The sequence below is a fragment of the Xyrauchen texanus genome, chromosome 12 (assembly GCF_025860055.1).
Source record: "Xyrauchen texanus isolate HMW12.3.18 chromosome 12, RBS_HiC_50CHRs, whole genome shotgun sequence".
NCBI classification, from domain to species: Eukaryota; Metazoa; Chordata; class Actinopteri; order Cypriniformes; family Catostomidae; genus Xyrauchen; species Xyrauchen texanus.
In genome coordinates this window covers 1,264,325-1,336,413 of record NC_068287.1, presented here as the reverse complement: position 1 = coordinate 1,336,413, position 72,089 = coordinate 1,264,325, and the positions used below count along the sequence as shown (strand labels likewise).

The 72,089-nt window shown below is 40.2% G+C and overlaps 1 protein-coding gene across 1 annotated transcript; it reads right to left on the bottom strand.

Moving 5' to 3' along the window:
* Positions 1–16,014: 16,014 nt before the first annotated feature.
* proza (protein Z, vitamin K-dependent plasma glycoprotein a) lies at positions 16,015–57,247 on the bottom strand. Its single transcript, XM_052140037.1, has 10 exons — positions 57,088–57,247; positions 56,616–56,715; positions 39,055–39,224; positions 38,876–38,900; positions 38,688–38,801; positions 31,296–31,424; positions 30,612–30,727; positions 28,684–28,798; positions 28,263–28,588; positions 16,015–22,997 (listed from the first exon to the last, which is right to left on the bottom strand). The coding sequence occupies exons 2-10, from the start codon at positions 56,689–56,691 to the stop codon at positions 22,791–22,793; spliced, it is 1,278 nt and encodes a 425-aa protein (XP_051995997.1). The 5' UTR covers positions 56,692–56,715; positions 57,088–57,247; the 3' UTR covers positions 16,015–22,790.
* Between the last annotated feature and the right edge of the window lie 14,842 nt (positions 57,248–72,089).

Sequence of the window (72,089 nt, the reverse complement as noted above, 5' to 3'; positions counted from 1 at the left end):
AGTGCATCCTGAGCAGCTACATCACTGCCTGGTTTGGGACTTGCACCGTTTCGGACCGCAAAGCCCTGCAGAGGATAGTGAGGACAGCTGAGAAGATCATCGGGGTCTCTCTTCCCTCCATCAAAGACATTTACAAAAAACACTGTATCCGCAAAGCCTGCGATGGACTGGCGACCTGTCCAGGGTGTCCCCCGCCTTTCGCCCAATGTTAGCTGGGATAGGCTCCAGCCCCCCGCGACCCTGTACACAGGATAAGCGGTTGATGATGGATGGATGGATGGACTGTATCCGCAAAGCAACCAGCATTGTTGACGACCCCACACACCCCTCACACAAACTCTTTACCCTCCTGCCGTCTGGCAAGAGGTACCGAAGCATTCGGGCCCTCACAGCCAGACTGTGTAACAGCTTCTTCCCCCAAGCCATCAGACTCCTCAATACTCAGAGACTGGTTTGACACACACACACACACACACGTGTCCTGAGTTGCACTTTAATTACTGTCCCTTTATAACTGTCTGCTACCTCAATAACTGCTATGTGCATAGAACACTATCTCATAGTATGTTATGTTTATGTTTTTAGAAACTGTCATCTTTTTGCACTACTGTGTACTGGTCGGCGCTGCACTGTCTCTCACTGTGCCTATTGTAATGTTCATTGTTAGAAATTTCTTATACTGTCCCGTACTTTTTGCTCATGTTTGCACGTGCACTTTATATAGATATATAGGTATTTTATTTAGTTGTGTCGTCTCATGTGGTTCTGTGTTTGTCCTATGTTGTTTTTATGTAGCACCATGGTCCTGGAGGAACGTTGTCTCATTTCGCTGTGTACTGTACTAACTGTATGTGGTTGAAACGACAATAAAAACCACTTGAACTTAAATTACATGAAGTTGTAGTCAAACTGGAATGGTGGCATATATCTCAAATCAAAATCAAATCAAATCAAATCAAATCACTTTATTGTCACACTACTATGTACACAAGTGCAACAGTAGGTGAAAGTCTTGTGTACAGTTCCAAGCAACATAGCAGTCATGACAGTGACGAGACTGTAAGGACTCCACGAATGACAACGGACAACAGGTTCCTTTAACTCAAGTGAATGGTATTTTATTTGCGCTTTCACACTAGATGACAGCTTCACTATAACACATACGGTTTCAGCTTTACAAAATAATCTCTCGTGTTCACAGAACTCTCTCTGTTCCAGACTCTCTCTCTCTCTCTCGATCTGCTGGCTATGTCGCTCTTTTATGTCACTTTCCCCATGTTCACTGTAATCAGAAACAGGTGTAAGCGCCCTTACCGCTCTTTCTCTCTCCAGGCGGACACTTGACCACGCCCCGCTGCCATTTATCCCCACCGCCCGACTAAGGCCAGGGAGACATCCGGACTGCCTACCACCCCCCCCCCCCCACCCATTCCCATTGAGGAATTTGAAGTCCAGTTTTCAGTGTGTAATTGCAGAACCAATGTCCAAAACATTTGTCTGTTGTATACAAGAAGGCAGACAACATCCAAGACAAAAAAACAAACAATAAACTGCAGTGTTGGCAGTAAACTGCAAAACGCAGCAGACATACACGGTGCCATCTTGAGTCCTCATCTATTACACATTGTATGTTTAGGGTCCATGTTTACATTAATGTTGAGTTGTTGTTGTGTCCATCTTGCTTTGTTTTCCGAAAGCCACCGAGTGGAAATGGACCCACGGTGCTTGGGCCCATCATCGCTGTTTGCAGCTATATTATTATTATTTCTTTTTAAATGTGAAAGCTTTGAAGTAATTTTTCTTTAATACTCTGTCAGAGGCTACTCTTGTTGTGTGGCATGATTTGAATAAGGAAGAATTCATATAGACTCTAAGAGATCATTTTCCTGACCTTCCAGAAGAAATCCAGCTATGTAAAGTAAAAAGCCAAAGACAGGTCATCCTGTCTTAGATAGAAAGTTTTATTCCAAAACAGATTCACTTAAGCAATGCATTAGGGAGGTCTGCCCTTTACATTCGTCCCAAGGTGAGTATCATCGTTAAATATTCAGTATAATACCACTATATTGTATGCATAGTTCGACTGCCCATAGGCCTTTGCTTGTTAATTCTGCATAATTCTGCATAATGTGATAAATTGTGTTACCAATAATTTTAGTATTTAGTATGCTCTTACCTGTTGAGAACCAACTCTGCAAGTTCAGTGTCTCCATGAACCGCAAAAATTCACCTTGTAAATGCAAGGTCAAAGTTATCTCTGGTTTTACACCGTTCTCTTTCAACACTGAGCAAGTCTTAGAATTTTGGCTCAAATTCTACCTCTGTAAAGTGTAATAACTCTTCCATAGGTCTTCCTTCATATTCTCTTGCTGAGATGCCATGCCCCAAACTCGCACTGTAGGTTGAGTTGAAAGGGAGAGTGGAGCTCAGCTGGTTGCACTAAAAATATACTGCATTTTGATAGTGGCTGTCTAACATCACATACTTATTTTGATTAATATTTCACTATTATTATTAATCGTGTGTTATAATATTAATCTTTTTATGTATGTCTGTACGACATTTGCTGTAAGATTCATTTCCTTTACACAACCCATTTGCTAGGTTGACAACACCAATGCAAGTGTGTCCACTACAACCTCTATTTATGCTGCTCACACCAACGCAAGTGTGCCCACTGGAACCTCTAGTCATGCTACCCACACCAACGCAAGTGTGCCCACTGGAACCTCTAGTCATGCTACCCACACCAACGCAAGTGTGCCCACTGGAACCTCTAGTCATGCTGCCAACGCAATACACCAAGTACATCCCAGCCATCCTGACCTCATGGCCAGGTTGATTAATTATAGTTTTTTTTTCTAATTCTAATTTGTAATAAAGTGGAAAATATGGCATTACATATTTGTTGTCATTTTTGGTGGCACTTAGTATATGGACTCATCAGGATAAGACCTTAAGGAAGTACTCCTGGTATCACCAGTCAGGAATAGTAGTCCGGATGTATGTTTTCTATTAGTGCATATAATTAATATATTTTATAAAGAAATACTTCACCCATATGATAATTTTTTATGCAAAACATGTTTTGGTGATAATTTATTTGGTGTTTTCAGCATGAAAATTAGCTACCAGAAATTCTAAAAGAGTTCTGTGAGGACACTCTTGACATCTGCACCAATATTACGGTCATCGTAAGACCTAGAAGCATTCTTAAGAGTGCATGTGTTGCCCTGTCAAGGGGTTACTTTGAGTGGAATAAAACTCCCAATATTGAATTTGTGGGAAAAATGGCAGATGACTATTGAGATCCGAGGAGAGAATTTTTCAGGTAAATTAGAAATTACATGTATATAATATTTACATTGTCCTCTGAAAGTTTGGAAATGCCCTAGGTTTAAAAGTGGGGTTTTGGACATCTAAGTCCTTATCATGTCTTGGCATAAATGCATTTAACAACATTGCAATTTTCATTGAAGAGCAGCAATAATAATAATCTTTTTTTTTTTTTAATGACAAAATAATCTCACTACATACACATGACCGTCTGACATGCCCCTTTGGCAGCTTTGATGTCTGATTATTGGATCCAGGATTTTGTGTCACTGTTTTTAGGCTACAATATTTTCTTCTTTTTTTTTTTAAGACTCCAAAGCACCCATGGAATATTTGAGGGCAAACCTGCACAGCTGCTCTTTAGATTTTCTTAAAATGTTCTGGATAAAGAACTTGGAAAAAAAGCTGTCACAGGTAAGTAAATACATTTTACATTCCACATAATGTAATTGTGTGCTAATTTAAGAAGAACAACAATGTTTTCAGTAACTGGAACACTTAATATTTGAGATTACATGTTTTTCATGATTTTAGGTTGTCAGGTGCAGCACTTCAGAGGGCTGAGACAACTACAAACCTCCATGGAAGACTGGATTGGAGACTGTGGTGTACCTAATATTTTCACAGCCTCAATGGCTGATCTGTCAACAATTTATATCCAGATAGTAACACACTACATCTACCACAGGTAAAGAAATATGCAACAATTACTGTTAGTTCCAGCTATGTCCAAAATTGCAATCTCAAATAAACTATATTGAGTGTCTGCCAATTTAAAGTAATATCTGAATCTAGAGTGGGCTTCTTTCTGTCTATCTATATGTATGTCTCTGTCTATCAAACAAACTTCAAACTTTTACAAATACACATGAAAAGTTAATATATGACAAAGATTTTGTTAAAGCAACTTCTACACAGCAAACTCTGATACTTGACGTGTATGTTGGCATCAGAATGTGCTCTTTTTTTTCACTCATTGTTTCACTTGCATACCCTTTTTGGGAATTTATAATAATTTTGGGAACAGTAAATTAGGTCATAGGATATGATTTTGGATACAGCAATGGTGAATTTGTAAATTTGACATTTTACTGTATTAAAAAGTTGTATATATTTTAACAAAGCATTTGTATCATATTAGCATATTAACCTTACAATAACTCATGTAGGAAAACATTTAAATATTTCCAAAACAATTTGAACATGAGCATTTTGTCGTTAAAATGAATTGCTCTTGAATGTCTATGGAAGCTAATTTCCACCACTGTCCACCACAACATGGATTTTGCTAGTCTCATTCTCATTATTATATATATTTTTTCTGTTTAGAGTGGCAAGTCTGATTAAGCAGTTCACTGCAGGGATAAACTCATGTGGCCAATTGTGGGAGGTGGTCCTCAATAACTGGACAGCCTTCCTCCCATTGTTTACAAACAAAAGAGCTAGGCTGCCGAGAAATGAGTTCAGAGACCTATTTACAGTCGTCTGAAGTTCACCAGGGAGCAACAGGCGAGACCTGGAAGAGGAGACAATCTTCCACTGGGAGTGCTGGCTTATGTTACAGTTTTTCTCGATTGCTTAAACACTATAACCAGATTTTTGAACAAAAATTTCAAAACCATAACGCCATTTATCAAAAAGCACACCCATTTCGCTAAACTATAAACACTATTCCCCTCTTTTGACACAAGAGTCAGATTTGTTGAACTGTCCCTGCAAAACTCTACACAATCCCTTCATTTCTCATTGCCTACACTATGTGGCCATTTAGAAAGCACTAGCATTCAATATTGTTCACTCAAGTCAGCACAGCTTGTGCTCAATTAGCACACAATTACCCAGGTGGAAACACTAAGAGTCAAAATTGATCACACACAAATCAGAATCCAGAGAGACATGAAGGAAGAGGTCGAGAACACTGGAGAGGAGGAGGAGGAAGAGCAGTAGGGAGTGGACGAAGAGGTGAAGGAAGAGGAAAAGTAGGAGGTGGAGAAGGAGTAGGGAGAAGAGGAAGAGGAGGAGGTGGAGGATGATGAAAAGGAAGAGGAAGGGGCGGTGGAGGAGGAGGAGGAGGAGGATGATGAGGAAGGGGAACGCCAAGGGCAAGGAGACAACCAGTCTCATATGAAATTCGTGCAGTGTGTTCTCGGCATCATCGAGTCAATCTGGGATTACATGAAGAGAAACAACTGAGACATTCTCATTTTATAAAAATGTTTCACTACTGCCTAAAACTTTTCACAGTACTGTAGATTTACAGGTAGATTCCTCTAAGCATATTGGCGATGTTGTCACAGTTCTTCTGGATATAGTCTGTCTCACATGTTTCTATCTCTTCATGTAATCCCAGACTGACACAATGATGCTGAGATCTCCATGTGGATCAGACCAGATGATGTCGGACTGATGTACAAAAATTCACTGGATTTTTACAATAAATGGCTAAATGAATGTTAGAAATGTAAACTGATATTTTCTACTGGCACACTAAAGCAAAATATAGAAGTAACCATCTGATAAAAAACATTTGGGGTGAAGAATCTAACATGCTTTAGATTTCTGCACTGTACTGTACATCACCAGAGAAGAGATGTTGTTGAAAGGGGTTGTGCAAGTTACTGTAGATTAAAGGTTAAAAGCAAAAAAGCAAACAATAAACATTTTTTTTTTTATAACTTTACATCTAATACGAAAATAAGGATTGTGAATTTTAATTTCATGGTGACTTAAATCTTACAGTTTTAAATGGCATTAACTGACCATGTTCCCTTTACAAAAAGCTTCACTAGGATGCTGCGCAGAGAAAAGAGCTTTGGGAACAATCCTACATATTTGTGACCAGCTGAAATATCTGTGTTACACGTCAATGAACATTGACCGGAATTTATAGCCTCGGTTGGTGTAATCATTCGATGCACCTGTGACTGGGCTATAAATGGATGTGCCATCAGTTTTGTTTTGTTTGTTTGGGGGAAGAGCATGCTGCTCTCGCTTTGGGGCAGGGACGGGTGCGCGCATTGCAACCTACTTTTGGGCGAAATGCTTCGTGCTCGCCTCGCTTACTTGGTGGCAAAAAAAATTAATAATAATTTAAAAAAAAGGGAACACTATATTAGTCCCTTCCTTTCTTTGATGACCTCCATGATGAGCTTTCTCGCTCATGTAGGAACCCATATACTTCCCGTTTTCTCGTACCCTCGACATCTTTATACTCGACTATCGTGGGTGCTGAGACACAGGGTTATTCAATGATGCTGCCGGTCGAAGAGACGCTTGCGGGCTATCTCTCGCCGGGTTCGGCATCGTCTTTTAAAAAGCCCTCTCTCCCCACAAAGCCTTGTAGGATGACCTCCACTTTAGTGGGGAGGGCTTATCAAGCCGCAGGTCAGGCTGGTGCTGCTCTGCACACAATGGCTGTATTACAGGCTTACCAGGCTGACCTACTGAAAGACCTGAGTGCGGGTGCAACGCTTGACGAAGAAGCCTTCTCTGGACTTCGTCGGGCCACAGATTTTATCGTTTGGATGTTCATGCTACTCCAGGCTCTTATGTCCTTGAGTCTACATCTCAAGCTCTTGTCTGAGACCTCTCGCGTTCTTGTGAGCACACTTCACAACCGTAGGGGTCCGGACAGCCTTAGTGCGGCGGCATGGGTATTCTCGTTCCCAAAGCGCTTTTCTCAGATATTTTTTCTGAAGAGCAGTCCTGGGGCATCCCAGTGCGGCAAAGAAGCGCAGCATCTTGTTCCGCTTTTTTCAGGGAACAAGGGTTACACTACCTAACCCGAGACTTCCCTTTACAAAAATCTTCACTAGGATGCTGCGCTTCTTTGCCGCACTGGGATGCCCCAGGACTGCTCTTCAGAAAAAATATCTGACGACACGCTTGTGGTGCGTCCAGTTATAGCCCGGTCACAGATGCATCGAATGATGCAAGGCTATAAACCAACCTGTTGTTACCTGCTTTTTTCAGGTAACAAGTGTTACAATACGTAACCCGAGAAGTATTCCTTCTAAGTTTAGTGTATTATATAAAATTATAAATGCTGGCATTATTGTACTGCAGTAAAGTAATATGGTGAAATAAAACATCCTGGTTACTTCTGTAACCTACATTCCCTGATGTAGGGAATGAGACATTGTGTCGATGAAGTGACACTAGGGGTCACACTTGTGAGCCCGAGACACCTTCTGGTCTTTCATAAAAGGCCAATGGGAATTGGCGAGTGGTATTTGCAAGCCACTCCCCTGTACATACGGGTATAAAGGAGCTGGCATGCAAACCGCTCATTCATGTTTTGTGCTGAGGAGGCAAGAGAGAAGGTCCATTTCAGCGGGTAGTCCAGTGTTGTGGCAGAAGGGACACAATGTCTCATTCCCTCCATCAGGGAATGGATGTTACAGAAGTAACCAGGACATTCCCTATCTGTCACTCACTCGACTATGGGTCCCCTACAAAAATGCCACAACTAGCTGGACTGTGTTACGTGAACTGGCGGTGCAAGACGGGCAGACTACTGTTTGCCTCGTAGCCAGCGCACCAGGCTGACACGTAACCTCCCCCCGACATTGTTATGAGTGTCGAACAGCCCTTTGGGGAAAAGTAAACTGCCCAAAGAAAGAATAGGGCAGGCTAGCCCAGTCGTGCCTTTTCCCTCTTTTTTCATTTTTCTCCCCAAAAAGAGTGAACATTTTTCAACCAACTGGGTCACTCCCAAGGGGAATACACTGCGGAGACCACACCCTGCCCAGAGAGAGGGGGGGCTATTTTGAGTGGAAATACGTCACATGGTCTTGTATACTCTTTTTCATTGGAAGTATGTCATGTGGAGAATGTCATGGTAGATCCTATCCAACGGGGGAGGAGTTTCTACAAACATGGTGACTGGGGCAGAGAAGCCCTCTGCCCAAGGAAGATGCAGTTTACCAACAGGGAAACGATTTAGCGGAAGATATACATCCCATGGGGTTACCCACAGGGAACCAGCACGTGTGGAGCACCTACCCCAGTATAGGGCTTAGTTAACATGTGTACTGAGCTGGCAGCAAGTTTATCTGCATACTTGTCTTCACAGGGCTAGGAGGAAGTCATCCAGGGAACACTACTGGGAGTCAACAGTGCAAGTCTTAAGCTCAGTGGAGGTGAAAGGCGCTATGCGCAAGCAATACACCTGGCCAACTTACATGTTCATTCCTGCCAAGACATGGGATGAATCATGCTCAACACGGAGATTCTAGAATCTCGCAAAGGTGTGTGGTGTTGCCCAGCCTGCTGCTCTGCAAATGTCTGTTAGAGAGGTGCCACTGGTCTGGGCCCAGGAGGCCACCACACTCCTGTGCTAGCCCTCGTAGCCCTGCGGGAGGCAGCATGTGCTGGGCGTGATATACCATAGCTATGGCGTAAATGATCCAGTGGGTGATCCTCTGCTTGGAGACAGCGTTTCCATTCCGCTATCCACCAAAGCAGATAAAGAGCTGCTCAGAGACTCTGAAGCTCTGCGTGCAGTCCAAAATAGATGTGTAAAGCGTGCACCGGACACAGCAACATCAAGGCTGGGTCTGCCTCCTCCTGGGGCAGGGTTTGCAGGTTCACCACCTGATCCCTGAATGGGGTTGTGGGAACCTTGGGCATAGAGCCCAGTCGGGGTCTCAGGATCACGTAAGAGTAGCCCGGACTGAACTCCAGGCACGTTTCGCTGACAGAGAACACTTGCAGTTCACCTACCCTCTTGATGGAAGTGAGCGCCGTAAGGAGGGCAGTCTTTAAAGAGAGTGCTTTAAGCTCAGCTGACTTTAAGGGCTCAAAGGGGGCTCCCCGTAGGCCTTGAAGGACTACAGAGAGGTCCCATGAGGAAACGAGGTGCGGTCTGGAGGGATTCAACCTCTTGGCGCCTCTCAGGAACCTGATGATCAGGTTGTGCTTCCCTAAGGACTTACCGTCCACTGTGTCATGGTGTGCTGCTATAGTGGCTACATACACCTTCAAGGTGGAGGGGGACAGCTGTCCCTCCAACCTCTCCTGCAGGAAGAAAAGGACTGATTTGACTGCATATCTCTGGGGGTCATCATGTCAGGAAGAACACCACTTAGGGAAGAGACGCCACTTCAAGGCATAGAGGCGCCTAGTACAGGGGGCCCTAGCCTTAGTGATTGTGTCTACTGAGGCTATCTAGGTCTTCTGCGTCCTGTCCAGGGGCCAGACATGGAGATTCCAGAGGTCTAGTTGCGAGTGCCTGATTGTGCCCCGTCCCTGAGGAAGCGTGTCTATACCAAGGGGTACCAAATCAAACAGTGATAGGATTCTGTGAAAGAGAACAGGTCTACCTGTGTCTGCCATAATCGACTCCAAATCATGAGTCTCCACTCTCTTCTGTGGGTAACTTATCATGGCAGCATGTCCGCTGCTGTGTTGAGGTCGCCCGGGATGTGAGTGGCTCGCAGCAAATTGAGGTGCTGCTGACTCCAGAGGAGGAGACGGTGGGCGAGTTATGACATACAACAGGAGCGTAAGCTTTCTTGATGGTTGATATATGTCACCGTTGCAGTGTTTTCTGGCCAAACAAACACATGCTTGCCCTGGATCAACGGCCGGAACCTCCGCAGGGTGAGCAGTATTGTCAACAACTCGAGGCAGTTGATGTGCCCAACGTGGCCGCGAACACATCCAGGAGCCGGCGGCTGCGTGCCTGTTGCAAAAAGCACCCCAGCCCGTTTTGGAGGCGTCCGTTGAACCACGATGCACCTGGAGACCTACTCTAGGGGGAAACCTGCCCGTAGAAATGTGAGGTTGGTCCAAGGGCTGAAGAGGCGGCGACAGACTGGCGTGATAGGCATGCAATGTGTCCCCGTGGCGCCAAGCCCATCTCAGGACTCGAGTCTGGAACCAGTGCTGAAGTAGTCTCATATGCATCAACCAGAGCGATGTGGCCACCGCTGAGGATGCCATATGCCCCAGGAGCCTCTGAAACAGTTTCAGTGGAACTGCTGTTTTCTATCTGAATGCCTTCAAACAGGTCAGCACCGACTGTGCGCGAACGTTCATGAGGCGTGTCGTCATTGAGACTGAGTCCAACTCCAAGCTGGGAAAAGAGATGCTCTGAACTGGGAGGGGCTTGCTCTTTTCCTTGTTGACCCGAAGCCCTAGCTGGCTGAGGTGCATGAGCACCAGGTCCCTGTGTGCACAGAACACATCCCAAGAGTGATCTTCGATTAGCCAGTCATCGAGATAGTTGAGGATGCGAATGCCCACTCCCCATAACAGGGCAAGAGCTGCTTCTGCGGCCTTCGTGAATATGTGAATATGTGAGGGAGCAGGGACAGGCAGAAAGGGAGGGCCTTATACTTGTACTGGAGTGGTGGTGGCGTAGTGGGCTAAAGCACATAACTGGTAAGCAGAAGGGGCTTGAGCACATAACTAGTAATCAGACTGGCACATAACTGGTAATCCAGACAGCCACCACCATTGTGTCCTTATGCAAGGCACTTAACTCCAGGTTGCTCCGGAGGAGTTTTCCCTGTAATACGTGCACTGTTAGTTGCTTTGGATATAAGCATCTGCCAAATGCATCAAATGTAAAATGGTATGCCCAACACTCAAGCGCAAGCAGCAGGAAGGGTCTGCATCGAGCTGGAATCAAGACATAGAAGTACACGTCTTTCAGGTCTACTACCGCAAACCAATCTTGATATCGGATGCTCGCTAGAACAGGAGACTGTGTAGAGCCCGGTTCAGTACTCGCAAGTTCAAGATCGGCCACAATCCACGGCCTTTCTTCGGAACAGTGAAGTAGGGGCAGGCTCTATCGCACCCTTCTATAGGAGGGTAGTGATTTCTGCATGCAAGGTAGCGGCGTTCTCGCCCTTTACCGAAGTGAAGTTTACCAATGCCACTGAACCCGGGCAGGCGCTGAATCGCGTAGCCGAGTCAGACGATCCGGGCCAGCCATCGCGAGGTGTTGGAGAGTGCAAGCCACGCGTCCAAGCTCTGGGCGAGGGGGAAATAGGGGACAATCTCGTCAGATGTACCGGCAGGTGGGGCCTCGCAGCGGGGTGGAGCCAGAGGAGCCACTTTGAAGGGGCTTGAGCCCTGTGGCTGTGCTGAGTCGTGGGGCATCAAAGAACTTACCGAAGAGAGGGGGAGAAGCCGCTGTAATGCGCCGACACAATCCAGCAGAGGTCAATGTAATATGAAATAGCAATTCTCAATGAAATAGTGACCGCCCTGGCTCCGAAGAGAAAATCAGAATGAATGGTTCACACGCCAACTCCTTTATACCTGTATGTGCGGGGGAGTGGCATGCAAATACCACTCGCTAATTCCCATTGGCCTTTTATCAAAGACCAGAAGGTGTCTCTGGCTCCCAAGAGTGACCCCTAGTGTCACTTCATCGACACAACGTCGAGTGAGTGACAGATAGGGAACACTGAATTAATATTTCTGGAAATGATCTGAATCTTTTTACATTTTTATAACAGTTCTGATAAACATTTTGGGGCAAGATATAAATGCATTTGATGGTTAAAAAAGCAAATCAGAAAACACTTTTTGTGTGGGAATGGGAAATGTTTATTTTAACAGTGTTGCAGATGACCTTACTATCGACAGTGATACTCATGACGTTAAATTAAAAAGACTATGACAACATCTTACCCTATTTACATATTAATATAATGACTTTTAAAAAAAAGTCAAAAGCGGCAATTATTGAGGTCCAAAGAAATGCAAAAACAGATGACCAAATTTGACAAAAGATTTTGGATGGGTCATAAAATAAGACAAAAATATTAAGACAATAATGTATAATGAAACTATTTACCTATGGTTACTTTCATCAGACTTAAATGGTTAGCTCACCCAAAAATGAAAATTCAAGTCATAATTTACTCACCTTCATATTGTTTCAAACAAATATGAATTTCCTACAAATAGAAGAGGATATTTTCAAGAATCTTTTTCTATATATTTAAAGTTAATGGTGACCATAACAAGCTCTGTTTTGTAGTGAACTAATCAGTTCATTCCTTTCCTATTGCCGATTCAAAGATGTCAAAAAAGACAAAACATTGTGAATTATGTCTAATCCAAGTTGTCCTCTTGCGCAAACAAGTGGATTAAATTGTGCAACAAGTTGCTCCAAGGTAGCACTGTCTAATGTGTAGTGATTTTGTGGTACAGATACTCTCTCTGGCCAGTCAACCATTGGTGCCCCCTCCGGTCCAGCAACACTGTACAATCTTCTCTGTGGTCTCTAAGACACAGCCCTTAGTGCAGCTGCCCTTGGGTTGATTCGAACTAAACTCTTTCGCACTCTGTGTCTCTGCACCCGAATTCCATTAGCCCGTAGCTGTGCCCTGATGGCCTCGGTTCCAAGCTGGTCATTCCCAGCCACAATGTCTGTGATCATTTCATCAAGGGCAGCATCGGTTATGTCAGAATGTGACACAGAGCGATTCAAATTGAACTTCCTGGAACACACAAATATGCAAACATAAACATTGTTGATTATCAAGATAATGTTAAACAGTGGCTCGAGATTCACAATTAATGTTCTTTTCATGCATGTGATGTCATAGAAAGGACATTAAAAAAAATGAGCCTACATCTTAATGCAACATACTTCATGCGTCACTTGACCATAGCCAGAGACACTTTCAAAGTCCCTGCTATCGAAGGAGAATTAAAACCACATGACTTGAGAAAAGAAAGTTGCTTTCGAGTGATGCTGTAATGGGGTGCACCTCTACCTCCACTACAGGTAAGTGGAGCCTAATAACCGGAACTGGCTGTAACAATAATAACAATAAATTATTGTAATCCTATCATTTGTTGTAAGTCACAAAGTGTAGTTTATGTAGAAACAATATTAAGGGAAAAACATTTTTAATGCCGTTTAATGTGGTGGGACAGAATGTAGTCAAAATGGCTAATGTAATATCTAGCTCTATCTACTATCTTGATCAGTGATCTTCACTACAAGTTAGTTATAATTAATATAGGCTATTTAATACCCAGTAAAAGCTAGTTTGCTAGAAAAAGAGATTAATACTACATCACTATTGTAGCATTCCTGAGACAATGTTGAGGCTTTTTGCAACAAGGGTTGCTTTTTAAATGCTGGTGTTGCCACACCATACGCCAGTTTATTCTCAAAGAACCACACTTGAACCAGCAGGGAACTCCTCTGCCTGTCCCCTGTTTATGATGTCTTCATTTAATGTATATTTGAAGAGATTGTCTAATTCTGTAAAATAATGTCTACAAGACATGCATACTATTAAAGAAAATCTGTTGTGTTATTACCTTATCCTGTTTTGTAAATCAATGGCCCATCAAGTCTCATGTTACAAAATGCAAATGTTTTTAATGTGCCACTTACCTTGTTGTCCGTGCTGCCTGCACGTGTTAACATCTGCTAATAAATGCTTAAGGTAATACATCATTAGTGTTTCATGCAATGAATTTATCTTTATTTACAACTAACAGAGGTTTTATTTTATGGCCAACATTCCCTTCTGCAACCAGACATGTTTAGTCTGAAAAAGCAATCCTTACCTCACTAAAGTTGATTGAAGCACATTGGGTCCAGCATCCTCTGTTAGTTGTCGAGTACAGTCATTCAATGTCTGCTTGTAACGCAAAATAATTGTTTTATGTGTTTGTTTGAACTGAATTACCAAAATGATCAGCGATGAACTTGTTTGGTCTGACTCAGTTCATTGTTGATTGGGTGAGAACAGTTCAAACTTACTGGCTGTGGAAATCAGCGGGCGGGACTCATTATACTATAAGGAAAACACAGCAAATAATGTGCGTATTTTTTAATTGTGAGCCTTTTGGCTTGCCATATGCAAGCACAGAAATGAGAGTAAAAAATTTAGATTTTTGCCAAGGTTGATGTAAAACTGGATTTGAGACTGTATCTCTGCAATCGAAGTGAAACTTGGTATGCTTCATCAGGACCATGATCTGAGGGTACATGCAAAGTTTAGAGACAGCACCACCTATGGGTCAATCAATGTAAAGAAAATTATATTTTTGCCTGTAACCTTTGAACCGTATGACCTAAAATCATGAGGTTGGTGTCTTTGGACTCCCTGAAGATTTCTCTCAGCCATACTGTCCTTCCTCAATATCTAATTTTATTTTAAAAGTGATATATCTTTTAAAAGCATTGTCAGACTTGAAATGCATCATCTACATCATGTCCGAAGGATCCCTGAGCAGTTTAGAGACAGCACCACCTAACCTGATGTCTCTTTGCCACTCATTGGTATGTCAGCTGAGCAGTGTGTTAATGCACTTGACTGTAGTTCAAAAGGCCGTGGGTTTCAATCCCTACCTGAGCAAGTCATTTCTGTTGTACTAGAGCTTTTTGTTGTTCACGACGGCTATTTTGGGTGTCAGCCATTTGTAATTACACCGATCAGCCACAACATTAAAACCACCTGCCTAATATTGTGTCCACCAAAATAGCGCTAACCTATATCTCAGAATAGCATTCTGAGTTGCTATTCTTCTCACCAAAATTGTACAGTGCAGTTATCTGAGTTACCATAGACTTTGACAGTTTGAAGCTGTCTGGTCATTATCTGTTGGTCTCTCTCATTCTGTCCACAGAACTGACACTCACTAGATTATTTATTTTTTGAGACTGTTGTGTGTGAAAATCCCAGGAGATCAGCATTTACAGAAGTACTCAAACAAGCACATCTGGCACCGTCAATCATGCCACGCTCCAAATCACTAAAATCTAAATTTTCCCCATTCTGATGGTTGATATGAACATTAACTGAAGCTCCTGGTCCATATCTGTGTGATTTTATGTACTGCACTGCTGCCACACGATTAGTTGATTAGATAATCACATGGATGATTGTTGGTGCCAGATGGTTTGAGTATTTCTGTAACAGCTGATCTCCTGGGATTTTCACACACAACAGTCTCAAGAATTTAATCCAAATGGTGCCAAAAACAAAAAATATCCAGTAAGGGGCAGTTCTGCAGATGTTGGTGAGAAAAAAAACTTTACTAACGTTATAAGTTGACCTCAGGGAAGTTAATACAATTATATATATATATATATATATATATATATATATATATATATATATATATATATATATATATATATATAAAAAGAGTATGTCATGACTGCTTTAAAGGCGTATAATTCTACAAAAAAATAAAATTAAAATTACATTTTCTCTTATTTTTCTGATTTGATATATAGCCTACCTCAGGGTGTATATAAGATAGCTCCAAAAACAGCTTTTATTTAGTTCCCAATCATGTCACCTGTAACTGAGTACAATTTTGTGATGATATGACAATGCAATCAAAAGTTATAGCATTTCAAAAATAATTTATCATAGTGTCCAAAAAACATCTCTAAGTGTCCAAAAGCCTCTCCAAAAAAGTATTAAAATAGAATTATGCAAATACACTCATTTGGAACTTTATTAGGAGCTCTATGGTCCTAAAGAAGTGTCCAATGTGGTCTTCTGCTGTTGTAGCCCATCTGCTTCAAGGTTCGGTGTGTTGTGCATTCTGCATGAATAAGTTGGTGTACAGGCGTTACATATAAAATGCTCAGTCAGTGTACAATAAATACTGATGTGAAATATTGAAGTATGTTTCCCTCTCTGCAAGAAAACTCTCGAAGTCAAGGAGTTCCAGATGTCAAAAGTTAGGCTTTATTGAGCAAAACAACAAAACTGAGATCCAGCTGTTCATCTGACTATCCAGTCCCAAAGTCTAATTTTTATAATTTTCTGTTATCACCTTTGAGCCAGTAAATATACATTTCTGATATGTTAGCTAATGGGCATGCTTCCCCGCCTTTCTCTGTTTGCCACCATTATTTAATAGACCTTCTGACTTCTTTCTAATGGTGGAAACCTGGCAACCAGCCTATTTAAAAAAAATAACGTTTTAATCCCATTTATTAGTAGAGTGTGCATTCTTTGTAAACAGAATAGAGTAGTTTAAACATAATTAGTAACTTGACTAATAGCTGTAACATCCAGTGCTGGAGGAATGCTTTCTCCACTTTGTGCCATTCTATGTATAACATTGCTGAGTGTACGTTTTAGGTAAGCTAAGACAGCATATGTGTGTTTCTCATCGCAATAGTCACGTAGGCCTTACAGCCTTGAATACATGTTCCTGGTTTACATAATGCCCAGGCTACTTCTATACAATTATCTTTTCCATGTTTAATAAAAATATACTATATTACTTAATGCATGCTCTCTATCCAAAGCATGCAGGCATGAGTAACAAGATCTCATTAAGTTCCATTCTGTGTCATTTGAGCCATCACTGAGTTTGTGTCATGTACTTGGCACCATGTCCTAGTGGCCATATGTAATGAGAGTGAAAAATCCTCTCTGCCTATATTTGGATGACTTCCACCTCTGATGGTAGCAGTGTTGGGTAAGTTACTCTAAAATTAATAACAATGAATTACTAATTACATTTAATGTGTAATTATATTTTTGTACTAATTACTCTGTCTGAAAAGTAATTGCATTACTTATTACTAATTTCTTTCTTAAAACACTTATCAACCTCGACCAGATAAAATATAATACAAGGATAGACATGAAATTCTTCTTTTAATTCTTTCAAATAAATCATATAAAATAAAATAAATTATTCACGAACTGGTCAAAGAATTTAAGGGGGCTGCATTAAATTAGAAAACATAATTTTTTGTCTCCCCAATTTGCCCAATTCCCATTGCACTTTAAGTCCTCATGGTGACATAGTGACTCGCCTCAATCCGGATGGTGGAGAATGAATCTCAGTATCCACCACATCTGAGACCATCAACCTGCGCATCTTATCATGTGGCTTGTTGAGCGTTACCGCAGAGACATACCATCAACTGCAGCAAACACACACAACTCACCATGCACCCCACCGAGCGTGAACCATATTATAGTGACCAAGAGGAGGTTGCCCCATTTGACTCTACCCTCCCTAGCAACTGGGCCAATTTGGTTGCTTAGGAGACCTGGCTGGAGTCACTCAGCATTATTTGAGATTTGAACTTGCTAACTCCAGGGTGGTAGTCAGTGTCTTTACTCGCTGAACTCCCCAGGCCCCCCCTAGAAAACATAAATTTTAACATTAGACGTTAAGTTCCATTTTAAATTCACTATTGTTTTATATAGAATTGTTCTTTAGTCTGTAACACTCCCCTAAATATATAAGGGGTATAACACACAAAAAAAAAGGGAACGGTGTTGCTCTAATGCGATTGTGTAAATTTCTTCCTCAACACTAACACGGATATATGAACAATAAACCCAAGTGTATTTACATTAAAGGAAAAGAAATTATACAAAACATATAATGGCATGACAATGACTGAGACAGTGATATATATATATATATGAATGTGGGAATGTCCGGTATGGAGGTGACCACAGTCTGAAAATCCAGCGTGTTACAAACAAACAAAGTAAGATCGGTCTCACCGGAGATATGTACAGTCCGTGAGCAGGATCAATGTGATGAGGGTAACTGTTATAAGTCCCACGAGATGAGAATCCTAGCGATCATTATCGTAAATTGTCCAAGGAACGGCATATACATGCTCCAAAAAACAGCCAGCAAAAAGATAATCCAAATGCTTTGGTGTAGGTTTGAGAGATTGTAACAGCTCTCCCGAGTACCAGAATATTTTTTTTTATTTTTATTTTTTTATTGACAAATAATTCAAATGACAGAATTCAGCATACACCAAGAATGCTTCACATGACAAATATCACATGTTCTGAAACAATTTAAACAAAACAAAAAGGAACAACAACAAGAGAGAAAAAAAAAAAACTAAAAAAAAAATAAATATTTCTTCCTTTTTCCTTTTGACAAGTTCAATGTTCATAGAATTTGGTAAACATATTGGGGGCATTAATTACAATTTAAAGAATTCCTCCATAAAGTTTAACAACATTTCATTCTTTTTATTTTTAATTCATTTTAATGACTTCCTCAATGATTCAGTCTCTATTAAGAATAGGCTACATTTAGGTATGCATTTTGCTAATTTTTGTTTATGGATATAATATTTACCATGCAAAATGCAGAAATTCACCACATATTCATACAATTTGCTTCTGTGTGTGTAAGAACATATAACATCTTTTAGAGATTAATGACCACAGGCTTTGAAGTCCATCCTGGATTAACTGCAGAAGTTCACATAGATGCAATTGTCCTTGTTAATTGGCTGATGAAGGCTTTTGTTGGCAATTGATAGTCTATGCATTCCAATTCAAGATCGTAGTCCATCAATAGACCGAGGTGATGCAGGCAGAGATCAAGGATGTGAAACGCAATTCAACCTGGACAGGCATTTCGGTGAGGTTCAGTGTGGTCCATCCAAAATCCAAGGTTCAGACAATGGCATATGAAGTATCCCATGTCTTATGGTTGGAGTTGGCATCAGTTCATCCTTTGAAGTCCATCATAATAGACTGAAGTGATGTTTGGCTGGCACCGGCTGCATTTAGTCATCATCATTCAGCGACATGAAGCAGTGGAGTCCAACACAAAGCAGGGTTGGTGCTGGATCGAGCCGGTTCTGGTGACCTCAGTATAGGAGTCCCGAGGTTGAGACAGGGAAACAAATAAAATAATATAAGCATAGATGCCATTCAATTTATTGCAGAGTTATAGATCATGATCAATGTTTCTGGTTCCGGCAGACTAAACTAAAGCAGCCTAATTGCAGGTTGGAGGATAAATTAGGTGTATGCCTGACTAAATAGATGAGTCTTTAGTCTAGACTTAAACTGAGTGAGTGAAGAGTAATCCCTTTTTAATTACAGTAACGAATTCAATCTAATTACAATTGGTTTAGCATCCCATGATGCTGGAAATCATACTACATCATTTTCAATTTAGTCATGTAACAAGTATGTCAAAGACATGCACTTAACTATAACTCACTATATTTTTGTCTTTGAGTAAAACAAATATACTGGTTGAATTAATGTGTCATATTTCCTTCAAAAATAGTCTTTGTGTTCTGCATAAGAAAGAAAAAGAAAGTTTGCATAAGGATCATAAAATCAAAATTCTTGGGTGAACTATCCCATTAAGCTGTACTAACTGTATATTTAAAGTAACTATATTGTGGCAGACATAGCCTTCCCTATCGAAGGAGGTAGCGGGAACCGGGTGGACACCGCGTAGTTACAAACAGTCCACTCAGACACAACATACAAAGTGCTATCTAGCACACACGTGCCAGCAGACACACACACACACACCGCCATGTGATGCTCACAATTTTGACCTTCCCGCTCCAACGTAGAATGCACACCATCTCTCTCTTTCTTGAACTGGCATCTCTGGCTCCTCTTTATCCCTCTATCGGCTGATTAGGGTAATTAGGTAATTCATATATTTTATTATAAAATTATAAAAAAATATAATTTTATATCTTATTGTCTGTTGTACATACTACACCCATGCTGACCCTAAACTTTGTGCAAATGTGAATCTTGTGCGTTTTGCAGAACAACATATATACAGTATAAGCAACAAATCTTTCATTTTAATGTAAGTATATTTAGTAAGACACCTAGTCTGACCTATTGCAACTAACAAAGCAAACATTTACACTAAACACCTTTTCAATAACAAAATAATCTTTTTAAAAACTGTATTAGATGAGATGGATTAATCAAAATATATTTTGAAAAGGTTATGCAACAGTTATGGCCAATTGTCTGATAAAATTTAAGTCAAACTCACCTAAATTTGCAGCATTTCTTTGAGATATTATGTCATTCATCCAAGTGGCTTCACCCATTTGAAAATGGCAGAGAATCATTGCCATTTAAACCTCTTTGAATTTCTCATTCAGATATGAATGAGAATACTGGAAGTGTAAAGACAAAATTCGAGCTTTTAAAAGGAGAATGCAAGAGTATACTCTGGGCATAACAGCATAGCTCCTACTTTATTTACCCATTCTCTAGAACTTTAAAACAATTGTTGTGGATGCATTACACAAACCTGCACCTCCAACCAGTACTATACAGCCCTTTATACGAAACCCTGACCGTCTCTTTTGGACCTTACAAAAGGAGTAGGGGGATTTTTCTTGGAGGACACCAAGACAACATGGCAAGAACTCACTGGAGCGCTTCTTTAGACAACACCATAATAACTGGAATTTGATGAACTATTCTGAATTCAATATAAAATAAATTTTATATTCTCATCCTTTTTGCAAACACTCTAAAAAGTCTACAGTTTAAACAAACATAATTTAGAAAACATAGGCCTTGTCCAACTTAACTTTTTGAATATTTTCCTCTGAAACCTTGCTTTTCCAGATAAAAATCCATGCTGACTTAGAATCAGAATCAGCTTTATTGCCAGGTATGCTTACACATACAAGGAATTTGTCTCGGTGATGTTACAAAATAAAACAATTTTACATCTAGGATTAATTTACTGCTGAGTAGCATACACTGTACTACAGGCACAGATGGGCTGGGACATGAAAAGTGATAAGTAGCCTACACTGCTCACTATCATTTCATACACAGTCATTTGTACAACAGTGTACACAGCATAGAATTTCACATCATGACAGGAGACAACACAGACATGAGACCTAGTTTCAGAAGACCCGTCATATTTAAGAGCGAACAGGATTTTGTCACGTGTTAGAAACGGAAACTGTACTGATCGTAAACCTATATTAATATTCAGCCAAATATTAGTATTCAGTTTACATACATACAAATTTGAAGAAAATTACAATACTGTGTTTTATGTTTATGTATGTGTGATAGCTCTTCGGCTAGCCATAATGTAGAGAAATTATGTGAGGATACAATTTGTAAGACCAACAAACGGCTAAAAGAGCATCACCTTGTGGCATTACACCACTACTACAATACATAAACTGCTGTTAGAATAGGAAGATTAGTATGGAATTGTTTTCATTTTTTTATTAATTACACTGTACTATTACTTTATTTCTGCAGGTAGCCTAATTTCAGATTTGGTTAAAGGCAACAAAATGGACCAGATATAATTTCTATATACACATTCCTGGTCTTATTATGCATTTCATTTATACATTACAATTAATCTGGCTCCCATCCAATCAATTTCCCATGGAGAAAATAAACATAACGTATGTAAAATGGCATGCAAAGTCCTTTTCATATTGACCTTAAGGGGGATTTCACACTGGCACACTGTAAATACTGCTCGCAACCATCTTTCACCTCAAAAAAGACAATTTGCAAGCATTAGATATTGTCGCCTTCTCTTGGACATGCATATCTGCTGAATTATGGCACACGATGCATAGAGGTGCAAGTGTCATTCAATCTGATGTGCATAATGACACCAAACTAGGGCTTTCAAATGATTATTTTTTTTAAATCATGATTAATCTTTTTTTTTTTTTGCAATATCTTTTTAAAAATTAGTGAACAAAATATGCTTCATCCAGATGTATTTTTCAGTCATCCACACAAAACCTACAACGCCAATAGAGTTGAACAACAGAAAATGAACACAGCACAACTTAATTCAAATTATGTACAAAATATGACAGGATTTATTTGCTTTTTTATGGAATTTTGACAGATGTAAATGGCAGTCGGCACTCATTAACAATTGACAACTGGTGGGATTAAATATGTAGATTACCAGCAGGGTTCCAGCAATGTCTCCAACTTCTGCATTGACTAGTGCACTATGAAACAGAGACATTGTGACAGAACATTGGAGACTGCAGCAGGTTTTCCATTAGCCGGTAATCAGTACCACCATACTATACGCAGTCTGCGTAGGGCACCAACTCCCTAGGGGGGCACCAAAAGCTCAACCGGCTGCCCTAATTCACATGTTATATGTTATTCAAGGGCCAAGGAGCAGTCGCAGAACACAGACAATCGCCTCGCGCTGCACTTTCACTTTGCGCTTGCGCCTCGCAGTGCAAGGCAGGTGTTCAAATTGCAGCTGTCTTGCCACTGCAATGACGTTAAAATGTTTGGATTTATTCAAAGAGTCATATTACGAGATAACGGTGTTAAACAATTTGTAGCGTTAAACGAATTTTGCATTAACAAAATCAGACCAATGCAGCAGTGGGGTGTCGGAACAATCGCACTCAGATTCACAGCAAATGTGTTCAGTATGAAAACCACCTAAGTCAGGCTGTTAATCTGCCGAAAGAGAAACTCAATCAAGACCTTCAACAAAACACTGATCAGTTCTTATTCTAATATTTAAAATCATGTTTCTATATTTTAGTATCAAGTTTTTGTTTCTAATCTACACACAAAGCCATAAGAACTAAAATAACAACAACAAGAGCAAGAACAACTAAAATAGAAGTGCTGAAGAGTATGGTGTTGCACTGGTAAAGAGTGAGCAGATACAATACAAATTCAATGTTTCCTCTTTCATCAGGGGCGCATAAAAGAGTTTAACCAGGGCAAAAAGCGAGACACTTTCTGGAAGACATAACCATTCTTGCAGTCCATTCCTGAAGGCCGGCTCACTATCCCAGTGAGGAAGAACACGTCTTTGTACAGGGTGAGCAAAGGGCTGCCGGCTCCAAACACACAGTCTGCTTTAGCTCGTGGCATAGTACAGGCCATTTTGTTGGTGACCTAGAGACAAAATGAAAATACGTCAGCAATATACAATATAGATACTTCAGATACAATGAATAAAGTAGCATTTATGAATAGAAAATAGTTTAAAGGATGGTGGTATAGCAATAAAAACAGCGAAACAGGGCTCGTCCGTTCACTGACACACAGGAAGAAAGATCAATTCATGTCGTTGTGTAGACACAATGGTGAGCGTCGATGACTGTTTGTCAGAGCACCACAGGGAACAGACAAAAATGATCCACACACTGTGGCAGTGCAGACGACGACGAATCATAAGACAATCGAAATCCAATCAGATGTGTACAAAGAACACAGAGAGATATCAATACCGTGAAGAAAAAGATTCTGACGAGATAGCACTGTGCTCAGCCATTTATGCACACGTGGAGGCGGGCATAATAAGCTAACTGCCAATAAAATTGCTGTGATTTGAAAGAATTTCAAAGATCGGTTATCCTGTGGAGCTCCCATAGCGTCATTACTGACAAAACGGTACTAAAATGTATGCAAACATAATTTCTAATTCGCTATATCTGCTTTGTAGAAATCGGAAAATATTTTATCACTTGGGAACAGGCTGCTAAGTGCTGTAAATGTTTTTATTCCCAAATCTGGAAAGGGCTGGAAAATTATTTAAAAATTCAGTAATATTTCCAGGTTTTCCATGACTGTGAGAACCCTGTAACGTCATTAAACATTTAAAGGTATAGTTTAACCAAATATGTCAATTCTGTCATTATTTATTCAAACTAATGCATTCCAAACACGGATATTCTTTTTTCTGCAGAATGCAAAAGTGGGGATTATAAAAGACTTCCTGTTTACTGATTTCAATACAATTCACTCATGAATGAACAAAAGAGAGCCATTACAGAAATCATAATTTTAACTGAAAAAATAACTTCATTTCAAGTTGTTTTTCATCAAAACCATATGCCGTTTGAGTCACGCGGACTACTTTTATGACACATTGAGTAATCTATTAGTCTTTAAGGTGAGTCCCAATCAACTGCTCCTGTTTTGAAATCCATGAACAGGACATCCATTAAAATTCCTCCTTTTGAGTAGAAGAAAGACAACTCATACTAGGGCTGTGTTCAAAATATCGATACGACGATACATCGTCATGTTCTTCTTGCCAATTCGTGTTATCAATGCAGCTGCATCCTAGTCGATATTATGCAGTACTTTGAAAGTTTGAGTGTATTAAAATTCGAAATTTCTTATGAATTAATTATGAATACATTATGTTTACATACTGTATACAATTTTAACTGTCTGTACATATAGACAGTAAAAGTTGAATATGTTAACATTAGGTATTCATTATATTCATGTGTATACATACATACTACGTGCATTGATTATTAATAAATTTAGCATTATAATGTCAGTTTCTACATACACTTATTTACATTTTAAGGCTCTAGTTTCGCAAGCGTGCAAAGAGCAGCACTACGTGGTACGACTGTGCACTATGTCTTATCCAATTTTCGTGACAGCGTTAATTTGAAGCTGTGGGTGGAAGTATTTGCACTAACTGTGGGTGTATCAGAGCAAACTCTGGGTGTTTTGTATAGTAATGAAGTGTCAATTTGCAATTTTCCTGAGGAATAGGTCATTGAGCTAAAAGGTTCAATACCATTTCTGTTGTCAGCACAATGTCCAAATTCATTTACTGAGATTCCACCAGCAGGCATTAAAAAAAGTTAATGTCCAACATAAACACACAAATTATGTGCCTGACAATGGCCTTTTTATGAAACAAAAATGTATGTGATTTGGGTTAAACTACCTATAGGTCATGGTTTGTATTTGTATTTCTGATCTACGTTGTATTGGTATTTTTCCACCAGTTGTAGTAGAATGATTTTTAAGTCACTTTAAAGTTTTGCTACAGTATTTCTGCCTTTCTTGTCGAGGGTGTTTTCATTTGAGAGAGCACCGCGATGTGAAACGCAGCAAAACTAGACCACCCCATCATCCAGCACTTGCAAGTTCAACGTTGACAGCTTATTTGATTATAAACAGGAGTGATAGTTTATCGCATCGCTTGCTTACAGAGATGCAATACAGTGCCATTTGCATGTTGGAGTAACAGGTTTATGAAGGTTTATACATCTGTAACACCTTAAGTTCAGTAAAAATGTGCTTCATAACTGCGCACGCTCACACTAAACTCAACCGTGAGGTGCTGAATGCTAGCTGCACGAGAGAGACACGTAAGAGCTGATTTACTTGTGCAGATTCTCGAATCACAGTTTGAAACAAATAATTGATTATTGATTTGATTTGTTTATCTATATGGATTGGTTTACCAACCACAACAATTTGAAAGTTCATGGCAAATTTGCCACAGATAATTTTCAATGAGCTTTACGGCAAACTTGTGGAAAATTGTCCATTGTTGCCAAAAGTTTGCTACAGGTTCACCACTAGTGGTGAAGAGCTGCAAACTTCTGGCAAACATCTGCGGCAAATCACAAGTTAATTTGCATGTGACAATTGTGAGTGGCACATTTGTGGCAAACTTGCGGCTTGTTTGTCAGAGCTCTAGATATTTCGTAAGGGAATTCTCAGCTTCATGTTAAAGTGAATAAAAGTGTGCAGGAATTTCCCGCATTATGAAAGTTGAACATGAAGGAATTATTAAAAAAAAAAAAACGCAATTGTTTACCTAATGTTTACTGGATTAATTATTTTAGAGCTCCTTGGTTTTAACAAGCCTGAGAACTCATTATTTTTGACCCACGTTGTTTGGTATTTGATTACTTCACCTCATAACAGCTCTGTTATCATACAAAATAGTAACCATAGTTATTAACAGCCAATTAAAACTTTTAACTGGCTCCATTTACACCCCAACATTTGAGACCTCCGCAAATGAAATCATTGTGTATTTTATTTAGAATATTTAAGACTCTGTATGGCTTTAAATATTAAAAAGTTAATTATTCTTCGGTTTTATATATATATATATATATATATATATATATACACAGTCTCTCACAAAAGTGACCCATCAAATTTTTGTAAATATTTGATTATATCTTTTCATGTGACAACACTGAAGAAATGATACTTTGCTGCATGTGTAAAGTAGTGAGTGTACAGCTTGTATAACAGTGTAAATTTGCTGTCCTCTCAAAATAACTCAAACATACAGCCATTAATGTCTAAACCTCTACATACATCATACAGTATGTGTAAAGTCATTGGTCATGGCCATGTAGTTTTGATATTTTTGTAAAAAGCGAAAATGTCCAAATTGGGCCCAAGGTGTCAATATTGTGTGTGGCCACCATTACTTTCCAGCACTGCTTTAACCCTCTTGGGCATGGAGTTCAGCAGAGCTTCACAGGTTGCCACTGGAGTCCTCTTCCACTCCTCCATGACGACATCACAGAGCTGGTGGATGTTAGAGACCTTGTGCTCCTCCACCTTCCATTTGAGGATGCCCCACAGATGATCAATAGGGTTTAGGTCTGGAGACATGCTTGGCCAGTCCATCACTTTCACCCTAAGCTTCTTTAGCAAGGCAGTGGTTGTCTTGGAGGTTTGGGGTCGTTATAATGCTGGAATACTGCCCTGCGGCCCAGTCTCAGAAGGGAGGGGATCATGCTCTGCTTCAGTATGTCACAGTACATGTTGGCATTCATGGTTCCCTCAGTGAACTGTAGCTCCCCAGTGCCGGCAGCGCTCATGCAGCCCCAGACCATGACACTCCCACCACCATGCTTGACTGTAGGCAAGACACACTTGTCTTTGTACTCCTCACCAGGTTGCCGCCACACACACTTGACACCATCTGAACCAAATAAGTTTGTCTTAGTCTCATCAGACCACAGGACATGGTTCCAGTAATCCATGTCCTCAGCAAACTGTTTGCAGGCTTTCTTGTGCATCATCTTTTGAAGAGGCATCCTTCTGGGACGATAGCCATGCAGACCAATTTGATGCAGTGTCTGGTCTGAGCACTGACAGGCTGACCCCCCACCCCTTCAATCTCTACAGCATTGCTGGCAGCACTCATACGTCTATTTCCCAAAGACAACTTCTGGATATGACGCTGAGCACGTGCACTCAACTTCTTTGGTCGACCATGGCGAGGCCTATTCTGAGTGGAACCTGTCCTGTTAAACCACTGTATGGTCTTGGCCACCGTGCTGCAGCTCAGTGTCAGGGTCTTGGCAATCTTCTAATAGCCTAGGCCATCTTTATGTAGAGATCCTCAGAGAGTTCTTTGCCATGAGGTGCCATGTTGAACTTCCAGTGACCAGTATGATGGAGTGTGATGCGATGACACCAAATTTAACACACCTGCTCCCCATTCACACCTGAGGCCTTGTAAAACTAACGAGCCACATGACACTGGGGAAGGAAAATGGCTAATTGGATCCAATTTGGACATTTTCACTTAGGGGTGTACTTGCTTTTGTTGCCAGCGGTTTAAACAATAATGGCTGTGTGCTGAGTTATTTTGAGGGGACAGCAAATTTACATTTATATATACTTACAGCTTGTATAACAAAGTATACTTTGGTTGTCGGCGTTGCTGATAATAACTATATTAAGAAAACACAATTGCAGGCTAATGTCTTTTCACTTGATCTTAACACAGGATATTTTGCACTGCCTATAATCTGTGACACTTCCTGTGTATTTATGTGGCCTAAAATGGGCAATATGAGTTCTATTAAATGTATTAATTACAGTTTCATGTTTTGATTACTATACAACTCCAGAATATAAGAACAATATGTAAAAGTGAGTTGTGTTAGACTGTGTTAATATTCAAGTTTTTTAATCCTAGAGGCTTTGCTTTATCTGTTGCACACTTTAAAAACAGGGTTTGATTTTAACTATAGTAAGGGTAGCACAAAACACTTTAAAACCAGACAGAAGAAAGGGCCAATAAAATAAATTAGCTTTTTGGATAACAGAATTATTTCTTTTGCTTTTCTCCAAGGACCTTACTGTGTTTTGAATGGTGCAAAATGATTGATTGAGGTTTTGAAGAAGATGTTACTATAAACAACTTTTATACTTAATTCTGCTCAGGAAAACTTCTGCTCAAAATTAACAAGTATCGGGATCCCTATCATATCTCGGCCTCTGGATCGTGATGCGTATCATATCTTGGCGTTGTTGGTGATACCCAGACCTAATTCATACTGGTTTGGAATGACAAGGTGGTGAGTAAATGATCCATTTTCATTTTCGGGTGGACTATTGCTTAACACTGACACATCCACTAACCTGACCAGAGTGACGTTGTGAGCAAACTGGCAGTTTCTCATAGGACAGATGGTTTAACATGAGGTTTCCTTGAAATTCTGTTGCACCTGCAACTTCCTTCCAGCCGGTGACCACACCCATGTAGTCACCCGTCATGAGCACGCTGTCAGCAAAGTCCCTCTCAGGCAGGCACACAGGCACCACGCTCTTCTTGAGGACAATCCTGTCCTGCAGTTCCACCACAGCCAGATCATTCTCAGGGTTTCCATCAGTGTAGAGCGGATGTATGTGTACCTGCTTAACATTAAGTGTTTGCTCTCCTGCTTCAAAAGACGTCATCTTTTTACCTGCAGAGTTTCAAGAGTTTCAGGCATTATCATAACAGAAAATGGTAAAAATAATATTTATAACACATTCGATTTCTAATCAAAAAAAGACTCACCTACAGCTACCTTAAAGTCACTTTGCTTCCTGACACACTGGGCTGTAGTAAGAACCATATTTTCTTTTAAGATGACAGCACTGCAGAAGCCATTTGGTCCATGACGCAGCAATGCCTTTTGGAAACATTTGTTATTGAGGCTCCACAAGGCCCAAAACATATGGTGTGATTCAATCAGCTCCCTAATTCACCTGTAAGTGCACTTGCCATGGAATTGGCACATTTCTAGGTCTGTCCCACTGTCAAAATACTTCCAGAGTACTGAAACATTTGCTCCCTAGAAATATATATATATATATATATATATATATATATATATATATATATATATATATTCACTTACCAGAAATGTCAGCATGCAATGCAGGTTCTGCCACATTTGGCACCGTAGGCAAAAAGCACACACTCGTAATCGAGCGTAAAAGTGCCACATTTTTTAGCTGTCTTGGTTCCAGAAGTATATTCCCCATTCACTTCTACCATAGCGATATCATAAAATCCCTTATAAAACAGTTGTAAGCCATGAATCAAACCAACCAGCTAGCAAGATAAAGTTTAACAAAGGTACAAGACTTGAAAATAAGTTGATTATAAGTATAGAAACAATATTTTAATTTATAATTAATTTAATTGATTATTTTTAAATATTTACAGTTAGTAGCTTTGAGACTCGATGGCATCATATACAGCCCTTTTCGCACTGTAAATGATTTAGTTTTTTATTTATGATATTTTTATTTTTACTTCCAGAACCATATTGCAGCGCTCTGTTGTGTTGCAGGTAATTAAGTTATCAGTGTCCTAATATTTAATGGATCAACATCCTTACTAATGGCCGAATTGTGTTGTGTTCTAAAATGTGCTCTATTTTAAGAGTGCTATATTGTAAATGTAGAGCTATGTGATACATCATACAGTATGTGTGAAGTCATTGAGCATGGCCATGTAGTTTTGATATTTTTATCAGTTTAGGCACAAGTGGGATGGTGAAATCATGTGCACAAAGTGCTTATGAGCAGGGTCAAGTGCAATTTAATTGCACCGTCTGCATCCTATTATATACTCCATTCCCTGCCAAGCAACGTCAATATAAATGAAGACAGCCTATACATAAAATTTGGTAGTGTAAATGGACTATATGCAATGCATTAGAAGGATTTGTGTCTTACACTCTTTTGTGCAATAACACCGTTGTTTTGAACTTTCTCCTGTATTGTCTGCCATCTTTCCACTGCTATGGTGTTTAGCGGTGAAATACTAAAGAGGACGTTTGTGCCTCGAGGAATCCCCTGCTCTGTGACTGTATTGTTGTTGGCCTGTTTCACCTGTGGTCTTGGCGGTGTTACGGGATGCTTGAAACGTACTTTGCTGCTCTCCTATTGTTCATTATTTTGTAATGCAAAGTCATACACATCCTGGATAGCATGAGGGTGAGTAAATGATAAGAGAATTTACACCAAACTCTCATAATGATAAAGGAATACTTCACCCAAAAATTCTGTCATCATTTACTCTTAGAAATAAGAGCATGAGAGAATCACATTTATAATGGATCGCACAGAAAGCAAGTTTTGGCGTCAACAACGCATGTTCAAATGTGAACAAGCTTCTCTTATGCATTCATGAACATGCAAAGGAAAACACTTCCATTTCTCACCATAACCTATCGTATCCTTTCAGAAGACTTGGAATGTGACACACTAGTCGCATGGACAACTTTTATGGCACTCTTTGGTTCTTTTATATGCTTTAAAGAAAGTTACTCTAAACACATCCTGACAGTACATCATTTAAATTCCTCTTTTTATGTTCCACTGAAGAAAGAAAGCAATGTGGGTTTGGAAAAACATATGAGTAAATGATGTCAGACTTTGTAATTTTTTGGTAAACTCTTCCTTAAAAGCAAGCATGAGCTGTGGTGTAGTCACCTGCCAAGGACAGTCCTCTGAGCCACAGGTGAGCCCTTCATAGTCAGACTGTATGTTAGCTGTCTGCCGTCGGTCCCATTGGCTCAAACTGCTCACTTTCCCACATGGGAACACCACTAGAGCCAAGAGAGCAACAGACATTTATTCACAGATGATTTGACAAAGACTGTACCCAGGGTCCAAAATTAAGAAACAAGAAGCTCCAAATGCAAGTAAAAAATGCCAGTTAGCCAATAACTTTATACAGAACTGAAACATAATACATGGATTACATGGCAATATATAAGAACTATAATCTCACCCTCACTGATGTGGCATGAATCATTTAAATAAAAGAAATGCAAACCATGTAATAAAGAAAACATTTGCCGTGGGAATTTTACCATCAGAATTTTCTATAGGATGGCCAAAGTTGTTTTTCTCCAGAACTCTATATAGCAGATACTGTATGTGATGTGTTCTTCACATTAAACTACCAAAACAAAAAAATATACAAAGAAAAAACAGCTAAATATTGTTTTTTTATTTTTAATAAATGTTATGAACAAAAGATTTAAATGCTGGGGAAAATTTTTTTTTTGGGTGGTACATTTTTTCAATTTGCCTGGTGTCTCAAAAAAGTGAATGTTGGACCCTGTACAGCAGATACTTTGATTGTGGTACAGAAGGGACCAGGACACTCACCAGCTGGCACACACTTCTCTCTCTGCTGTAGTTTCCAGCCGCGCGCACATGAGCACTCGTACGACTGATAGCCCGGCTTACAGAACTGACTGCAGCCTTTACTCTTATCAACGAAACACACCGTCTGATCTAGAGACAAAAACAAAAGAGTTATGTGACTGTCAAATCAGTCAAAAATACATTTGAAATAATAATAAAAAAAACAAACAGAAACAAAAAATGTGAGAGTGAAACACGCACATTAAACACATTAAACTGCAGTGAAATGATTTGCCAGTTGTGCAGATACATCAAAGCAGTTTATACACAACCAAACTATTATGAACTACTATAAATGTACAATACTACAATTATGTAATCTACAATTTGTTATACTTATTTTTTGATGTTGTAGGAAGAATTGAATGTTTAACTCTATATTCTATGATCACATGAATGACTGAAAGTAATCAAATACATTCTGGTTGCAACGGATTAAAGCTACTGAGGACATTTGTACTAAAAAGGACATGCCACACGAAATAAAAAAGTATATAACATTGAAGACATTGTATTAGCTTACTGTAAATGCAGCTGAAGTAAATAGTAATCAAACGTACACAGGTAACAAAGTTTTTAAACATAACTTGGTAGAACACTAATTATCCCTGAAACAACAATGTTGCTCAGACACATATCTGAAAAGTAGAGTCAAAACTTGTCACTTCACTGTACCCCCCACTGTAAATGAGATTTTAGAAATGTGGCTCTTTCTATAAATAAGCTACAATTAGGAATTCTTAAATCATTAAAATCACAAATCCCAATTCTTTATGGAGAGAGAACTTATTATGTTTGATGAACTATTATCTAAACGTGGTCAAATTAAATGATCAAATAAATATTTTCTTTAATTTATGGGAAATATAAGTTTATCAATAACTACAACTCAACATTTGGTCCCAAACTATCTAGCCCCTACTGAGTGATAGCTAAATGTAGGTTTAATCTGCAGCCCATTTTTAATGTTATAAAATGTATTTGTTTAATTTTAATATTTGTATTGCTAGAAAACAACAAAATCAAACAGAGTTCCCAAATTTTGGTAACAAAAAAACAGCACATATAATATTTTCATTCTAGGCATGTCTTGCCATTGCAGTCGCTAGGCACGATCATGATTTCGAGCTTGATTACACTTCCAACTGCTGGGCGCATACCAAGAGCACAAGATGGCGCTGTAGGAAATGTAATCAAGCTTGAAATCGTGATCACCAAGGAGAATGCTGTCAAGATCTAAAGTTGGTCAGTTCTCACCCAAAACCAACTGGATCGCTTCAGAAGACATCGATTAAACCACTGGAATCTAATGGATTGTGTATATGCTGACTTTATCTCCTTTTTGGAGCTTCAAAGGCCTAATCACCATTCATTTGCATTGTATGGACCTACAGAGCTGAGATATTCTTTTAAAAACCTTCATTTCTTCTCTGCAGAAAAAGTAAATCACACATATTAGATGGCATGAGGGTGAGTAAATGATGAGAGAATTTTCAATTTTGCGAGAGCGCACAACTCACCACGCGCCCCACCGAGAGCGAGAACAACATGGGAGTTGTGATTAGCTGAAGTTTGCATGCTTGGACTGTTGGCTTGACAACAGCACTGGTTTCTTGTTCTCAAAATACAAATCTAAAAATATGCCAGCGGCAGACGACATGGAGGAGATCAAGCGATCATTAAACTTTATGTCTAGTGAGCTGGCAAAGGTGACGTCGCAACAGGAGCGCTTGCTCAAACTTGTGGACGAAGTGACAACATTGAAAATTATGATGAGAGAAAAAGACGCACGGATCTCTACGCTGGAGCAGCGGATTGATGAACTGGAGCAGTATATGCGGAGGGACGATTTGGTGATTACTGGGATCAAGACACGACACCGTACCTACGCCAGAGCGACAGCTAACGCGGAGACGACGGAGGACGCTCCGAGGGAAGAGCTACAGTCACTGGAGCAACAGGTGGTGGATTTCCTTAACAGGAACAACATAAACATTCGCAAAGAGGCAATATCTGCTTGCCACACATTTCCCAGTAAGTACGAGAACTCTGTATCTGCTGTAGTAATTCGATTCATTAGCAGGAAGCAGAGGAATGATGTACTAATGCAAGCTAAAAAACTGAAAGGAACGAATGTGTATATAAACGAACACCTCACGAAGAAAAACGGAGGTATCGCAAGAGAGGCGAGGATGCTAAGGAAACAGAAGAAAATTACTGGGACATGGACTTGGAATGGAAATGTGTGGATCAGGGAACAAGATGGTTTAGCGAAGGTCATCAAAACTATGAAGGAACTTGAGAAGTATAAGAATCGACATTCACAGCGGGAGTGATGGAGTCTCCAGCTTGGACGGACAGACGGACGGACGGACAATGGAGAAATCAGGTTGGATATACTTGGACATATATTGAATAATGGACGTAGATACTAACAATGATAAAATTTATGATTTAGAAAATTATATTGAACATGATTTGCTAACTCCTGAAGAAAATGTATGTAATTATTATACTATACAACAATATAATGTTAAAATCAGCAAGGTGCTTAATGAAGCATTATCTATCATACATTTTAATAGTCGAAGTTTAAAAGGTAATTTAGTAAAAATAAAAGAACTACTTTGTCAGTTAGATAAAAACTTCAAAGTGATTGCTTTAACTGAAAGCTGGTTGAAGGACTCTGATATCAATGACGTTATGATTGAAGGATATAATATGTTTTATGTCAACAGAGTAACTAAAAAGGGAGGGGGTGTGGCCCTCTATATCGATTATCATTTAAAATGTAAAATTATTGAACAAAAAACAACTGCTGTGGAAAATTAGATGGAATTGCTTACTGTAGAAATAACAAATGAAATTGGCAAAAATATGTTGATTAGTTGTGTGTATAGAGCACCAGGGTCTAGTGTTGAACTATTTACAGACAAAATCCTAGAGATGTTTGAAAAAATTAATAACAAATCATTAATTTTGTGTGGTGACTTTAATATAGATCTGGGAAACCTTACAGCATCAAGTGAATTTAAGAATTGCATGATAAGTACAGATCTATACCCAATGATAACTAAACCAACAAGGGTGACCACACATAGTGCCACTATTATTGACAATATATTTACAAACGTACGTGGTAAATTAATTAGTGGTATCTTTATGACAGATGTGAGTGATCATCTTCCTGTATTTATAATTTATGAGAAAAAATCTTATGACATCATACAAGATGAATTTACAACATTTATTCGAGATAAATCTAGTAAGGCTTTAGAGGCCTTTAGAGAAGATTTGAAGAAACAGAGCTGGGATAGAGTGTACACAGATAATGTAAATACTGCATATGAGGTTTTCATGACGACATTGATTAATCTATATGATAAAAATTGTAAAATAACCAAAGCAAATGCTCTAACCAAGAAAAATACTGTTAACAATCCATGGATGACAAATGGACTGAAAAATGCCTGTAAGAAAAAAAAACTATTTTTTACCGATTGTTTCTAAGATCAAGAACTAAAGATGCTGAAGTTAGGTATAAAAAATATAAAAACAAATTAGTTGGAGTCATAAGAAGGCAAAAAAAGGACTACTACACTAAATTGTTAGACAAAAATAAAAATAGTACAAAAGACACATGGAGTATTATAAATTCTGTTATGCAAAAAGGCAAGGTAAAAACTAAAATTCCAAATCAGTTTACAAAGAATAATGTTGACATTTGCAGTAAAACTGAAACTGTAAATTAATTAAATAATTACTTTGTAAATATTGGCCCTACTTTCAAGATGGAAACACCAATGGTGGCACAGTACCAGATAATGTTAACAGTGTTTTTCTTACAAGTGTACAAGCAAGTAATTGTTCAGAAGTGTGCCAACAAAAAATCTAATGATTGTAATGATATGAATATGGTATTGATAAAGCAAATTATAGATGTAATTATTGAGCCTTTTACCTAGATCTGTAATTTGTCATTTACTTCAGGGATATTTCCAGACTGCATGAAAATAGCCAAAGTAATTCCATTGTTTAAAAAAGGAAACAAAACTGAATTTTCTAATTATAGACCAATATCATTACTTCCACAGTTCTCAAAAATTCTGGACAAGTTATTTGCGATTAGATTGAATACATTTTTAAATGAATTTAAGATTTTAAGTAATAGTCAATATGGGTTTCGTCCTAATCACTCAACTGCTACAGCAATTATGGAACTAACTGAAGAAATTACCAATGCTATAGATAAAAGGCACTATTTAACAAGCATCTTTGTGGATCTTCAAAAAGCATTTGAGACGCTGGACCACAAGATATTGTTGCATAAAATATATAAATATGGTATCAGAGGTGTGGCACACCAATGGGTTACGAGCTATTTAAAAAACTATTTAAAAAACAGATGTCAGTTTGTTGAAATTGACAACATAAAGTCTAAAAATTGTAACATAACTTGTGAGGTACCACAAGGTATAGGTCCTAGGACCTATATTTTTTCTTCTATATGTAAATGACATTGTGTCTGTGTCTCAGTTACTTAGGTGCATTCTGTTTGCGGATGACACCACTTTATTCTATTCAGGAAAAAATATAAAAGATGTCTTAACAATTGTAGAGAATGAATTTCAGAAGATTATGAAGTGGTTCAATGCCAATAGATTGTCCATAAATATCAGCAAAACTAAATTTATGATATTTTGTAGTAAAAAGAAATATGTTGAAACATCATTGTTTATTAATGGATTAGAAATTGAAAGGGCACATGAGATTAAGTTTCTAGGTATTATGTTAGACGAACATTTGACATGGAAATCACATATAGATAAGATTAAAGTAAAGGTATCCCAAATAATAGGGGTGCTGCATAAATAAAGATTATTTAAATAAGAATGCATTGTTTTTGTTGTATAACTCATTGATTGTTCCATATCTGACGTATTGCATTGAAGTGTGGGGAAATGCCTGCAAAATATACATTAATCCAATTTTACTCTTACAGAAAAGAGCGATTAGAATTACCAGTGGAAGTGGATACAGAGATCCAACTAATCCTTTATTCATACAACTAAAAACTCTGAAATGTAATGAATTAGTAGAGTATAACCTTCTAAAAACCATGTATAAAGCTCATATGGAAAGTTTACCAAACAATTTGCAAAACAAATTTATCAAGAGGAAAAGTATATATGAGTTAAAAGGTACTGAGATTTTTACAAAACCCAGGTTCCAATCGGCTGCAAAGGAAAAATGTGTCACAATCAAAGGAGTCAGTTTGTGGAACAGTCTTGATTGTAAAATTAAAACTTCAAAGACCATTTTTGTGTTTAAGAAGTATGTTAAATTATCAATGTTGCAGAAATATAATACTGCGGAGTAGTAGATCAACTTTATTGATGTAATTTTGTGTTTTGATGTCTTGATGAGGAAAAGAGACGGCTGCATGAGACAGCTCAAAAGCACTGGAACTGTAAATAATTTTGTGTTGATAGGGGGCAGACATTATAAGTTTTTACTTCTTTCTGTTCATTTTCATTTATGATAAATGCTGTCGTTGTATTTGTTTTAAATGAATGAAATAAATAAAAAAAAATAATAATAATTTTGGTTATCCCTTTCAGAAGCAATATGATACTTGAAGTGTGGGGGAGAAAAAGTCAGAATATTTAAACAATATTTAAGTCCTTTTTACCATAAATCTCAACTTTCACTTTGAAAATGTCACGTCGTTCTGCACTTCAAACCGAGCGTAGAAGTCGTTCAGCGCATCTGGAAGGGAGGCATCTTTGTCACAGGCAACTGATGTTGTCCTGTAGTTGGTGATGGCCTGGATGCCCTGCCACATGCGCCGCGTGTCACCGCTGTCCTGGAAGTGACTGTGGATTCTCTGGGCGTGTGCGCGCTTTGCCTCTCTGATTGCCCGTGACAGTTTGGCCCTAGCTGTTCTTAGGGCTGCCTTATCGCCTGCTCTGAAGGCGGAGATTTGCATGGTTGAAATCTCCGGCGACAATAAACAGTCCGTCGGGGTGAGCGTTCTGCAGTTCGCTCATAGCCCCATACAGTTCACAGAGCGCTTCCTTAGCGTTAGCGCTGGGGGGAATGTAAACTCCGGTTATGCAAACTGTGGTGAATTCCCGTGGTAGATAAAAAGGTCTGCATCTAACAGTCACAAGCTCCAACAGCGATGAACAGTAACTAGAGACTAGCATAGAGTTCTTGCACCATTCCGTGTTGATGTAAACACACAAGCCACCACCGCGAGTCTTACCGCAGAGAGCTGTATTTCTGTCGGCACGAAACGAGGCGAGCCCGTCTAGCTGAATGGCGGCATCCGGAACTCTGTCGCTGAGCCACGTCTCCGTGAAAACAAAGACGCAGCAGTCTCTAAACTCACGCTGCGTAGCCTGCTGGAGTCGGATATAGTCCAGTTTATTGTCCAGGGAGCAAACATTTGAGAGCAGGATAGACGGGAGAGCCGGCCGGCTAGGGTTTGTTTTTAGCCTAGCATGGACCCCGCCCTCTTTCCGCGCTTCGCTTCTCGCACACCGCTACGACGTCCTCTCCCCGGCCACCGGCATCAGGCGACGCCGAGGGCTGGAGGCCTGGTCTCCGCAGCAAGCCGAGTACGGCGTAGCGCCTCCTGCAGGTCATCATGCAGCTTGGTTTTTGCATGAGTCTTATATTTGAGTAGTGTCTGGCGATGGTAGACACGAACACTGGTTGCTCCGATGTCCATGTGTTGCAGAAGTCGGGCTTTTTTAACAAAAATAGCACCATTGTGGATCCGGAGTGGCCGCTGCGTGCTACCGCGCCGCCATCTTGGATCAGAGAAATTGTAAAGCAGTCAATGGAAAGGAGGGGCGAGAACCGGCTTGGCAATGTAAATAATAGTTTCATTGGTAAACTTAAAACAAGGACACAAACTCACACATATGATGGACATGTCTGTAAACGATCTCTCTCCCTCCCGCACGATCCTCTGCAGTCGACCTTTATCCCTCTCGGAGGCTTGATTAGCCTAATACGGGACCGGGTGTGTAGGATCAGGACCTGGCCCCGCCCTCCGCCCTGCCACAATCTGTTTCTCACCCACACTTATCATATCGCTTATGAAAATATGGATTTAAGCACTGGAGTCATATAGATTATTTTATACTGCCTTTATGTGATTTTTTAGAGCTTAAAAAGGTCTGGTCACCATTCACTTGTGCCTTCAGAACTAAGATATTCTTCCTGAAAATCTTTGTGTGTGTTCAGCAGAAGAAACAAAGTCATATATGGGATGGCATGAAAGTGAGTAAATGATGAGAGAATTTTCATTTTCGGGTGAACTATCTCTTTAAGTTACATTACCTGTCTCACAGAGGATTCCTGTGAAGCCGGATTTACAAATGCAGTCATAACCCCCCACACTATCTGAACACATGGCTCCATTTTTGCATGGCTGCTCAGCACACTGGTCACCATCTACATCATAAGAGATGGCATATGAAAACGTTTCCTCTCAATGTATGCTAGTTTTCTGCAACTTCTCTACTTACCGATGTAGACAGACCAGAAGATATCCTTTAAAGAAACAAACACAATCCATCTAAATTCATTTCAATCAATTTAAGAGCATAATTACAACTGCTATTGTGAATGCACATTGTTTTTCCATTGCAAACTTTACATAAATATTAGTTACAAAATGTTTAGATAGTGGACAGCTCAAACTCACAGTACGATAATTATCCTGGAAGACTTCTCTTGCTTCTTCATAGTCGCAAACCTCCTCTAAACACTCTCTCTCTAGGTTGGGAGGGAGTTTAGTCTCTTCATCGCCTAGGTTTCCTCTCTTCTGACGGGAAATGATGTTACTTGCTTCCCACTTTTCCAAGAAAACAGGTGCTGAAGTACATACATTTAAAATCACATAAAACATTTTTGTACTACAGTATATCTGCAGCCATACAGTATGCTGGTGTTTGAGATACTAGTGTGGCTTGCTGCATGGATAAATGGGCCTCATTCATGTAACTTTAGTAAATATATGTGTAAATTCGGAGTAATTTGTGGATAAAATTGACCTTCCCGAAAACTTGCCTCCGGATTCACAAACGCTTCATACTCCAAAGATTTTTTAGTAAACCGTGTGTATGTTAGTGAATTCCAAATATTTGTAAATAGGGGGAGTGTGAACGTTCATTTACAATTATTATAATCCATGCTCATGAAAATGCCATATAAGGAAGGCAACAGGCTCGCTAGTAACTACTGTTCAAATCTATGCAGAACAGTAATAAAATTATTTACAAATTATGTGCATTCTCATCGTAAAATTTAGATTTAGCAAGCACAATAGCGTTTCGCTGCCACATGGCTCTCTTTTGTGAATAAAACAGTTCAAGAAGTCAATAAATATGGATTGACATGAGTGTAAAAACTTTTCAGTTCACACGGGCAGGAGGATGTCCACCACCATTAACCTTCTCTTTTTTTTCCATTTTCTTTTTTTTCTCCCCTTTTCACCCAATGTGTAACGCCCAATTCCCAATGCGCTCCAAGTCCTCGTGGTGGCATAGTGACTCGCCTCAATCTGGGTGGCGGAGGACGAATCTCATTTGTCTCCGTGTCTGAGACCGTCAATCCATGCATCTTATCACACGGAGACGTAGCGCATGTGGAGGCTTCACACTGTTCTCCGCGTCATCCACGCACAACTCACCACACGCCCCACTGAGAGCGAGAGCCACATTATAGCGACCACGAGGAGGTTACTCCAAGGGACTCTACCCTCCCTAACAACCAGGCCAATTTGGTTGCGTAGGAGACCTGACTGGAGTTACTCAACACACCCTGGATTCAAACTCACGACACCAGCAGGGTGATAGTCAATGTCAATACTCGCTGAGATACCTAGACCCCCTCATTAACCTTCTCTCGTTCAGTTGAGCGCATGGCCAGAATAATTTGTGTAAAATCTCTGGTAATCATGATGGTAACAGTGATATACTTGCCACTGTAAAATCTTCAGAGAAATCAATAGAATGCCTGAAGAGGATCTGTAGAAACACTAAGATATTATAGATTTGCAAGCTATTGGACAATGTGCGGTCTTTCTATTTTTCCCTGTTGTATTGTGTACACACCTTCCTGGGATGTGTTTATTTATGGGTTTAACAGCATTGTCGAAAGCGATTAAACAATGCCTATACTAAATTATGAAAACTAAATTATAGGAGCTCATATAAAATAAAATATTAAAATTCTAACCAGTCACATTAAATGGTATCATTATTTACTCACCCCCATGCCATCCCAGATGTGTATGACTTTCTTTCTTTAACAGAACTCAAACAAAGATTTTTACTAGAATGTTTCAGCTCTGTAGGTCCTTTCAATGTAAGTGAATGGTGATTAGACATTTATAGCTCCAAAAATCACATAAAGGAACATAAAAGTAATCTTTTAAAAAAAAAAAATATGACCACAGCGGTTAAATCCATGTCTATAGAAGTGATATTATAGGTGTGGTTGAGAAACACATACAAATGTAAGAAAATTTTTACCCTAAATCTCCACTTTAACTTTCCGATGTGAAAGTAAAACTAAATAGGCACCACATGTGGCATTCAGATGTAAAAGTCAAAGTGGAGTGTACATTTTGATCTGTTTCTATCACATTACTTCTGAAGTAATTTAATTAACCACTGGAGTCATATGGATTACTTTTGTGTCCTTTATGTGATTTTTGGAGCTAATATTCTTCTAAAATCTATGTTTGTGTTCAGCAAAAAGAAAGAAAGTTATACCCATCTGGTATGGCATGAGGTTAAATAATTTTTCTCCCCTTTTCTCCCCAATTTGGCATGCCCAATTCCTCAATTCTCATGGTTTCGTAGTGTCTCGATCAGTTGCCTCCGCTTCTGAGAGAGTCAGCCCACTCATCTTGTTACGTGGCTTGCTGTCTTGTCACCGCAGAGACCTAGCACGTGTGGAGGCTCAAGCTATTCACCACAGCATCCACGCACAACATACCACGCACCCCATAAAGAGCGAGAACCACCTTATATAGACCACGAGGAAGGTAACCCACGTGACTCTACCCACCATAGCAACCGGGCCAATTGGTTTCTTCGTAAGCCTGGCTGGGGTCATTCAGCACTCCATGAATACAGACTTCATGGAGTACAGAATTATTTTTGGAGAAAAATGAAGAACTTCTGCTGGAAAAAAAAATAAGTTGGGAATTTGTTTTTACAGTATACTTTAAAAAAAATTATTCAAGCAGTTAAAAAACTATTCTAAACAAGGTCTTTGTATCTGAGTATTTTTGTATTTTTCATTCATTTGTCACGTGACAGCTACAAGGCTCAGCATAAAAACAGGATTTGTTCATGAGCGTGACAATTACTGTTCTTTCGTTAATTTTTCTCTTCACAGCTTACAGTTTCAGTGTGTTGCAGTTGCTCGTATCATGAGCAATACATGTCAAAGTGAAAATAAATGACATTTTAAATCATACAAACTAGTATGATTCTATAATATGATAAGGTGGTGTGTGAAAAAAGCTCGGAGGATCATCAGAGACTCCAGCCACCCGAGTCATGGTCTGTTCTCACTGCTACCATCAGGCAGCATCATGACCCGCACCAGCCGACTACATGACAGCTTCTTCCCCCAAGCAATCAGACTTTTGAACATTTGATCTATCAGGATCAATAATTAGCACTGCACTTTATTAACCTATAATCTCACACTGGACTGTCAACATATTCTCCTCAATTCAACTACTTATATATATTTCATATACTCTTACTTATTGTATATTATGTATTCTATATTGTGTGTATTGTTTACTGTACATTGTATATAATTATTGTGTTGTGTAAGTATGTGTACATTTGATATGTAAATTGTTGTTGTGTAAGTATGTTGTTTATTGTAATTGGTATATGTCTCGTCACTGTCAAGACTGCTATGTTGCTCGGAACTGCACACAAGAATTTCACCTACTGTTTCACCACTTGTGTACATGGTAGTGTGACAATAAAGTGACTTGATTTGATTTGATTTGACTAGTCTAATGTTTATAACTTGTTCAAAACTTTGTTTCATTCAGTTTTCCACAAACTTCCATAGTTTTTCTTTAGGAAGTTTTACGTTCTTAAAAGTAATAGAACACAAAAAGTTGCTATCGTTTTTTTCAAAAGAAGATTTTTGTATTATTCTCTCTAAAACATTAAGGCACGAGATATACATCAACCCTCTATTAATCGTCACTAATACATTTTTGTTTTTACACTCCAGACAAACATGATTAAACATAATGCAACTGAAAACTAGAAAAGATATAAGAAAACGGAGAAGGGGGGCATCATCATATATAATATATATACAGTATAAACTGTATAGCCACCTGTCTAATATCAGACTGATTAAAACCTCAATAACAAAAAATAACCGGCTATATTTGTGATAGCCTAGGCCTGTGTCACTTATTAGAAAGTTAATATTTTTATTCTGCTTTTGAAAGTAATCCAGAGCAAGTCATTTTATAATTAGCAACAATCTAGTAATGAATACCTCAGCAAGATGGGATTTTGGTGGAATTTTGAACACACACGCATGTTCAGCACACACACATACGGCACGGCACGTATGTGTGTGTGCTGAACATGCGTGTGTTCAAAATTCCACCAAAATCCCATCTTGCTGAGGTTTTCATGTAAACACAGAGAGTGATGTCAAAGTGAACATAAAATGTGGATCTGTATGAAAATGTCAGATTTGTAAATATAAATGTAAGCCAATAGACCTGCTACAGTAATTACAACCATACAAGAAAATGACTCACTGCTCTTGACAGGGTAACTTTAGTAGCTTTAAAAAGTAGTAATGTATTATAATCATATAGTAAAGACCAGTAGTAGTTTTATGTTGCTTTTCATTCTGAATGTTTAATTTTAATTGAAAATCACAGAATTTTCATCATTTGCATTTATTTTGTTCTATTTTTTAAACCTATTTCTATTCATTGCTGTTTTTATTGTTATTTTATAACTGACTGTTTACTAGTCTTGAATAATTACTTAGGATCCATTCTTCCATAATTAACATATTAATTTGTGTTATTCTTTGTTGTGGTTTTGAAGCTGGTATTATGAATCAAAAAATGTCACTACCGACTACTGAAATTTTGATATTGTGATAATGTATAGCCTTTATTGTATATGGTAGATCTTACTGCAATGACATGATGAGGGATGTCGCGATTACCCGATTTTACAATTAACCGCGATTAAAATGGTCACGGTTATTTAACTGGTAGAATTTGGATGCTACGGCTAAAAAACTTAAAAAACAACCATGTTGTCTATTTAAATAAAAATAAGTCTTTCATGTGGGTCTAACTATTTGCTATTTGCTAAAAGCTATGAAATAGCAAAAGAAGGCATTATATTTCAGCATTATATATAATGTCCTTGTGGGACAGTTTCAAATTTTCACAGTAATAATTACTAGAAATGTTTCCAAACCTCTCTACAATTCTCCTTATTTACTCACCCTCTTGCCACCCCAGATGTGTAGGACTTTCTATCTTCTGCTGAACTTAAATGAAGAGTTTTAGAAAAAAATGTGTATGAGAAACAGAGAAAAAGATCACTTTCACATTCTTCTTGTGTTTTTAGTTATTCACATTCTTCTCTGCATATCGCCCCTGCTGTCTCACAAAACATGACAAATATTTATTTGTTTCTCACCCACACCTATCATATCACTTCTGAAGACATGGATTTAACCACTGGAGTCTTATGGATTACTTTTATACTGCCTTTATGTGCTTTTTGGAGAATCACAATTTTTACCTACAGAGCTAAAATATTCTTCTAAAAATCTTAATTTGTGTTCTGCAGAAGAAATTCAAACACATCTGGGATGGCATGAGGGTGAGTAAATGATGAGAGAATTTTCATTTTTGGGTGAACTATCTCTTTAAAGTGATAGCTTCATCATTTCTCTACTCTCATGTTGTTCCAAACCAGTGTGAGGTTTTGTATTATGTGGAACACAAAATATGTTAGACAGAATGTTAGGGGCTGACAACCTCTCCCTCAACGTCAGTAAGACCAAGGAGCTTGTAGTGGACTTCAGGAAGAAAGACAGAGAACACAGCCCCATCACCATTAATGGAGCACCGGTAGAGAGAGTCAGCAGCTTCAAATTCTTCGGTGTCCACATCACTGAGGAACTCACATGGTCTGTCCACACTGAGGCCGTTGTGAAGAAGGCTCACCAGCGCCTCTTCTTCCTGAGACGGCTGAAGAAGTTTGGAATGAACCAACACATCCTCACACGGTTCTACACCAGTACTGTAGAGAGCATCCTGACTGGCTGCATCACAGCCTGGTATGGCAATAGCACCGCCCACAACTGCAAAGCCCTGCAAATGGTGATGCGAACTGGTAGACACATCATCGGAGGTGAGCTTCCCTCCCTCCAGGACATCTATAACAGGCGGTGTGTGAAAAAAGCCCGGAGGATCATCAGACACTCCAGCCACCCGAACCATGGGCTGCTCTCACTGCTACCATCAGGCAGGCGGTATTGCAGCATCAGGACCCGCACCAGCCGACAGTATGACAGTCTCTCACTATCAACAATCAGCACTGCACTTTATTAATATTTTTTATTTTATAACACTTACCAATATTTTTTATTTTATTGTATGTGTATTCTATATTGTGTGTACTGTTTACTGTACATTGTATATTGTGTTGTGTAAGTATGTTGTTTATTGTAATTGGTATATGTCTCGTCACTGTCATGACTGCTATGTTATTCGGAACTGCACAAAAGACTTTCACCTACTGTTGCACTTGTGTACACAGTAGTGTGACAATAAAGTGATTTGATTTGTTTTGACAGTCTCAGTCACCATTCACTTTCAAAAAATAAAAATAAAAAAATAATTATATAATTATATATATATATATATATATATATATATATATATATATATATATATAAAAGCATTCACAGAAAGTAAATAGTGACTCAGGAAACATTCTGTCTAATATCTCCTTATTGTGTTGTATGGAAGAAAGAAGGTCATACGGGTTTGGAACAACATGATGTAACAATTTCCATTAATAATAATAATTCTGTAGTACATTTTCAATGTGTATTATGTAATGGAATATAGGGGAGTAAACGTCTATTATGTCATTTGTACTCACTACTTGAGTACTCTTTTATTTGGATACTTAAGTAATTATTTACTTAGTACTTTTACTTCTACTTGAGTAATTATGTTTTTGAAGAAATTGTACTTTTACTTGAGTACAGTTTTTGGCTACTCTACCCACCTCTGCCCCTCTCTTATTTTAAGCAATTTTATAGCATAGCGAAGTCCTTCGTTTGGAATGGTAAGTGTCCCAGATTACATTTTGTAGACTACAAGATGCATAGGCAGATCAACAAAGGTGGGATAGGCCTACCCAAAATTTGGTTTCATTATTATGCATTTGGTCTTAGATATTTGGCTCATTGGTCGCTTCCACCTGAGAGAGCTTAAGTTACAACCCTTATCTCGCATTTGCACTCAATATAAACAAAAGTGTCCAGAATGTTTAATTCTGACATTTATTTAAATGTTGCCTCAAGCATATGGCTGAACCCAAAATTATGTATTGATAAATCCCCTTTCTGCTGGTCAGAGTGGATTGTGAGAGGGGCTACAACACACAGTAACCTATATGAGAGTGGAGTGTTTAGACCTTTTGAAGATTTGGTTCAACATATTGGGATTCCTAGATCTCAGTTTTTTTTATATTTACAGCTGCGCCACCTGCTGTTCTTTTTTGGGGAGTAGCATAAGCGGTAGATACTCTGGGAGTGGTGATTATGCTGCTTTTGGAAAGGGACACTTACTCATTCTTTTTTCACATTTTAGAATATTAGTAAAGTCATCACATCTATGGAATAATAGAAATGGAACTGTGGGAATTATGTTGTGAAAAAAAATATATTTTAGAATATTTTAGAATCTTCAAAGTGGCCACCCTTTGCCTAGAATTTGCAGACATGTACTCTTGACATTTTCTCAACCAACTTCTTGAGGCATCACCCTGGTATGCTTTTAAACAGTACTGAAGGAGTTACAATCTATGAAGGGCACTTAGTGGCTATATTTCTTAATTATTTTGTCCAAGTCATCCATTTCAAAAACCTTTTTTTTTAATTTTTTATAAAATTTTAGTTTTGTAATTAAAAAAATTAATATGTTGGCACAATTATATTTTTGTATACAAAACTAATTTCAAACATTTAAGCATACGCCTTCAGATCAAAAGGTTGTTGAGATCATGAGAAACATTTCAGTCAAGTCACCCCAAACTTTTGAACAGTAGTGTATATATTTTTTTTAAAGAATGTACGTATTTATTTATTTTGTTAGTTTTTTGTTTTTTTTTCTGTGTGAATATGCTCATGTGACTTCGGGAGTGTTTGTTGGGGGTTGGAGTGGGGTTGGAGGTTAGGAATTGGGAGGTGGAGGGGTAGTAGTGGGGATTCAATGTTAAATGTTGTTCCCTTTACAAAAAGCTTCACAACGATGCTGCGCTGCTAAGCGCTACAGGGAACAACCCTAGCTGTGAACCGAGCTGAATAATGTGTGCAACACTTCAATGAACATTGACCGGAATTTATAGCCTCGGCTGATGTAATCATTAGATGCACCGGTCAAAACATTTTTTCCTCTGTTAGGAGTTAGAATCAGTTATGCAGTGTGCAGTTAAAGTTGTTCTCTTTTCTCTTCTGTTTAGAAAATATTATATATACATATATATATTTCTAAAAAAAGAAAGAATGGTGCGTGTTCCCCTCTTCTCGCTCTATAGCTGAAGACGAAACACATCAGTTTTTGCTCTGTTTGTTTGGGGGTAAGAGCACGCTGCTCTCGCATTGCAGCAGGGCGGGAGCGAGCACTACGATTTGCTTTAACAGGCAGAGTGCGTCGTGCTCGCCTCGCTTGCTTCCGGGAGTCAGCACTCACGAAAAAAAAAGATCGTTCGTGGGGCTCTTGCATGGATTTGGCTAAGGAGCAAGAGACGGGTAGATCCCTTTCTCTCACTCTCTCCCCAAACACAGCTGGTCCTTCACATGATTTCGAAGCGCGTTCCGACGCTTCTTCGGATCATGAGGTGGATCGAGTTTCTCTTCCCGCCTCCGAGCTTTCCGTCCGATAAAAAAAATCTCTCGATTTTTTCAAAAATAAATTGCTCGATGTTGTTACTCGTGCGGTTGCCAGATTGGACTGGCCACGCGAAAAAGAGACCCCCAAACGCTCCAAATTAGGGGATAGATTTTATCTTCCAGTCTAAGAAAGGGAACGCCTCATGGGTCCCTTCCCTTCCCTTCTTTGATAACGTCCATGAAGAGCTTTTTCGCTCATGGAGAACCCCTAAAAAAAAAAAAGATATATATATATATATATATATATATATATATATATATATATATATATTTTCTTCCCGTGTTCACATACCCTCGGCGTCATTATATTCGACTATCGTGGGTGCTGAGGCACGGGAGTATTCAGTGATGCCGCCCGGTCGAAGAGACGCTTGCGGTCTATCTCTCGCCGGGCTCGGCATTGTCAATTAAAGCCCTCTCTCCCTCAAAGCCTTGTAGGACAACCTCCACTTTAGTGGGAAGGGCTTATCAAGCAGCAGGTCAGGCTGGTGCTGCTCTGCACACTATGCTGTTTTACAGGCGTACCAGGCTGACCTCCTGGGCGACCTGAGTGTGGGTTCTGCGGCTGACGAGCAAGCCTCAGACCGCCTCGGTCCTGACTGAAGGGAGGCTCAAAAGCAAAGCGTGGCGAGTGCGTGCTCCTCCTTCCAGGGATTGGGGACAGTCTCGCCGCCCTCGCCAGCCCCGAAGCAGGACCTCAGGACTATAAATTCTAGTAAGAGAAAACCCTGGCGGTCTTGTGCCTAGATTAGGGGTAGCTCCCCTCAGGGCCGAGGCGTGCTTCACTTCACCCCTCCGGTACCCCCTCGAAGCCCCTCCATTCCCGCCACCTCTTGGTGTTTCAGGTTGCAGAGGCTTCCGTCAAAGTTGGATGTTTTAAGCTGTTCCTGCATTTCATTCAGGGCCGTGAAACACTCGACAACCCCTCAACAGGATGTGTTAAAATATAATACCCATCTCAGAGATCCTGGCAGCGTGGAAACTTCTGCCAGATATATTCTTTTCTGTGGGTCTTATAAGGGCGTCAGGATTTAATTCACTCGCCGCTTTTCCGTGTTTCAACGGCGTGTTCTCACTACCGTGAACCGGATTTCTTTTTATGTAAAAACAAAAAAACTCAATCTCCTGGTTAAAGGGGCTATGGTATGTGTCCCCCTTCCAGAGAGAGAGTTAGGTTATTACACTAAATACTTCCCGTTTCCCATGGAGGGTGAGGGGTGGCGTCTGCCTTAGATCTTAAAGCTTGAACTACCCGTGGGTGTTCGAGTCCAAGATGACGCCTGTCAAGACGGTCGTGTCTCAAGCCCTACAACTCGTTTGGCTGGTCACCATCGATCTTATGACGCACTTCTATACTTCATTTAGAAGTTCTGTCACAACATGGAAAGTTCCTGAGGTTCGCTTCGGGGGGCGAAGTCTTCCAGGGTCAGGTTCTTTCACTCAGCCTAGCCCTTTTTACCTGCACATTCACAATGTATGATGTAGCGCTGGCTCCTTGCGACTCCAGGGCATCTGCATTCTGAATTATGTAGACGACTGGCTGATCCTAGCGCAGTTCCAGGAACTGGCAGTTCAGCACAGGGACATCGTCTTAGCTCATCTGTTTCTCTGGGGTTGAGGCTCAACGCCAAGAAAAGCGTCCTCTCTCCCACTCAGAACACTGTCTATCGGGGCATCGTATGGAGTTCAATCACAATGCGGGCACAACTGTCTCCCGCTAGGATTGTGTCCATTCAGATCACCCTGAGCAAAGTCAGGCTAGGTCAAGGTTGCACTGTTATCAGTATCAACGATTTCCAGGTCTCAGGGCGACCGCGTCCACGGTGATCCCTCTGGACCTTCTGCTCATGAGACCGTTTTGTTGTGGCCAAAAGCCAGGGGATTTCTTCCAAGGGCCAAAACCCCTAGGCTAAAATGGGTTACGTGCCTCAGGCTTCATTCCCTTTCTATGTGGTTCAGACCCCGGTTTTCTGCCTTGGGTCCCACTCTAGGTGCGTCTTGTTGTCGCAGACTACTAACGACAGAAGCCTCCCTGACGGGGAGCTCGGTTGTCACAGTCACTGTCTCGGGTTGATGGCTGTATTTCTGGCCCTGAAATACCTCCTCCTGAGGCTGCCATGTCTTGGTGCAGGTGGACAATACAGCGGTAGCCTCTTACATAAATCATCAAGGAGACCCACGTTCTTGTCAGCTGTATTTCTGACACGTCGGATTCTCCTTAGGGCCCAGGGTAAGCTCCTGTTACTCATATCCAGTTATATCCCTGGATGCCCGTATACGGGAGCAGATTTACGGTCCAGACAGAAAATACCAACGGGGGAGTTAAGAACTCCACCCTAAGGTAGTAGTTGCCCAGAGTTCGCCAGCAAGGGTTTTTTGCCTCTTACTGATAGCACCGCGCTGGCCGAACAGAGCTTGGTTCTCGGAGCTAATCTCTTCCCTCGATGGCTCGCCTTGGGCGATTCCGAACAGGAAGGATCTTCTATCTCAGGCACAGGGCAACATTTCATCCCTGCCCCGAATTGTGGAATCTTTCATGTTTGGCCCCTAAGGGTACCAACTGAGGGACACAGGGCTGTCTCCTGAGGTTATCGAGACCTTTTTAAATGCCGGGCTTTTTCCACTTGGAACAAGTTTGGGTGAGATCTTAGGGCAGAAGAGGACCTCTTCGCCTCTATGAATAGTGCAATGTCTCCTCTACTTCTCCCTGAAATCACCCAGCCCAGTTGGGTCTAGACGTTAAGACACATACATGACCCAGAATGCGCCTGTATGCATTTCTTTCCCCGGTTTCTCTGCTCCCGGGAGTCTTGGCAATGTTCACCAGCAAGGGTCTTGCCTCCCATTAACGGCGCTGCGCTGGCCGAACAGGATATGTTTCTCGGAGCTAATTCCTCTCCTTGACGGCTCGCCTTGGGCGATTCCGAACAGGGAGGACCTTCTCATCCTTGGCCCGAATTGTGAAACCTTTCATGTGGTACCAAATGAGGTTCACAGGGTTTTCTCTTGAGATTATCGAGACCATTTCAAGTGCTAGGGCTCCCTCCACTTGGAACTAATCTGGGTAGATTTTACAGGGCAGAAGAGGACCTCTTCGCCTCTATGAATAGCGCAATGTCTCCTCTACTTCTCCCTGAGTCGCCTAGTCCCCGGGGAGGGGCTGATCGTAGTAATGCATACATAGCACAAATGCGCCTGCATGCGTTTCCTTCTACTAAAGTTCTTATTACAGAACCAGCTTACTGCCGGTTTGCTTCAGTTCTGAATTTTCTGTAGAAAGAACTGTCAGCGGGCACTTGCCTCACCACTACCAGGTTCTATGTGGCCACTGCGGTTTGCCACGGCTTGGTGGGCGGGGAGCCCTCAAAGAGGCATCCTCATTATTGCCCGGGCCTACGAGGCACGCGGTCAAGCTTCGCCAGTAGGTTTTAGGGCGCACTCTACCAGAGGGCTCTCCTCCTCTAAAACCTTGGCTAGAGGTCTCCCTCTGCAGCAAGTTTGTGATGCGGCAGGTTGTCCTCTCCACACACATTCATTCAATTTTTATAGTTTGGATGTTTTGCCACTCCGGGCTCTTATGCCCTTGAGTCGACATCTCAAGCTCATGTCTGGACAAGTTTTTGATGCGGCAGGTTGTCCTCTCCGCACACATTCATTGGACTTTTTTGGTTTGGATGTTCTGCACTCCGGGCTCTTATGCCCTTGAGTCGACATCTCAAGCTCATGTCTGAGACCTCTCGTGTTTTTGTGAGTACACTGCACAACCGTAGGGGTCCGGACAGCCCCAAGTGCGGCGGCGTGGGTATTGCGTTCCCCGTAGCGCTTAGCAGCGCAGCATCGTAGTGAAGCTTTTTTGTTTCTTTGCCCACTCTAACCTTTTCTTTTTGTTTTTCTGTTTCAAAAGTGGCTTTTTCTTTTCTATTTCTTCCCATAAGGCCTGTACCCCTGAGTCTTCTCTTTACTGTTGTACATGAAACTGGTGTTGAGTGGGTAGAATTCAATGAAGTTGTCAGCTGAGGACATGTGAGGCATCTATTTCTCAAACTAGAGGCTCTGATGTACTTATCCTCTTGTTTAGTTGTACATCTGGCCTTCCTCATCTCTTTCTGTCCTTGTTAGAGTCAGTTGTGCTTTGTCTTTGAAGACTGTAGTGTACACCTTTGTATGAACTTTTCAGTTTTTTGGGACCTGTTTATGGCAGGGCCCCTCTCTAACTACCTGTGTAGAAGAATATGTACCTCACTATGATTGGATCCTTGGTGAATGAACATAAGCAAATGTTCAGCAACATCAGATAAGATGCTGAGACAGCTACCAGACACCTCTTACAGGGCAAAAAGGGGGACCATCTGCCCCCACCAGCTCATTATTGAGGTAGGTAAGAACTGCCATAAATTCCTTCAGGACCTCCCGGATGCACAGCCATGAGATCTATTCATACCTTAAGTTTGGAGGCCTTAAATGAATATAAACTACAACATATACACTCCATTTCATGCAAACCACGTTCATGTTTATGGTTGTTGACTGTTAACACAACAGTTCATGAGACAGACCTATTAACAGATAAACGAATGCATGGACGATAACTTAAACGTTTCTTATTGTGTTTGGTCTCTAGCTGTTCCAGACGATGCCTTTAATAATTTGAAAGAGGTTTGGTAAAGAAATAATGCATGGGTAAAGCATTAAAGACACCGTTTTAACACTGTACTTTATGCTATGCAAATGAGTTCCACACTATGGTGGGCAACACCGTGGCTACTTCAGACATCAGTGGCCAATCACACTCCTGGATCGGAAAGGCACCCTCATCAGAAAGGGATAAATATGTCCCCCGGGTAGAAACACCCTTGTCTTGTTTTTCCAACTCGATGGGGAAGGAGACATTAGCAGAAACGTCTTGAGTTTCTGATCTGATAAGGAAAGTGGCTTCAAGATATTTGAGGTTAAGCTTTTGCAAGCAAAACCTTTTATATTACTTAATTGCTACATTGCTGCCCTAGGGCCCCAGCAGTGAGGGACCTTATCTGACCCTTACGGCCCCTCTAGCATTGCAGTCCAGTCCACAAAGGACTTCTGCATCGGAAGACATTGCCTGTCCCACATAGCTCCTCAGTGATTCAGCCAGCCTGTAAAGGACCCTGTGAAGATTCAACTGACCCAGTTGCCCAGTCCACGTGTCTACTGCCGGACTGATCACCCGACTGTGTGGAACATAAATATAAACTTACCAAACAAACATCTTTCTAGAGATCTTGGCATTAGAATACCAGCAGCATGTGTTTTTCTAACTAAGATAATAGTTACCTGGGTCAGCTTGTTATAAATGATAGGTATATTATTTAAGGATAAATAAGCATTATTTATCACAATTTTGCCAGAGCCATTAGGTGTTTCACCATAAGCAGCATTCCCATACAATTCTCTCCCAGTGCTACAATCAGTTCAACAGCATTGCATTTATCCATTCAAGTTCAAATCATTTATTTGTCTTATTGTTTAATTCAGTACTTTCCTTTTTGGTTATTAGTGTATTATCCTTTAGCAGTGCATATTCATTCTTAGCATTATAAATCATTGTGGTACTTACTCTTGCATATCAATTGTTAATACATTTTATTACAACGGTGTCTTCATTGTGTTGATGATCAAATACTCTACTAGTTGTCCAGACTCTCACAAATCCTTCAGATAAATCAGCTGACCAACTTCCTCTAGTTAACCTTAATTCTAAATTATTGAACAGCTCTTTTAGGGAGTGTTCTTAAATTGTTAAGATAGTATTCTTAACTGATGCCCCATATTGCAAAGGGGGAGGGGTCATCTGATACACTCATAACCACACCTTAAGTGACACATGATCAAAAATCACTACGCCATCTGTGAATTTAGTAGAAACAACTACACTTCATTCTTCAAAACAGTGATTGACTGATGAATTTCTAGAGAAAGCTGTTTCTTTTTGTTGTCATTTTTGACCAAATATTGAACTATTGCATACTGTGGCTCAAAAACAAACTGTTTTGTTAAGCTTCATTTAACAAACCAAATAGCTTTTAATTGTTTGATATAATGGCAAGTTATTTTCTAGTACCAAATGTGACCGATCACGGAAAGTAGGGACACAAGTCGGTTTTGGGGCATTTTGAGTTATTCACAGATTCTGAAAGTGTAGTCTCCAAGCTTTCCAACGATTTATAACACATGGAAATCTGACAATATTTGGAGAAGTTGTGGCCATTTGAAGGTAGGCACTCAAAAAAGCTAAAAGGGGAGAAAACAGCCTCAAAAGATTGTGCAGTTCTCACCTCTCTCTGCTGCTGGGAGTGACAATAGGGCTCATTTACATCTCATTTAGATAAGCCATACCCCTGTAAAGCTCCCCCTGTAAACATGGACTAAACATGAGATAACGTGTATGCGTGTTCTTAGAATGAACAAAAAGCGACAAACTTTGATGTTTATGGAAACTCACCACATAAGAAACAGAAAAGTATTCTTGCAGATCTCGTTGCCTCCAATGAAATAAGTCGTTCGGGCACACTTTCTCTTTGTCGGGGTCTTCTTTGTGGATGTAACCATCTCCGAAGTTTGCACTGTGCGTCTGTTTGCCTCTAAATGTCCAATAATTCGCATGACGCCAGTCCGATACATTCTTCCTCGTCTTCATCTTCGGCTCAGTTGTAGATTAGGGATATTATTCAGTCTTATCATGCCACTTTCATCGTCGCTCAGATCGTCTTCAGAATCAGTGAACGCTTGTTCATAAGCATCCGGCTTGTCGAAGAAGTACTTCAAAACATTTTCGTTGTAACAGCCACGGTTCAGCTCGCTCTGCGACATTCTTTGCGGCGTCCATCTTCATTGAATTTTGATATCAGATAGAGCCGGCTAGAGCGCTGCATAATAAGTAGCCACGCTGTTAGGGGCGGGGGCAAAAGCGCCGCGGCTATTCAGTACGGAAATACACACAGACAATGACACGCCCCTACTGCATGCTAGAATCTCCGAAAAACAAGCCGATTTCAACCTCAAAATGTACGCTTTTAAATATACCAATACTGTTATCTCAAACATGGAGAGGCTTCTTCATGATCTCAACTAACAGATTCTGCAAAAAAGCGGAAATCACCAATTTTGGAAAAAAAACACTTGTTTCTCATTTTGCTCACAAGTTGTGCTGCCGACTTGTGTCACTGGTTTCCGTGACGGGTCACAAATTAGTAATTTAGCATGACTATTCAAGGATAAGGCATTGGAGTGATGGCTGCTGGAAATGGGGCCTTTCTAGATTTTATCATAAATTACTTGTTTCAAATAGTGATGGTGCAGTTTTTACATCAGTAATGTCCTGACTATACTTTGTGATCAGTTGAAAGACACTTTGGGGAATTAAAGTACCAATTTACTTCCAAAACAGCAAAATCTGTACATTATTCCAAACTTTTGGCCGCCAGTGTACCTGCAAGTGTGTGGCTGTGTATAAATATGATTATTTTGTAAAATATTTTTGCAATGCTCCAGGTGTCTGAATTATGTTTATTTGTTAATTAAATGTTTAAAAAGATGGGGTTTTGTTGTTAAATTTGTTTGTCTTAGGTTTTTGAAAAAATTATTTAATGCTTTATTGTCAGTGTGTACCTTGGAATTAATTAAACAAGTATTCAAGAGTTTAATCCTCTGGGGTTGACGGATGCGCTGGAGTGTCCTGCTGTATATTTTCGTCATTACAGCAGAAAAACTTAAAATACCCTGTCATTTTGGGGTATACAGATAAAGGTGCGTACACACTGCCAGTGAATTTGTCGCTGCAGGTCGCCAGTGTATGACTGGCAGTTCAGGCAGGGCTGACTGGGAAGAGAAATCGGCCTGGGATTTTACATAGCAACTGGCCCAAAAGTTGAGCAGGGGAGTGTTCGTTGTCCTTTTCTGCATATCGTGGTGCCATTTTGTGATCCATTCTGCATAAGGCGGCGGCTCATTTTAGCTTATCGTGGACCATTGTTGTTGGAATATTAAACATATTTTAATCTGCAAAGTAAAAATTAGTAAAAATAATTACATTTTATAATTATTTTTACTGTAAATTTGCGTCATCCATAACTGCTGTAAAATATGAAATATAAGCAATTTCTTTCTACTTTGTTTCTAAATACACTGCATAAAACTTAATTTTAAAAAATTAAAACTTAATTCTATAAACCTGTGTGATCCATTAATAGCTAGGAATACAACCCATTTAAATGATATGCTTTGGCTTGCCATATAAGATGACCACAGACTGCTTTACACAACATATTAGTATGTGCTTTCATACAACACATAAAAAGCACTAAAACATATATTTTAAATACATAAAGAGGAGACTGCCTGAGGTAGTAGTTGATACATTATTTATTTTAAAACAACATTTACTAGACCGCATATTATATGCCACACTGGCTGGTAAAGGACCAAAATGACCAGCAGTATTAGGCAAGAACAAACAAAATAAGGTGATTACTGGGCGAGAATAATAACAAGGAGGTATATAAATATACACATAAATAATATTTTGTAATTATGATGCTGATATTATGTCATCCTAAACACGTTATACTGTTGAATACTTTCATTTATACTAATATAAATATATGCTTTACTTACGCTTCACTATCTGATTATAATAAATAACTTATGTTGAAAATACACCGATCACTCGGGTAGGCGGGTGTGGCTCCTGATCGAGATGAACTCTGGGATACACTTGGCCTGAAAGAACGATCTGACGCGGTATTCGCGCTAGTCTGGATTTTGTGTGGGTTAACTGCACTGAGTTTTGGAATATTTTAGACATGTTGTCGCTGTACACGTGTCAAATGAACGAAACACGAGTTATATACATTTTGCGCATGAGTAGCTTCAATCCGCCACAGATCGGTCTGTGTAGAGCTGCATTAAGTCGAACACATCTATTGCTTAACAGCATTCGCTATATTTATCAGATCGTTGACACTGCACACAACAACAACAGTTTTAAATGCTGTAAAATACACGTACCTGATCTTCTGTTCAGGCCGGCGGTCACAAAGCCAAATAAAACTACAAGTGATAAAAACCCTTCCAGACAAGCCATAGTGATGGTCGAAGCCTCTTCAGTCTGGAAAACAAAACAATAACACCAGGACGCTGAGTTACTTCGGCATTTTCTAACACTTTACCGCAGTTATGTGGTCAGATTAAAGAAACACGTATCAACACGGATGGATATTTGTTTCAAAAGGTATCCGACATGTCTCACGTAAAGGATTGGATTAGGCTGCTTTCAAAACACTACATCAATAAACCGCTATTAACAATATAAAGTGGCGTATGCAAGTGAATCGAAAAAGCGCCTCGTCTACATTTGATTTTAACCTAAAAATTTAGTGCATATTTGATATGATTTAGCTTTTATGTACTAAATGTGATATGTCTGATATTATGTAACGATTGCATCTTTATAGTGATGTAGAAATAACGGGCCACTCACCCTTTCTGTTGATGGCGCAGATCCGAACAAACGCCCTGATCTTCAGTGCAGCTTCTGTGAGGTCCTGTTGATCTGTGAGGTACTCCGTATCCGACAGCGACTACAATGGCGTCATCATAACATGTCGTAGTTCAGTAGCTATCCTGCATTAAGTAAAGAATCACACGAGGGCGCAAATATGCGAATAACTACAGTCTTCCTTCAGCTTTGTCTAAATAAGGGTTGTTACTTTTTACGTTATTTTGTGCTATCACAGCCTCACACACTTGAGATGACTGCTGTAAAAAAAAAAATATATATATATATATATATATATATATATATATATATATATATATATATATATATATATATAATTATAAAACTTGAATAGCTGTATATCAACATCAATGCAGTGATTATAGTCCGAAGAAACTAGAAGAAGAAAATACAGATTTTGTTTTAAAAAAGCTTAACAATAATTATATCTATTTAAAATGTAAAATATTTTTTCGTAATTTGAATTTAATTCTTATATAATACATGAATAAACTGCTAGACATGCCATTGCCCTGGCTGAAAAGAAAAGAAAGTTTTTTATGATTTGTCTGATCAAATCTTGATTTCAGTTCTATATATATGAGGAAGACCAGATTAAACAAGATGAAAAAGTTTGTCAATGCAAACTTTGATGTTGGCTTGAGAAAACCTTGCCTGAAAGTTTGAAGTAGTTGTAAAAGCTTGAAGTTTGAAAGTTTTAAGTTTGAAGTAGATACATGTTTAAGTAATAGTTTTAAAAGTTCAGAGTTTAAAGATTATCAGATGATAGATAGATAGATAGATAGATAGATAGATAGATAGATAGATAGATAGATAGATAGATAGATAGATAGACCGACCGCACAAGACTTTTAGGTAAATGTATTTTATTATGGATTGAACTACGTATCCCATGAAACATTGCGAATTACAAAAAAGTAGTAGTAGGCAGATACTGATGCTTGCTACCCTTAGTCAAATAAGCAAACCCGGATGTCTCTACATTGTTCTGGTGCAGAGATATGCGATTTGTTATTTGGTTGCTAGGGTAATCCCATCTGGTTGCTAAGCAGTTACCAGGGTGATACTTATCAAAGCTCCTTGCCATTCTGAGTGAAATAAGTCAACCCGTAAATCTCTACAATATTCTGGTGCAAAGATATGTGATTTGTTAATTGGTTGCTAGAGTAACACCATATGGTTGCTATGCAGTTACCAGAGTAATACTTAGTGAGGCACCTTGCTATCCTGAATGAAATAACTCAACTGGGAAGTCATTATGATATTCTGGTGCAGAGATATGTGATTTATTACTTGGTTGTTAGGGTAGCCCCTGCTTCTTGCAAGGGAGTTACCAAGGTGATACTTAATATGGCTCCTTTCCATCATGAGTGAAATATGTCAACTCGGAAATCTCAACGATGTTCTTGTGCAGAGATATGTGATTTGTTACTTGGTTGCTAAGATAACCCCATCTGGTTGTAAGCAGTTAGCAAGTTGATAATTAACATGGCTCCTTGCTAAACTGTGTGAAATAAGTCAACCTGGAAATCTCTACAATATTCTGGTGCAAAGATATGTGATTTGTTACTTGGTTGCCAGCGTAACCCCATATGGTTGCTATGCAGTTACCAGAGTAATACTTAGTGAGGCACCTTGCTATCCTGAATGAAATAACTCAACTGGGAAGTCATTATGATATTCTGGTGCAGATATATGTGATTTGTTACTTGGTTGTTAGGGTAGCCCCTGCTTCTTGCAAGGGAGTTACCAAGGTGATACTTAATATGGCTCCTTTCCATCATGAGTGAAATATGTCAACTCGGAAGTCTCAACAATGTTCTTGTGCAGAGATATGTGATTTGTTACTTGGTTGCTAAGATAACCCCATGTGGTTGCTAAGCAGTTACCAGAGAAATACTTATCAAGGCTCCTTGCCATCCTGAGTGAAATAAGTCATCACGGAAATCTCTACGTTTATCTGTTGCAGAGATATGTGATTTGTTACTTGGTTACTAGGGTAACCCCATGTGGTTGATGGACAATTACCAGAGTGATACTTAATTAGGCTCCTTGCTATCCTAATTGAAATATGTCAACCCGGATGTCTCTACGATGTTCTGGTGCAGAGAGATATGTGATTTTTTTACTTGGTTGCTAGGATAACCCCATCTGTATGCTAAGCAGTTACCAGGGTGATACTTATCAAGGAAGTCTCTACAATTTTATGGTGCTGAGATATTTGATTTATTACTTGGTTGCTAGGGTAACTGAATCTGGTTGCTATGTAGTTGCCAAGGTGATACTTAACATGGCTCCTTACCATCCTAAGTAAACCCAGAGGTCTCTACACTGTTCTGGTGCAGACATATGTGATTTGTTACTTGGTTACTAGGGTAACCCCATGTGGTTGATGGATAGTTACCAGAAAGATAATTATCAAGGCTCCTTGCTATCCTGAGTGAAATAAGTCAACCTGGATGTCTCTACGATGTTCTGGTGCAGAGAGATTTGTGATTTTTTACTTGGTTGCTAGGATAACCCCATCTGTATGCTAAGCAGTTACCAGGGTGATACTTATCAAGGTTCCTTGTCATCCTGAGTGCAATATGTCAACCCGGAAGTCTCTACGATGTTCGTTACATGGTTGCTAGTGTAACCCCATCTGGTTGCTAAGCACTTACTATGGTGATACTTATCAAGTCTCCTTGCCATCTGGAGTGAAATAAGTCAACCCAGAAGTCTCTACATGTATCTGTTGCAGAGATATGTGATTTGTTACTTGGTTACTAGGGTAACCCCATGTGGTTGATGGACAATTACCAGAGTGATACTTTATGAGGCTCCTGGCTATCCTGAGTGAAATAAGCCAAACCCATCTGGTTTCTAAGCAGTTAGCAAGTTGATACTTAACATGGCTCCTTGCTATGCTGTGTGAAATAAGTCAACCAGGAAATCTCTACAATATTCTTGTGCAAAGATGTGATTTGTTACTTGGTTGCTATGGTAACCCCATCTGGTTGCTAAGCAGTTGCCAGGGTGATACTTATCAAGGCTTCTTGCCATCCTGAGTGAAATAAGTCAACCCGGAAGTCTTTACAATATTCTGATGCAAAGATATGTGATTTGCTATTTGGTTGCTAGGGTAACCCCTTCTGGTTTTTAAGCAGTTACCAGGGTGATACATATCAAGCCTCGTTTCCATACTGAGTGAAATATAAACCCAGAAATCTCTACCATATTCTGATGAAGGGATATTTGAATTGTTACTTGGTTGCTAAGGTAACACCATCTGGTTGCTATGCAGTTACCAGGGTGATACGTAACATGGCTCCTTGCTATCTTGATTGAAATAAGTCAACCCAGAAGTCTCTATGACAATTTGATCCTGAGACACCCATCTTAAAAACATACTAATGTCTAATGTATGATAACACTATTCAGCACAAACTGGGGTACAATAATATGTGAGCAGTATGTTTGCATTTTTGAGAAAATAACATTTATACATGGTTTTTGAAAAAACAAAAAATGTAAGTCATTGAAATAAGGCCATATGACACATATTAAACATTTGTCCACAAGACTTTTGAGAACTGGATCTTGTAGCCTAGAGTTTTTGCTACAAAATGATGTGAAACAATCCTGATCACTCATTCATACAAAACAATATAGTAATTTAAATTTTTGTAAGACACTTTTAGTGTTAGAAAGGTCATATGCGAGGAGGCGTGAATGATCATGAATATTGATTGTAATTCACACCTGAGGACACAAAGACCCCTCCCCTGGGCCTATCAATGAGGAATGTGACAGAAAGAGAACGAACATTAGGAGACTTAATGATCAAAATCAAGTTTTAAGTTAAAAGAAGTCTGACTATACATTTTCTTTACATAAAGACTTTACTTAAAAATGTTAGACCTACACTATCATTTAAACGTTTTAGAAGAAGTCTCTTCTGCTCACCAAGGCTGCAATTTTACAGTAAAAACAGTGATATTGTGAACTCTTTTTACAATTTAAAAGAACAGTTTTCTATTTGAATATATTGTAAAATGCAATTTGTGATTAAAGCTGAATTTTCAGCATCATTGCTGCAGTCTTCAATGTCACATGATCCTTCAGAAATCATTATAAGATGCTGATTTTCTAATATGGGCATATTTACGTCACATTTTCCTTTGAACACATATTTGCAAGCACATGCTTTGTTGGTGATAATGAGGCGGCATAAACACTAATTAAAATATAATCTAAACATTCATATTATTTTTATATCATATTACATATCATATTTATATCATACAGCATACAATTTAAATACCTGCTTTAGCTGAAACAGCATTTAAATGTAACTAAAACTTGCTTATTAGGAGTCATATTTCAAATTCAAATACTCTGAATCCTGGCTGGCAAGTCTGGAAACAGTCCCACTGTTAAAATATGTACATATGTATAATATATAAAATAGCATGTCAACTAATGTAAGTAAAACAAAATTACTTACTCGTCCGAAATTGTATCCTCGTCTGGATCAAGTCACATCAAGTCACTCTTGGCAATGTTCATCGGAGTCCCGCTCTTCTTCTGAGGAAAATGTTTACTCTTCGTCACTATCCAGGAGTTTCCTCGCCTGTGTATCATGCAATCTTCCGAATGCACAGAAAAGTGAATGAACTTGATGTTTTTAAGACACTGTCGGGGGCGTTCACCATTTGCGTTGATCGCCTCAGCACATTACCGTATGAATAGTGCCCTCTGCACGTGGGTGAGATCACATTAGGGATAATTAGCTGAGCCAGGAGAAACTGTACAGGTTTCATACAGTTTACATTGCAGGAGAATATTTGTTTTAAATTTGAATTGTTTTATTTAAAAGTAGACATTTTAAGCTTTCTTTAGACATATGTTTCATGTTTGTGTGATAAGTATTCACAGAGTTTCAGTTCATTTTTGTGACGTGTTTCATAATTATGCTTGTGCAAACTGAGACAGCTGACAGCTCACCCTTTTTATTTTATGGAAGTGCAGCGTAGTTCTAGCGGGAAGACTAGCAGCTGTACATCATCACTTCATTAGCTGGGTAATTCCTAGCCAATCGCATGTAAGCCATTGCTTTATAAGTCTGCTCACAATCTATCACATTGCTGTTTCAGTGTGCTAAAACACAGGCAATCTTCAACAGCTACCATGTCCGTTAAGGACGACTTTGTTTCGCTTCACGACGAGCCATTACCCGCCCAGGACATAGATTTTATTCCACGCTCCTTACCTTAGGTCCAGGATCAAGCAGCTCCTCAGCGCAGCGAGCATCTGCGTACAAAAGAGCTTCAATGGGATCGCTGCCTGCTCAGGAAAATCCAAGAAATGCTTGCCGACAAAGGCATTTCCATCGATCCGATCTCTCTAGGTCTCAGATGAATCAGCTGGCTTTCGACATCTTGGAATCTGCTCCTTTTCTTCCTCTCGACGCAGCCACGCCTCCTCAAATCTCTGCCTCTGATCCAAAAATAGCGGGGTATAAGCGCTCTGCTAAATCCAGAACCCCGGTCATCCTGCAGTCACGCCGGAGACATCCTTCAGGCGAAGCCTCTACATCAACGTCCGGAATTCTCGACCCGGTACTAGAAGCCGTGAGATCAATCGCCGAGTCAGTTAAAAACATAGATTCCAGACTTTCCCTCCTCGAATCTTCACAGTTGCCCTCTTCTCCAGCTACAGCACAGACAGCTTCTCACCCCGCAGCCGCTTCAACTATCCCTCCCCTCTCGCACACCGCTCCCGACTTCTCCCTGTCAAGCTCCTCCCCCGCCCACACGTCAGGTAGGAGTTTAGTTTCTCCCGCTGCAGTAAAAGTCTCGTCAGCGCTCAGAGCCCAAATCATCAAAGGAAAAGACGTAAATTTAGCGTCTCTTTTACTTCCCTCCCCCGCATGCGATTGCCAAATCGTGGATTGCGGGGATGTGTCAGTGGCTCTCCAATCTTCAGATCCCAGACTGTTGCGTGATCTCCCCTTCCACAAATTCATCATAGCCTTTAGCGTTTACAGAGACATTCTCTGCAGCGACTTCCCCGAGCGCAGAGAAGAACTAGACGCTTACCTCGCTTTGATCTTCGATTTCAATCAGCAATATGGCGGCACTCTTTTCTACGAATAACACAATTCATTTTCAGCTAAATCCGCCATGTACATCTCCCAATATAACAAAATAATTAACTGGTCAATCTCTGACACCGAGCTGCTCATCAGACATTTCGGAGGGCACCGTGTGCTCAACTGCGCCATATGCAGCTCTCACGGACACTCGTCCTCCATGTGCCCTAAAACTGTCCCCACTGTCTCAGTACCCAAGGTAGAGCCAAGAGACCGATCACCAAGGCGCCACGACGCTCGGGGTCGCATCATTGTTTATGCTCATGGCAAGCCCATATGTAACAATTTCAATGAATCCGTGTGTGCATTTCCTAACTGTGCTTTTTCTCACATCTGTAGTTCCTGCAAGGATCCGCACCCGAAATCTGTGTGCCCACGCCGCTTTCACCCCCCCAAAAAATCAACTGGCTTCTTAAAGAAAATTCTAACCCTACATCCCTCCACCCTAGTCAACGTTTCGTTTCTCTCGCATTATCTTTCCACGCATCCCGACCCCATTTTCGTTGACTTTTTTGTCCCTTGAATTTCTTGGCATTATGCTCGATTCGCTAAACATGCAGGCTTCCCTGCCCAAAGATAAACTCGACAGGATCAGGTCTATTTGCAAATCATTCCCCCAGAGAGCTTCAGTCTCAAAACGATCTCCTGACCCTATTAGGCCACCTCAATTTCACCATGCGCATCATCCCCCAAGGCCGCTACTTCATCTCCCACCTCCTCGCGCTGGCCCATTCCACAGACAACCTCTCCGATATCATAATAATCGACGACGGCTGCTGTTCGGACCTCCTCTTCTGGTCACAGCTCCTAAATCACTGGAACAGCATTTCCTTTTTCTACAACACAAAATCCGACTCCCCGGACGACATGTCCTTCTTCACAGACGCAGCTCCCTCGGCAGGATTCAGGGGTTAATTTCAAGGAGCATGGTTCACAGGGAAATGGCCAGAGGAATTCCTCAACATGGCTTCCAACACTCCCTCATCCGCTCTCTTCGAAATCTATGCCACTGTCATGGCCAGCATCATATGGGGCCCCCTCTGGGCACGCAAACGCATCATAGTCTTTTGCGACAACTCCGCAGCCGTCACCATAATCAACAAAGGCTGTTCTTCCTCCAGCCTCATCATGTCCCTTATGAGACGCCTGACATGGCAGAGCATTTCCTGCAATTTTATCATCTCAGCCAGACACGTTCCCGGGGTTTTTAACGTCATTGCTGACTCCCTCTCTTGTTTTCATTTCCAGGAGTTCCATAATCTATGCCCCTCTGCCAGCATCAAACCCACTACCTGCCTACCCCTCTCAGACCTCCTGCTGGATTAAGCCCCTCCCTACTACTCCTTCTTAATTCAGCCACAACCCTCATGCAGAAAGGACTTGCCCGGTCCACACTAACTTCCTACAACTCTGCCTGGGCTCACTTTTCCTCCTTCTGCCAATCACACAGCACCCCTCTATTTCCCATCCAAATCTCCACAGACTGCGCATTCATTTCCTTCTGCTTTCACTCTAGACACCAAAAAATCTCCTCCATCAAAAAAAACTTTTACCATTTCAAAAATCCCCAGCCCATTTTGCCCCTTCACCTCCATGGTTAAATACCTGCAAACCCGGTCACACTTCACCACCGACTCCCCCCTCTTCATCACTCCATCCCTAGATCCCATGTCACACTACTGGTTCAGAAACCACCTCACCACAACCCTCAATCACTGCGGTCTCTCCCCTCACGTCTTCTCGGGGCACTCATTTCGCATCGGAGCAGCTACTACCGCCACTCATCAAGGAATTCCAGAAACCACTATCAAGATGCTCGGCCGCTGAAGTATATTCGACCCAACACCCAAATCATCAAACAAGCCCAACACTCCATCAGCCGTAAGTTTCATACCTATCTGGTGGTGGTCAGTGGCCACACCCATCACATCCCTCACTAACCATGATTTAACCCAGCACACACACTGCTCACAAAAATGGTGCATAACTACGTCCACCCTCCTTGCCAGGGCTCCATAATCTCAAGCATGGCTCCTCTGCTAGGTATTACATAAGCCAGCCCACCCTCACCAGAATGCTAGCACCATAATGGGACATCCCTCATACGGCATTTCACGACAACATCGTCATTATCATACTGCCCTATGCATGCCATAACCCCGGCAGGTTAAAAAAAAATAATAATAAAAAAAATAATAATTGTATCACTATTTTCGGAGGGTTTTCATATCAAATGTCTTTCAACGAAGGGACTACACGCAACGTCGCCATTATCGTATGGTTGTACACACGTTGCCCACCCTCGGCAAAGATGCCTCAAACAACTCTTCCCTCATCGGAGGGTTTTCATATTAAATGTCTTTCAACGAAGGGACTGCACGCAATGTTGCCAATATCGTATGGCTTTACACACATTGCCCACCTTTGGCAAAGATACCTCAAACAACTCTTCCCTCGTCAGGGGGTTTTCACATCAAATGTCTTTCAATGAAGGGACTGCACGCAACGTTGCCATTATCGTATGGCTTTACACACGTTGCCCACCTTCGGCAAAGATACCTCAAGCAACTCTTCCCTCGTAGGAGGGTTTTCATATCAAATGTCTTTCAACAAAGGGACTGCACGCAACGTTGCCATTATCGTATGGCTTTACAACACATTGCCCACCTTCGGCAAAGATACCTCAAACAACTCTTCCCTCGCTGGAGCGTTTTCATATCAAATGTCTTCAACGAAGGGACTACACGCAACGTCGCCATTATTGTATGGTTGTACACATGTTGCCCACCCTCGGCAAAGATGCCTCAAACAACTCTTCCCTCGTCGGAGGGTTTTCATATCAAATGTCTTTCAACGAAGGGACTGCACGCAATGTTGCCATTATCGTATGGCTTTACACACATTGCCCACCTTCGGCAAAGATACCTCAAACAACTCTTCCCTCGTCGGGGGGTTTTCTTCTTTCAATGAAGGGACTGCACGCAACGTTGCCATATCGTATGGCTTTACACACATTGCCCACCTTCGGCAAAGATACCTCAAACAACTTTTCCCTCACTGGAGCGTTTTCATATCAAATGTCTTTCAACGAAGGGACTGCATGCAACGTTGCCATATCGTATGGCTTTACACACGTTGCCCACCTTCGGCAAAGATACCTCAAACAACTCTTCCCTCGCTGGAGCATTTTCTTATCAAATGTCTTCAACGAAGGGGCTGCACGCAACGTTGCCATTATCGTATGGCTTACACACATTGCCCACCTTCGGCAAAGATACCTCAAACAACTCTTCCCTCGTTGGAGGGTTTTCATATCAAATGTCTTTCAACGAAGGGACTGCACGCAACGTTGCCATTATCGTATGGCTTACACACGTTGCCCACCTTCGGCAAAGATACCTCAAACAACTCTTCCCTCATCGGAGGGTCTCATATCAAATGTCGTCCTTCAACAAAGATACTGCACAGCAACGCCGGCCTAACATAGGGCCGCATACCACACTGCTCGCCTTAGGCAGATTCTGCACAACCAGGGGCCTCAACGGAGAGCCCAAAAACACACCAAAAAAAAAAAACCTTCCCATTGCAAAGGCTTCACACAACCATACCAGAGATATCACAAATTCCATGTCAATTCTGATGCTCACATCTCTATTTTTCCTTCTCCAGAATGAACGCCTAACACAAGACCCGGTTCGTACCAAACATGATCATCTCTTTTGGGGGTAGTATACTACTTTCTCTCTTTTTGGGGGTAGGCTCCTCGCCCCTGCCTCCTATCTCCGGCAGGACATGACGGTTCCGGGCACAACTCCCTCGGACGGCCGGACGGAGCCTACGCCAAAGAGAGACACATTACTTTCTGTTTTACATTTATCAAATAAATGGCATCTTAAACTTCACTCAAGCCTGCGTGTCTTCCCGATAGAACTTTATTTTACAAAAGCAGAATTGTTTTGTTGTTATTGTGAGTGTACACAAATAAAATTAGACACTTCATAGTCTCTAATGATGTCTTACACTTATCTGTATGCCCCAAAATGATGGAGTATTTTATGTTGTTTCCACTGTAATGACGAAAAATCCAGCGGGATGCATCGGCACGTCCGCCAACCCCAGAGGGTTAAGGCTAATCATCCTTTATCAATAAGATTTCACACAGCAATTTTTACAAAAATCTTCTCCAGCCACCATACTTCATCAGACAACTGCAATTTCAACCATTTTATTTACAAGCTATAGTAAAACTTAAAGCATATGAAATATACGTAATTTTGTGGGCAATGTAGAATAGCAGACAGATTACAAATCTATTCTATTGTTTAAAAGTTATGACCATTCTAGTGATTAGTGGGAAAACGGAATAAAAGCAATATTTAGAATGTTAAGATACATTTCACATGACCACTCCTCAAATACTCCTTTTGAGCACCTGTAAAAATAAATTCAGTTTGCATCTGAAATTGAAGGACACAAACACTGAAATATAATTTTTTTGTTTTCAATAAAACACACACTTTATTTAATTTGAACATTAGAATTACACACGAATTACACAGCAAAACATACAAAATCAAACTTTCGAACTATCTACAGTAAATACATTTGTAATATAGAGTGCAGGAATAGAATATATATGAATTAATAAATACTCAACAACTGCAATACCTGTGGAGAGAAGAGAGTGAGAATAGAGGGGAGGATGATGACAACACCAGTAAACACAGCCCAACCTAGGCTTCTTCGTGAAACTGGTCACACTCAGTTGAGTGCCAAGACTGAAAATAGTTCCTATCGCGAACCAAGCAAAGTCTTTTGCCATTACATTACGGCGCGCAACAAGCTGCTTTAGTTTTATATTCAGTCCTACTTTTCCAATAGCATAGCCAACATCTCTTAGAGGGCTCTTCAAATTTAGGGACATGGGCTGTGTGGAGTAATGACCAAGGAGGGACTACAGGCTTTAGTGTATGCAAAGGGAAACTTGTGTGAATATCGATACCTCTCAGCTGACATGCCAGGTTTTCTCTGAAATATATCTGGGTTAAGTTCACTGGGCTATGCTCATCCCCTGTGCCGTATGATTGCCATTCCTTAAACAACATGAAACTATTGATGACGGCAATGTCTATGAAGCGGAAAAACGAGTCTTCCACCACTTCTGAGGTTTTTGTAGGACGTCGTAAGATTTTATCATTTGGACTGCCCTATCAATATCGCCCATGTTTTTGTTATAATCGCTGATGACTGTGGGCTTGAGGGCAACTTCTTTTGAACAGTCGCAATAATTTTTTACAAACCTAGTTATTTTGGTTGAGCCATTCGCATTAGGGAAATTTGAGAGGCATGTAACTGCACGCGTGACCTTCCACTGAATTACAAGTATATTCACCACAATCCTACACCACCTCATATACCCACAAGCTGTCTTGCGTTCCCAAATTTTTATGTCTTTCAATTCCGCAGGAAACAGTTTACGATTCACCCTGTATGTCCCACAGGCATTAGTTCCCATTTCTAACAACTTAAACATAAGAGATGTGGATATGTAAAAGTTGTCAAACCAAACATTTTGGCCCTGGTCTTTGAATGGCTGCAGTAACGATTCAACTACTTTGGTGGCCAAGTCAGTGACACACCCATCATGACTACCTGTGTAAGCATTAAAGTCGAGAGTATACCCCAAGTCTGATGTTGCAATTACCCATAATTCAAAACCCCACCGAGTAGGCTTGCCCTTCATGTATTGTTTAAATCCTGACTGAGCTTTAGATTTGACCATACGTTCATCTATTGCGAGATTTTGGTTAGGCTGAAAGAGCTACTAGCATTTTTTTTAAAGGTGGTCCATAAGATAACACAACTTAATAAGGTGATCTAGATTATCCTCTGTGGTAGGGTCTACAACATGTAGAGCTGCTAAAAGTGCTTTGTAGCGGTCATGCGACATAAATCCGCTCGCCCACAAGCCCTGAAGTGACTTGGTTCACCAATGACGATGGGAATCAGGGAGAAATGAAAACCCCATGTAAATGAGCAACCCAAGAAATTAGTCAAATTCATTGGGGGTGTTGTGGCAAAAAATTATCAACCAACCATTATCACTGCGTAAGAGACACTCTGACACAAACAGTCTTTTAAAATTATTTATTCTTGCAAGAAGGACCCGGTCATTACACAGGAGTTGATCTGTGCCGTGAGTGGGACCCAGAAAGGAAGGGCTGACTTGTATTTTATACTCTTTTATCCCAAGGTTTTCCGACAGAAGCAGATCCTCCCCCTCTGCATCCCTCAGACACAGAGGCATTCCCCTGTAATGACTATTATTGATCAATGAGTATCAAAATTTCTACAACAATTCCCCGCTTTTTATCATTCAGATTACTCAATCACAATAATAAACAATAAGACAAATTTTAAGTCATACCATCACACTTACACTCTTCATCTCTGATTTTTGCATAAATGATCACTCTCTTAAACATTTGTGAAATAACATTTGGAAAAATAAAAAGCTTAGGATGTTTTTTGTGGGGAGAGTCCCCTAAGTATTAGCAAGCAAGTAAAGACTTTATCTGAAGCTGGGCTAAATGAGTAAACACCGTTACTGCACGTCTGACATAAAATCAGACCCTCAGTCACTTCAGTATAAACAAGGAACAGTGTACAGATTAAGTAGGAAAAACACATCAATTGAACATTTTGGTTATGTCAGCAGGCTATAAAAATACAAGGAATAAAAGTAGAATAAAATCCCTAATTTCAAACCCTCTCCTTGTACGTCATCTCGTAACACGGATGACCGCTGCTTATAACCCTCTTTACATATCAAAACATTCTCAGAAAGAAAAGACATACCTCATTTTAACACATTTCACAGTAGCTCTTGCTACTTATATCATCATATTTGTTTTCATCATCCTCTGGATATACTGTCATTTTTACCATTTGAACAGACACCCCTGCTTTAACCAGTCTCTGTACTGAGCTGGAAACACACGTTATGATGCATGGTAAACATAATAATATCAACAGTCTTACCGCAATTGGTAACACAGTTTGAATCAGCCAATACCCCCATCCTCCCCAGAGATTCATAAACCAAGTAACCCATGTACTTTCAATATGTTCTGGCTCCTGTACGGCTTTTCTCATGTGTTCAATTACATTCGTGATGTTGTCACTGTAATCTGGAATATTGAAACAACAAGACATTCCCAACATTTTTCAAACTCCCCCTTTCTCTGCAGTTAACATATCAAGAACCAACCTGTTTTGAATGACCGCATCTCTTAACTGTTTCATTTCATCATTTATCATTGTCAAAGCATTTTCTGTGCTATTAGCTATTGCTAATACTGTCCATGCTAGCCCATTTATCTTATTAATTGTTACTGTTGTACCCACCCCTAAGAACAATGACCACCCCACATTCGCTCCAGGCGTCGTCCACGGATCGGATAATGTGTACCCTGCATAGTGCTTTGGCAATATCCCAGGCAAGATTTCAACATTTCTTTTTTCCCTTCCCACCCTGGGTGCCCTGTTTGGCAAATACACAGATGTACCCACATTCATTAACGCTGGATAACAATACCCTGACCATTTCTTTGGCATCGATGAAATGCTCTGTTGCCACACACCCACACAGCTGCAGGTGAAGTTTCATGTGGCTTGCTGAATGGGCATGTGAAGTTGAATTCTTTGTCGTTGATGACGGCTGTACAGTTGTCCGCTGTTCTGTCCTTCACATTGATTCTGACACTGCAGTCAGACCAACCTGTTTTAACCCATCTCGCATTGTCCAGACAAATGCATACATCACCATGTGTTGCCGTCACTCTCAGAGGTGAAATCGCCATATCAGTGTGGTTATACTGCTGTACATGGTCGCAGTCATCCGCAGGTCGCTTTGTTGGTGTCTTTCCTTTCTCCAGATCAATCACAGCTTTAAGCACATCAATCATTTGCTGTGGAATCAGACACTTTGTTTCTTTTGCTGTCGCTACAGTCAGTGGGACAGCTTTCCAAGCATGAGACATTTGCAGACAAAGCCAGCAGCTCGTTGATATCTCCAGTTCTTCCTTTTGCAACATCGCCAGAGCACAGGCCTTGTTCCCTTGACAACTCATCATGGCCTTCTGCACTTCAGGATTCGCTTGACCTTTTCTTATGTCTCCGTTTCCCATCCAAGCCATCTCTTCCTCTGTCTCTCATTCAAGCTCAGGTGCCTCAAAAGGTCTTGTCGTCGTTGTTTGAGCTGCTTCAACTATAATTATGTCAATCGTCTCATACCATTCGGTTCCTTCTTTATCCAGTCCGCAGTAGTACCTGCCTTGATCAGAATTTCTTACTTGTCTCAGCTCTACTCGCATTCCATCCCTGTTGCTGCTGAGTCTGTGCTTCGTTTGCACTCTGAATCTTTCGTCGTTCCCCTTCTTGTAGTCGTAGTAGTACGCTTTCACGTCGCCCCACTTGCATGGATCTCTGCAGACATAGAAAGGTGCATACTCTTCGCTGCGTCCCTCACAGTTCGGACAGTTCTTTTGGAATGGGTTGCAACTGAAAGTCACATTTGTTCCTTCCTGAATCGTGATGATTTCTCCTTCCAGGCCATGCATTGGCTCCACGAACATAAATGCGCTTCTCTTGAACCGTCGGATGGTATCGTTTGGCACAGTTGTCTCAGTCCAGTTGGTGTGGTTTCCTGTTGATAAAACTCTCAGGCCCTCGGTAAGGTGCAGTATTATCATACAAATTGTCACTGCCGGCAAAGTCATTATGCCCATACTCTTACCCAGACCACATATTCCCTGCACTCTGAATG

What these genes read in the sequence shown, in the direction of transcription:
- proza (XM_052140037.1), bottom strand. Translation starts at nt 56,691, where the DNA reads ATGGCTTGTCTGGAAGGGTTTTTATCACTTGTAGTTTTATTTGGCTTT. An exon ending in AGAGAAGTGTGTGCCAGCTG is followed by an intron (nt 30,728 to 31,295) that starts GTGAGTGTCCTG and finishes TCTTGGCTCTAG; the next exon opens with TGGTGTTCCCATGTGGGAAA. An exon ending in TGACTTTAAGGTAGCTGTAG is followed by an intron (nt 28,589 to 28,683) that starts GTGAGTCTTTTT and finishes GAAACTCTGCAG; the next exon opens with GTAAAAAGATGACGTCTTTT.